General features: G+C 41.1%; 3 protein-coding genes across 3 annotated transcripts; 1 reads left to right on the top strand and 2 right to left on the bottom strand.

The window, feature by feature from the left end:
* Window positions 1–1,681: 1,681 nt before the first annotated feature.
* On the bottom strand, window positions 1,682–19,417 carry lhx6a (LIM homeobox 6a; the record flags this gene model as incomplete). Its single annotated transcript, XM_079234682.1, has 9 exons — window positions 1,682–1,761; window positions 1,893–2,070; window positions 2,409–2,504; window positions 2,686–2,786; window positions 3,114–3,334; window positions 16,155–16,276; window positions 18,039–18,224; window positions 18,403–18,474; window positions 19,340–19,417. 9 exons carry the CDS (start codon window positions 19,415–19,417, stop codon window positions 1,682–1,684), a joined length of 1,134 nt encoding a protein of 377 aa, XP_079090808.1.
* Window positions 19,418–21,832: 2,415 nt separating this feature from the next.
* On the bottom strand, window positions 21,833–33,775 carry rbm18 (RNA binding motif protein 18). Its single transcript, XM_079235640.1, has 6 exons — window positions 33,641–33,775; window positions 32,152–32,265; window positions 27,137–27,263; window positions 26,574–26,654; window positions 23,830–23,930; window positions 21,833–22,769 (listed from the first exon to the last, which is right to left on the bottom strand). The coding sequence occupies exons 2-6, from the start codon at window positions 32,256–32,258 to the stop codon at window positions 22,589–22,591; spliced, it is 597 nt and encodes a 198-aa protein (XP_079091766.1). The 5' UTR covers window positions 32,259–32,265; window positions 33,641–33,775; the 3' UTR covers window positions 21,833–22,588.
* A 3,422-nt stretch (window positions 33,776–37,197) lies between these two features.
* mrrf (mitochondrial ribosome recycling factor) lies at window positions 37,198–49,301 on the top strand (the record flags this gene model as incomplete). Its single annotated transcript, XM_079235711.1, has 7 exons — window positions 37,198–37,369; window positions 37,522–37,674; window positions 42,236–42,354; window positions 46,486–46,577; window positions 47,981–48,140; window positions 48,500–48,619; window positions 48,744–49,301. 6 exons carry the CDS (start codon window positions 37,198–37,200, stop codon window positions 48,575–48,577), a joined length of 774 nt encoding a protein of 257 aa, XP_079091837.1. The 3' UTR covers window positions 48,578–48,619; window positions 48,744–49,301.
* Between the last annotated feature and the right edge of the window lie 6,505 nt (window positions 49,302–55,806).

Raw genomic sequence — 55,806 nt, 5'->3', positions numbered from 1 at the left:
CCACAACCAAAGAAACATCATTACAGAACACGTGGAAAATACAATTACTTCATATTTATTTATTGTCATTTTGTTTGTCATTTGAAAAATCCTATCCAGTTGAGCCTAATTTAATCTTGGTGCCACATGTCCTACACATGTTGAAAAGTATTTTTGCTTCATTAATTTATCTTCACAAATGATTCATAACCACAAAAATATCACATTCTATTTTATTGCATTTTAGTACACAAAACATTTATGATGCACAGTCTATCAAATAAACTTTTTTGTTGAATTTCATTTCATGTTTTTTAACAAAACAAAACAATTTCAGAGGGAAAAAAGTGCTTTACAGGGATTTACCATCTCAATAAATACAAAGACATTGAGGTCTTGTTGGATCCTGTTCTTCACACAATGGCCATGGCACTAAAATACAGATGCACACTCTCTACCCCTTCCAATACACACACACATACACACACACACACACACACGTGCGCGCACACACACACACACACACACAAACACACACACACACACACACACACACACGTCTTACTATGTACAACCCCAGTCTGCTCATATTGTACCATGACACCAACACTCCATTTCCCTCTTTGTGCGAGAGACACACACACAAGGTGAACAACAATTGAAATGATAAATTAGTGACAATACAATTGTTTGGAAATATGAAAATATGTAACAAATTTTGTAGTTTGACTAGTATGCTCATCTCAGACTTCCTTTTGTTTCTGTCATGTGACATGATTGCCTAAAATCTGTTTTCTTCTTTAATTTAATTTAATTTAACAACACACAATTCCAGACATTGTGCATTGGGGTTTTCCTTCGTGATTAACAGTCAATATGCGGATTTTCTACCAATGGCAGATTTAAAATTCTCGTAATTTGTTCAACACAATATAATTTAAAAAAACACTCAATTCTTTGTTTTGAGATAAATTACAGGCTGAAATTTGAAAAAGCCGATTCAGTGCTGTAAAGTAGTAACAATTGAAACGATAAGGCACACAATGTTTCATCCTATAACCGCATTTCAGTGAAAATTTACCAAAAATGTAACAAGGAAGTTTTTGTTTTTTGAGATGTCACACAGTCACTTTGTCAATCCTAAAGAAAATATTCCAACAGTCAACTTATTTCATTTACATAAATGTTTCCTTCATGGTAGCTGAGAGAGAAGTGAGGGGTCTTACCTCTAATGTGGTCTACTGCGTGTGACGGGCCCACATGACAGTCACCCTTTAAGTCTCCCCCTCTTTGTTTATCTTCAGTATTCTGACATCGCCCAGGAGGCTTCCCTCCTGCTTCCTTGGTCAGTTTCATCGCTTTAAAACTTCCTCTATCAAATTGAGGATGAATTGGTGGAGCGGAGGATGCTGTACATATGAAGCAAAATGGGTCCTTTACGTGGTGAAAAATACAGTCAGTCATCAGTGGCTGCAGGTGGGATATTCCTGTCCTCAGGAAGAAAAATAACATAATGACGGATGTGTCGTAGTTCTTCCTCGTTTTTCCATTCCTCTTTCCTGGGCAAGGCTCCTGTACGATGTGTCTTTTCTCCAATCTGACTCCTGCGTGACCTCCGGGTCAGGTTCGCAGACTGCAGTGATGGAGATCAAGGGTGAGGATCCGGAGGTTTGGGGGTCATAAGGGTCGTAGTGGTGGAGCGCTAGCGGCTGAGGGGGAGCTGGGGAAGCGACATGGCCTGGTGGGGGAGACTCTGAGAGGTCAGCATGGAGAAGGGATGACCTGGAAAGCACACAAAAAAAACAGAAAAATCCTTTTAAAATAGTGAAAAAAAAGAAGATACTGCTTTAAAAGTACCTGCAAGTACTAACAAAAGCCAGAAGGTTTATTTGACTACACAAAGTACAACTCACTGTCGATATACCCGTGAAGGGCCACCATGCGCGCCCGCTCAGGACTTCCAAAGGGGGAGTAATGCAGCTCATCGGGCAGAGACGAGGGCATCCTGGACTGGAGGTGACCTGGAGGAGCCCCACCGTGCCCCTGGGGCGTGTGCTTTTTGTGTCTTGCTCTGCAGTTTTGAAACCACACCTATGAAGACGCAATGTAACCAGACATCATGTAGCTATATTCTTAAAAAACAAATATGTTGATTTATTACAAAAGTACAATTTTAAGAATCATAAATGACAGACAAAACATTGAGAATGTATTATTTATTATGAGTGTGATATACATGAACATTTTACTGTCATCTACTAGCAGTAAACGTAATCGTACCTTTCCTTATTTTATTCATGGTATGGCTGGATCAAGTCCTATGTTTGTGTGTTGCTCAATTATGCTATTTCAATACACCCAGCAACAACCGTGCCGTAATATAAGTAAATGAATTAGTAACAGAAGAAAGTGGATATCTCTGTACCGACCTGTATAACTCTCCTGCTGAGGCCCGTCATGTCGGCTAGTTTCTGTAGCGTCTGGGCATCTGGATTGTTATCTTGGGCAAACTGAGCTTGCATGATCTGCATATTGAGGCAAAGAATTAGCATGAAATCAAACGCTGCTGACATTTGATGATTACAGAGATCATTACACATCGGATTTAGGGTAAATGTGTATTTCAGAGTCCTGTGCATTTAGCTTCAAATTGTATTACAAACACAGTGACTTTAGGTTGAGACTGGTGCAATGTGTGTGTCTGACCTGTAGCTGTTCTGCAGTGAAGGATGTCCGTGCCCTTTTGGACGGTTTGGGCTGGCTGTCTTGTTCTGTTGGAACGGCTCCTTCTAATGTGATACCATTACCTGGAAAAACCCAACGGCAGACATGTGAGACGACAGACAAATGTGTTCAATAAGAACTTGAAATGGCCAAGATAGTCCCAGGAGATGTATTTGAACCACATAAGCAGACCTCTTGAACTCTTGTAACATGAGCACTGAGAAATTGTATAGAGAAGCAGGCCAGACATATTAAATGATCAATGATATGAGAAATGAGAACTTGTACATATTTTATATTCATGCAGTCTTCATTTGGCTTACAAATTCAGATAACCTCCGTTTGGGAGGACCCTTGAGCAAACATCTGGACAGCCACAGAGAAACCATTTGCCAGAGCCTGCTACTCACCACTCTCAGCCGCTCGTTTGAGGTTCTCCACCATGGTGTCGTAGTGGATCCTACACAGGACCTTGTCCTCCACCAAGCCAAACTCCTCTCCCGTGGACAACTGCCTCTTACACGAGTAGCACGCAAAACAAGCCAAGTGGTAAGCGTTTCCCCGGGCACGCCGCACCCAGTCGCTGGCGTATATCTGCCGCCCACAGCGGGCACACTTAGTACCAAACCTACTGTGAGGGAGAGAAAAAGAAAACAGAGGCAGAGGAGGAGAAACAGAATGAGGAATTAGTGCTCCATTGATTGGTTAAAAGCAACATTTCGGTAGAGAAAAACTGCTGCGGTCGATCATCTTTTAAATGTAATCTTAAAGCCATTCTAAGATCGTACATGTATTAAACATAATGAAATGAACATGCAAAGATGTGCTTTTCTTTTTGATTATTTTGTGAGAGCTGTAGTTGAAAATATGTGTTGTTATACTTGAGGTTTTGGCAGAGCTCAAAGGGTTTAAGGAAAGTAACTCTAGAGGAGGATGTAGCCTTCAGAAAGGACTCCTTACTGCGGCTGCAGGCTGAGCCTTGAATGCAAACAAACCAACACCTGCAATTTCCTGTATGATGCATGAGGGCCCTGACATGTACACATGCGCGCACACACACACACACACACACACACACACACACACACACACACACACACACACACACCGGGGAACAGAGCAACACACATGTAAGCCACGGTGGTTTTGCACACAGTGGAAGATGAAGAGAGACTTGGATGACATCACTCTAGATCGCCCCGCTGTAACTGATAGCAACAGTGAGGTCAGGCGGCATATAAACCTAAACCACCTGACTTACTGATCTGAATGGGTGGATGAAAGATAAATGGACGTTATGGAAAGAGAGAGGCTGTGTGCAGGGAACGGGTTAGTCAGCAAATGGGTTAAGACTATTCCTAAATTGGCTGAAAACAAGATATGAATGTCTAAAATAAGTATTTGAATATGTATAAATGTGGACAGAATGAGTGTAATACGAAGGACAAAGAGGATAAAGACAAAGACAAAATCAACACATAGATTTAAATACCCCAATATTCCTAATCTTTCCAGACGTGTGAGTCCCTCTCACATTTTACTTGACTTCGCTGCCTTGTCTGTGGCACTCAGCCACATTCACATTTAATCCCAAGATATAAATCATTTTAAATGGGTCACAAAGACATAGTTGTTTTTTTTAAAGGCTGAAAATAGCTGAGAATAGTTCCCTAAAACTACTGAGCACTGCATTTTTTTGGAAAACATTTCCCAAACAATAGTGAACAATGCATTTATGGGGACTATTTTCAGCTGCACATTAGTATTCACAGCAGCAGGACTGTGTAGAACTGACTCTATATAAACGGCAGTGTCCATGTTCATCGTGTCATGTGACCCATTAATGTGTTTATAATAGTTATGTTACAACAATGTAGGTCTGCGGCAGAGAGGAATAAGATACATCAGGCTTCGGCTACACAGTTACTTTGGGTCTTTGAATGGGATTTTGTGGAAAATACAAACAATATATCACTATTCTCCTTTAACTGAGATTGTGTTCACTGAGCAGCTGCACTGAGGAGTATCCAAAAAGACTCCACTTTAATACAACGGAAATATTATATACATTTTCTGTTTTACACCACAACCAAAAGACATTAAGCCCCTCATTTAAGAGCACATTGTTGGGTTTAATGGGTATAAAACGCTTTACATTTGAGATGTCATGGTTAGGTTAAGAGCCATTGTTCGGGTCAGCAGCTGCCAATTCTGGTGAAGGAGGCAGGATTTGTAAGCAGCCTCCGAGGAAGCGCCGCCGCAGGGGTAAAACTGGGGGCAAGAAGCACAACGGCGAACTGGTTTCTGCTCAAATTAGGAACATTTCCATATTGATGGGATTGTTTTTGTCAAACAGGCACTGACACAGATCTTCAGAGCTGATGGCTGACTCAACGTTTTCACGTTCCTGCGACATGTTTCTTCTTTACGCTGCCTGATGCCAGCAGAGCAGAACGTACACACAAGCACAGCATCCCAAACATGAGTCAAATTCAAAGAGCTGTCAATAGTTGAAAGGTATGGCGGAGGCAAGAACCGGTGAGGGCATGATGAAAAGAATAGACATGGAGGGAGAGAGTAAGTGGCTGAGGGAAATAGCAAAGTAGACAGCGGCGATGGCAGAGAGAGAGAGCAGGGGGACGGAGAGCACGAGGGTTGCCAAGTGAGTGGGTTTGGCATCGTATCAGTGCACTCAAGTCCACTCTATCTGGGATGAAAGCATACGATAGCCCTGACATCCCACAAACTCGTACCCCTCCTCGTGTATATGAGCTTGGTGGCCAGAAGTTACATTTTTCTGCTGTATTATGGTGGAGAATATTTATAGGTAATCATCAAATGCCTCCCCAGTTTGAAGATCCGCCTCTTTTCTGTCTCATTCTGCATCTGTTTGCCGTCCTAGTTTGTATTATCACTGTCAGTTAACGTAACAATGTCAAAATTACAAACAACAAAACCTGCATCTACAGCACCAGGCCTGGCGTAACTCATAACAAACACATTGAGTTCAGCACTAGAGCCGTGAGACCACGAGTCTTTGAGGCGACCGTGAAATAAAATTAGCTGGCGTGGCACTTAAAGAGAGCTTAAGTTGTCACAGATATGTGCAACTTAACCAACAAACCTCTTACAACCCAATAAAGCCGTTCCGGAGACAAATCAACTCCTTGGCTTACTGTACTGTGTGTGTGTGTGTGTGTGTGTGTGTGTGTGTGTGTGTGTGTGTGGGTGTGTGTGTGTGTGAGTGTGTGTGTGTGTCTGTGTGAGTGAGTGTGTGTCTGTGTGTATCATTTCAGATTGTTATGGAGAATTCCAGGCTGTTTCGACAGTAAAAGAGGAAAACATTGTGGAACATTGCGGTTAATATGGCATGACAGCTTGTCAGTTTCATGCTCCGAGACAGAACCCAGAAAAGCTGCAAATCATCCCATGTTTTAACCCCCTCCTCCTCCTCTTCCTCCTCCTCCTCCTCCTCCATCTTCCTCTCCTCGGACCCCTCCCTCCCTCGACCCTGTCTTTTTTTTTTGTATCTCGTTTTGTCTTTGTACCAAAAACCTGGTGTTTATTTTGGAGCGATGTCAATCCTCATGGCCCCCCTGCATTACTCACAAAAGGGAAAATTACACCGCATAACTCCCGTTACCCTCAGACCTCTCCTATTTGCTCCCCTTCTTTCGTCTAATCTTTACTTTTTTTCCCTCCAGTAATTCACCTGCTGCTGAAAGAGTGGTTTGAGGAGGTACACATTTTTTGGATTATTTCTGATGTGCTATGAGAAGACTATAATCTCTATTAGATTTGTCCTGAGAGAGTTATTGTGGTTTTAGGACGTGAGGTTCCTGTTTGGCCGTTGGGGAATCTATGATGGGGAAGTGATGTAAATACTACAGAAAACATCTTTTAACAGATTTAAAACAGTATCAGGCTTATTAACCATATTAACCCTGCACGAGAGAAACCTTGACGTTCTCATTCTCTGTCCTTTGAGACTGCAGTAACTGTGAACAACAGTTTTCTTTGTAATCTTGTAATATTATATTGTACTGCGTTGACTCTCTTTATTTAAATGTGAAGCATTGTGTGACAGATGTCTGATTATAATTTCAATTAATTCAGTTTTTTATAAAACTCAAATCATCCGCTATCAGTTACTCGACTTTGTTGCTATGGAGACCCAATCAGCTAACCACAGTGGGTTGATGAATAATTAAGTGTGGCTTCAGCTAGAGGGGTCATAGACCCCTATAGCAAAGCGCACTTTATATTATTGCTCGGGCTTATTATTATTAAGTGTGGCTTCAGCTAGAGGGGTCATAGACCCCTATAGCAAAGCGCACTTTATATTATTGCTCGGGCTTATTATTATTATTCTTCTTATTCCGCCAAACTTTGGACCGTATCTTCTCCCACAGCGTTGCCCGCACATGCGTAAAAAATACATCAAAACGTGCGGCCCGATCGGGAATCGTGAGCTATGACTTTTCTAAGAGATTCGACCAGCCATTTTCCCGAAAAGTGCGAAAAACGGCGAGAAATTGTCCCATTCACTTGACTGGGGTTTCGGACTGAAGAGAGCAAAAAAACATACATCTTTGTGCCCACAGTGACTCGCCATAATGTATCGTAGAGAAATGATTTAAAGTTTAAAACGTTGACAAAAGTCTGGAGTTTATTTGCCCAATTGGGCATTTTTTGATAGCTAGCACAGTTTTCATGTAATTATTGTTCAAGTTTAGGAAAATGTGGGAACCATTTCAGAGTTTACAATGGGTGTGTGTGGGGAAGGTTAGAGCTGTGATGTCATCGCTAGAGCACGAGGAGCTGTGTCCTAAACAACCTTTTTGTATTTGTATTTTGCCATTCACTCCACAATATTGACTTTTGAGGCATAATTTATATATGAAAACGTTGGAAATATTGTGCCGGTGGTACACATGAGTCGTGGAATCCAACAAATGTATACTGTTTTGTCAGCAAGCCTGAAAGCGACATGAAGACCGGCCAAGTGCTCCATTAACCTCCATGTTAAATCGGACCACAATTTTCTCTCATGACGGAAACGTGAGCACTTTTCAAACTGAATTTACGCTCTCATTTCTAAATCCTTACAAATATTTAAGTAGACGGAAACGTTCGCAGAAGTCTTGTGCTTCTCATGATGTCATTATTTTCGTGATGGGATCCATGGTTGTCTGTCAAATACACTAGTTTGAAAGTTAGTTTTTTCATTAAATCAACTCTCCTGTCTCTCTCTCAGTGAACACCATGGCAACGGTGACACGCACACACGCGCAGGAGGAACTGTCAGTTGGTCAGCTGACACTTGACTGTTTGTGCTTCCCATGATTTCATTATTTTCGTGATGGGATGGGATTCATGGTTGTCTGTCAAATACAATAGTATTATTTCTTGGTGTAACCACACCTCCCTACTCAATTCTGCGCCCTACCTCGAATAATGGCCCATCTTCATTACCTACACTTACACCGGTTTCAAGACACAAATAAACGCCTCTTAACTTCTTTTCTTTCATATGCTTCCTCTTATTAAACACTTAAACAAGCTTAAGACTCATAGACACGGTTTAAACATCCTAATATTACCAATAAGGCACACAAATAGACATTTTAGACCATTAATAACGTCCTCTGTCAGACGCTCATGAGCCACACCCACGGTTTTCCCGCCTTATGCAAATGAGCTGCACCCACAGAGACTTTCACCCAGACCCCTGCAAAGAGCTCCTCTCCCCTCCTCCTATTCTAATTAATGTTAAATATAAACTAATCTCTAAATCCTTGAACTTATTCAATCCCCTTGGCTTTTATTCAAGTTCAGGAACATAGAAATCCACTACAGAGCTGTGTCCTAAACAACCTTTTTGTATTTGTATTTTGCCATTCACTCCACAATATTGACTTTTGAGGCATAATTTATATATGAAAACGTTGGAAATATTGTGCCGGTGGTACACATGCGTCGTGGAATCCAACAAATGTATACTGTTTTGTCAGCAAGCCTGAAAGCGACATGAAGACCGGCCAACTGCTCCATTAACCTCCATGTTAAATCGGACCACAATTTTCTCTCATGACGGAAACGTGAGCACTTTACAAACTGAATTTACGCTCTCATTTATAAATCCTTACAAATATTTAAGTAGACGGAAACGTTCTCAGAAGTCTTGTGCTTCTCATGATGTCATTATTTTCGTAATGGGATTCACGGTTGTCTGTCAAATACAATAGTTCAAAAGGTTGTTTTCTCATTAAATCCACAGTTCAGTCTCCTGCTCTGTGACAGTGTCACACCTGTTTTAAGTTAGCCAATCAGGGCTGTCACCACGACAACCGGTGATACAAACGCAGGAGGAGCCAACTGACGTTGGTCAGCTGACATCCAAGACACTCTATTTTAAACTCTACAAAAAACGTTTCACACACATTCTTATATATCATACATTAGACTTAGACACACACACACACACAGAATTATCACAAAACGATTGACTGTGTGTGTCTATGTGCGCCCGCGTGTGTGTGCGCGCACGTTTTTTGACCCCAGAAAGTTGGTGAGTGAGGAGATACAACTTGGATCGACCTTTCACCCAATGAGTCTGTTGTTGCTGGGGAAAAATGGACAACACAACGAATCCGATTAGGCTCCTCCCATAGAAGAAGTCTGATTGGCTCTTTTTTATTTGGCTTTCGGTTAAGGATTTTTTTTTTCATTGTGTAAAAAACTACGTTTTTCACCCTCTCAAAGAAAGTCATTTGATCTGATAATTCTGAAGGTGGCTGAGGTTATTGAGGTTATTGTGTTATTGAGAGATGTGTTACCTCAATAACACATCTCACTACCGGTAATGTATACATATTGCGACGTCTTACGGCAGTAGTAGCCACACTTTCAAAATTTCTTGTGAAATTTTCTAGTTATTATTATTCTTCTTATTCCGCCAAACTTTGGACCGTATCTTCTCCCACAGCGTTGCCCGCACATGCGTAAAAAATACATCAAAACGTGCGGCCCGATCGGGAATCGTGAGCTATGACTTTTCTAAGAGATTCGACCAGCCATTTTCCCGAAAAGTGCGAAAAACGGCGAGAAATTGTCCCATTCACTTGACTGGGGTTTCGGACTGAAGAGAGCAAAAAAACATACATCTTTGTGCCCACAGTGACTCGCCATAATGTATCGTAGAGAAATGATTTAAAGTTTAAAACGTTGACAAAAGTCTGGAGTTTATTTGCCCAATTGGGCATTTTTTGATAGCTAGCACAGTTTTCATGTCATTATTGTTCAAGTTTAGGAAAATGTGGGAACCATTTCAGAGTTTACAATGGGTGTGTGTGGGGAAGGTTAGAGCTGTGATGTCATCGCTAGAGCACGAGGAGCTGTGTCCTAAACAACCTTTTTGTATTTGTATTTTGCCATTCACTCCACAATATTGACTTTTGAGGCATGATTTATATATGAAAACGTTGGAAATATTGTGCCGGTTGTACACATGCGTCGTGGAATCCAACAAATGTATACTGTTTTGTCAGCAAGCCTGAAAGCGACATGAAGACCGACCAACTGCTCCATTAACCTCCATGTTAAATCGGACCACAATTTTCTCTCATGACGGAAACGTGAGCACTTTACAAACTGAATTTACGCCCTCATTTATAGATCCTTACAAATATTTAAGTAGACGGAAACGTTCTCAGAAGTCTTGTGCTTCTCATGATGTCATTATTTTCGTGATGGGATCCATGGTTGTCTGTCAAATACAGTAGTTTGAAAGTTAGTTTTTTCATTAAATCAACTCTCCTGTCTCTCTCTCAGTGAACACCATGGCAACGGTGACACACACGCACACACGCGCAGGAGGAACTGTCAGTTGGTCAGCTGACACTTGACTGTTTGTGCTTCTCATGATTTCATTATTTGCGTGATGGGATGGGATTCATGGTTGTCTGTCAAATACAATAGTATTATTTCTTGGTGTAACCACACCTCCCTACTCAATTCTGCGCCCTACCTCGAATAATGGCCCATCTTTATTACCTACACTTACACCGGTCTCAAGACCCAAATAAACGCCTCTTAACTTCTTTTCTTCCATATGCTTCCTCTTATTAAACACTTAAACAAGCTTAAGACTCATAGACACGGTTTAAACATCCTAATATTACCAATAAGGCACACAAATAGACATTTTAGACCATTAATAACGTCCTCTGTCAGACGCTCATGAGCCACACCCACGGTTTTCCCGCCTTATGCAAATGAGCTGCACCCACAGAGACTTTCACCCAGACCCCTGCAAAGAGCTCCTCTCCCCTCCTCCTATTCTAATTAATGTTAAATATAAACTAATCTCTAAATCCTTGAACTTATTCAATCCCCTTGGCTTTTATTCAAGTTCAGGAACATAGAAATCCACTACAGAGCTGTGTCCTAAACAACCTTTTTGTATTTGTATTTTGCCATTCACTCCACAATATTGACTTTTGAGGCATAATTTATATATGAAAACGTTGGAAATATTGTGCCGGTGGTACACATACGTCGTGGAATCCAACAAATGTATACTGTTTTGTCAGCAAGCCTGAAAGCGACATGAAGACCGGCCAACTGCTCCATTAACCTCCATGTTAAATCGGACCACAATTTTCTCTCATGACGGAAACGTGAGCACTTTACAAACTGAATTTACGCTCTCATTTATAAATCCTTACAAATATTTAAGTAGACGGAAACGTTCTCAGAAGTCTTGTGCTTCTCATGATGTCATTATTTTCGTAATGGGATTCACGGTTGTCTGTCAAATACAATAGTTTGAAAGGTTGTTTTCTCATTAAATCCACAGTTCAGTCTCCTGCTCTGTGACAGTGTCACACCTGTTTTAAGTTAGCCAATCAGGGCTGTCACCACGACAACCGGTGATACAAACGCAGGAGGAGCCAACTGACGTTGGTCAGCTGACATCCAAGACACTATTTTAAACTCTACAAAAAACGTTTCACACACATTCTTATATATCATACATTAGACTTAGACACACACACACACACAGAATTATCACAAAACGATTGACTGTGTCTGTCTATGTGCGCCTGCGCGCACGTTTTTTGACCCCAGAAAGTTGGTGAGTGAGGAGATACAACTTGGATCGACCTTTCACCCAATGAGTCTGTTGTTGCTGGGGAAAAATGGACAACACAACGAATCCGATTAGGCTCCTCCCATAGAAGAAGTCTGATTGGCTCTTTTTTATTTGGCTTTCGGTTAAGGATTTTTTTTTTCATTGTGTAAAAAACTACCTTTTTCACCCTCTCAAAGAAAGTCATTTGATCTGATAATTCTGAAGGTGGCAGAGGTTATTGAGGTTATTGTGTTATTGAGAGATGTGTTACCTCAATAACACATCTCACTACCGGTAATGTATACATATTGCGACGTCTTACGGCAGTAGTAGCCACACTTTCAAAATTTCTTGTGAAATTTTCTAGTTATTATTACAACACACACGCACACACACACACACACACACACACACACACACACACACACACACATGCACACATCTCGCCCACAGAGTTCCCTACATACGTGGACTCTGGTTACACTGTCAGTATCCCAGGGTGCCCCTGATTAGTGCAGCAATGCAACTTCCTGTGTGGCCTGCAGCTCACGGACGAGGATGATGTTTCTACGGAGGGAGGCGAGGGGGGTCAGGGGAGGAGGCTGATAAAGAAATGGTTTGCGTGTGTGTGTGTGTGTGTGTGTGTGTGTGTGTGTGTGTGTGTGTGTGTGTGTGTGTGTGTGAGAGCAAGCCCCTGAGGCCTGACATGGGTTTGAGAGGCACAGCATGGGCTCTGTTCTGCGCCCCCTATCCCGACATACACACACCACCTTCCTCCCCCCTCCCCATACACACACACACACACACACACACACACACACACACACACACACACACACACACATATATGGAGGGAAACCCACTCTGATTTCCTGCTATTACGCCCCATTAAAGCAACTGTCAGTCCAAAGCCAGATGAGAGGCTGACACAGATGAGGAAATATCTCCAGAGGTTTGAACTCAGCCTAGAGGATCTGGACTCGCTGTGGTGTTTAGTCGAGTATAAATCTGGCCTAAACCCAGATTACATTTTATATTTACAGTGGTAACCATTGTAGGCTACAGGCCCTGGTCCTGCAGCAGAGCTTCACTGTTGCTGCAAGGTTTTCTAAATCATTTTTCCAGAGTGACCACGGATATTAAATGAAAACCTACACATATTATTATGTAAATGAGGATTGTTCTGCAGAGATTGTAACCATATTGAGTATAGATTTGCAAAATGTGTAACAGTTTGACCTTTGGTATATTTACTATTTGATTGACTATTAAATCAAATGTATTATGACTTTGCTTGACATTTTTATCTGTACAGTCTCTCATCACAAAGTAATACCACTGATAGGAATTAAACTATTTTGAATTCTGTGTTTTTCGTCTTACGATCGGGTTTATGACCCATATTTTCAAAACGGTGGTTGGAAATGTCCATGTTTGAAACGTCTACAGCAAGCTATGCATAAAAACCTGCATTTTACACCATTCATTAAAATAAACAATGGCTATACTGCCTTACAAGTGCAGAGAGCAGTAACTACACAACCCGGGAAGTTAACATTTTTAGAATAACTTGAAGTTCCAAGGTGACTTTCTCAAACTAAAAGACCTTAATTTACACCCACAGAGTCTACAAACAAATTACGTTCTTAGTGTTCTTGTCTATTTGAACAAAATAATCTTAACTACAGTATATGGGATTTAAATGTATTTCACTGGAGTCTACTCTGCTAAGCAAGGCTCTGATTCAGGCCTCTATCTTTTATTTCTCTCTCCATTGTGACTACAGGCGAAAGCAAAAGATCATAAAGGTGTAAAAAAAACGCATCTTTGAATTGAACTCCATGAAAGTCCCCCCCCAAACATCATCACACCCCCAAACCACAGGACTATGGCTGGGATAGTTTTGAATAAGGAAATGTGCAATAACAGTTCACGTGCAAATATATCTTTACAAAGTGTAGCAGCTGGATATGCCACCTATTGTTTTATTAATAGGTCACTTCTACTGATGTTGTTAATACTATGGCAGGAGAACATGTGATTGTGTTTAAGAGCTGCACAGCAAATGTAATTGTCCAGTGTGTGCAATGACAATGAAGACATTGTGTTTGCTTATATTTTAATTATTATCAATATGCAAAAAGATAGTGAACTCTACGTGTACTGCTGCACACAGGTTGACATACCACCGCTGCATGTATGTAATCTGTAGTGTGCCTTCACATGTAATATGCAGTAATGTAATGGCACATTTATCACTATCTCTATGATAACTAAGGCATGCTTTTTAATCACAATAACTGTATTTCATATAAGTATAGGACACCTGCTCCACTCATTACTATGTATAATGTGCTGACATATTTTAAATCCTCTCCACGTGTTTAATACTGGCTCAGAGTCCAGTGAGCAGCGTCGAGGACGAGAGGGCTTAATGGGAAGGAGCATTTAAATGGGGACGGGTCAGGTAAAATATTATTAGAATGTGGCAGAACAAACACAAAAATCTCCATTTTGTGAAAGAAATTATCAAAATGATTGGCAGCTGCTGGACATATATAAATAAACAGACTTCTCGGTGTGTATTTGTGTGTGTGTCAGCGTGTAAGTGTGTGTCAGCGTGTGCACGTTTTTCAGAGTTAGAAATGGAGGCAATGTGTACAGTGCATTCTTGCTAATATGTAAATGTTTCATAATCATGTTTTTCATATTTAGGCGCGTGGCCATGTGTGCACATGTCTGTTTTATCTGTGTGTGTGTGTGTGTGTGTGTGTGTGTGTGTGTGTGTGTGTGTGTGTGTGTGTGTGTGTGTGTGTTTTTAGTTTGGATAGAAGTTACATTCAGGACAGAAACATGCTGACCAGGCACTCGGGGCAGTCTAATTGCTGGTCTGGAGGCCCGAGGGTCTGGGCTGGAGGACGACTAATTGCTGGTGATTATAAACCTCAGAGCGGTGGCTTGGTGTCAGGTTTCAATCAGACAAACACCAAAGCTCACACACAGCTCCAAGCAGTCAGACATGTGCACACACAAACTGATGTGCACAGTGCATGTAGGTCCATACTATATATCCACCAGCTCCAGGCTACAGTACAGAATTTTATATGCTGCTAGTGTGAACCCCATTTCACCTCAGATACCACACACACACACACACACACACACACACACACACACACACACACACACACACACACACACACACACATATGGACTCCACACACACATAGTAAAAGAAGTGAACTAAACAAACACAAATGTATGTATTGAATTATTGAATGAATGCAACTGGTAAATGCACCCTTGAATTACAATAAATCAACATAATCTCTCTCTCTCTCTCTCTCTCTCGCTCTCTCTTTCTCAAAGAGCATACTGAATTTTACCCAAGTGCCTGCATGCATGTGTCTATGTATGTTTTAGTATTTGTTTATTTACTGTACCTCCATTCCATTTTGCATGAAAATAAAAAGAAATGTGGAGTATGACACAGATCTGTAAAATAGTATTATTTATTGAATCTGATGACAGAATTAATTATTATTATTTGTATTATTATTGCTGTTGTTGTTTTATTTACATTTTGCTTTGTTTGGTTCTCTGAAAATGAATTATTAAGCACACATGTGATATGTTGAAGACAAATTCTTCCATTTTCATATCATATGGATGATGAGGCGCCCTATCGATGTACAGTAGAAGTACATTATAATATAATTGAGTCTTTTTCCTCTCTGTTTTAAGAGTTTGTGTTGCACTAAGTGGTTTATTTGCCTATAGGGGCCGACTAAACTCAGATAGCTGCGCGGTCAAACGGGCATTTCCGGTGATTTCCGTTTGTTTAACATGTCCCTCTCGAAGTGATAAAACAGCCACCGCGCGCTTCGTGGCACGTGGTGCATTAACGACGTGTTGATAAGTCAAAGACTGCGATCGCTGCTGTGGTCAGAAACACCCTCCTCCCGAAACACAGCCTATAACATACAACACGAGGCTGCGTTTATAAGATGAAGCACATACTTGATTCTGCGAGGCTCGCTGTGCATTTTTCTTTTTGTAGCTACTGGACATGTTATGTTTTGGATAGCCATAATAAAGTGCGGATCGTTCAACTCGACTATTATTGTTGTTACAGACTTTGAGACGTTTTTAAAAAAGGGTCTTTCAAGAACACACAAGGCAACCCGCATCCATCTCAGCGGAAGAGAGAGAGAGAGAGAGAGAGAGAGAGAGAGAGAGAGAGAGAGAGAGAGAGAGAGACGTGTTGGCAGAGGAGACGTGGTATTTTGAAAACACGGTCATAAACTTACCCTACCTGAAATAATCCATTTTACAGAAGATCTCTTTGTTTTTGATGTAGCAGCTGCTGTGCTGACGTAGCGACGTCCTGCAGACAGAACACTCCAGACAGCGCACGTGCCAGATCAGGTTGTTCACCTGTAAAAGAGACAGCATCCATGTCAAGCTGATGATGGATCGCTGCATTAATGCCTCCCAGTGCGTCCATGGGGCTGAGTATCAGATATGACAACATGTATTTCCATCAACATTAATTCATTAGGCTTATGCCCAACTCAAATTGACGTGTATCCTCGAAATTCGTCAAGATATTAAAACATAAAAAGGTCCATATCTTACAGTGAGTTTATATCGTGGCTTATTACCATTTACTCAATGTTAGTGAGTTTTAGTGAGTAGGTGGTGCCAAACTGGTTTTTGTAATAATAAGCCCTTTGGGGTTTGCTTAGAACTTAAATAATTAGCCCGTAAAATGACTCTTCGTTTTTCCTAAGTAATATTTGCTGCAGAAACGCATGCATTCTTAATATTGAGAAATAGCAAGAGCATCCTGCTAAGGCCTTGGATAATATTTTCTGGCACTGAGTGTAATATTTTAGTTTAACAGCAATTATGATAGAAATGTATCAAATTGAAAAAAGCAAATAATAATAGTCAAGTGCTGAAAATAAGTGACTAATTTGCACAAAAAAACTCATTGTCGATAACAACGCCATTTCGCTTCCTGAACCAATACAAAATATTCAAAATATTATTATTCAAAGTTGGCCTAATTATTTTGTCGAGAGAGGTCATGAAGGCTGCCCACAATAAACTAGAGAATGTATGTATATATCTAAATGCAATCATGTTCATTTTAGAATATCGTTTTATTATGGTGATTGTATTTAACAAGGCATAATTCATCATAACCATTTTAGGACGTTTTAAATAAATAAAAAACGACGTATTAGCTGACAAACATTTATGTACAGCATCGGCCATGTGAAATTTGCAAATATGCACAAAAATAGAAGGGAAAATAAATACAAATAAAAAACACAATATGACTATCAATAATATAAACCAAATAAAATGCTGCATAAAATAGTTTTTAATGTATAATATTAGTTCATATGAGCAATAAGGATATATGTATTTATTTACAGCTACATCATTTTTTTCAGAAAAAAACTGTCTTTTTAGAATAACGTTTGAAACTAGTATTGGATAAGATATCCTAATAGAACGAGACTTCGACACTAAAACAAAAGTCAATTCACACTTCCAGGATACACAATTGCGCGCGAGGGAGGTCTGTTCTGGTTCTAAGAAGCGGGCGCACGCGACAAGTCAGGGCGCAGTGACAGTGAAACTGGAAAAGAGAAACAAATGAAAACATGTTGTATCTGCGCTTTATCTGGATGACGAACCCACTACGGTGCAGATAACAGGGCAATCATTTAGAGACATGTTTTGTATCAAGCCAAAGGATTGATGTATTTTGTATTTTTTACAACTAAGAAATAAATATACTTATAATATATATATATATATATATAATTATTTATAACAATATGTTTTGGTCGATATGTATAGTAATGTGCGCTAATTATGTCTTATTCTTGTTATTTATTTATATCTGGGTTGTATTAAGTGCACATTGTAAAATAAGAACCCCTAAAGTTGTCCAGGCCTTCTGTCCACAGCGTAACACAGCAGGCCTGTCCAAACCAGAACAGGACCGAGTCAACATGGCACCCTTCTCCTGCGCGACAAGTCATTTGCTGTTAACGTGAAGCCAGCGAAGCAAAAGAGAGAAGGCTAAACAAATAAACACCGCAGAAAAAAATAGTCCCTGCATGCTCCGACCGGTCGGGCGTGTTCCAGCCTGTTTACCGCTTTATAGCCGGCTTCTCACCTTCAGCAAGTATCGGTCCGCGATCTCCTGCCCGCAGCTGGTGCACACGTTCTTCCCGCCGTTGGACGGAACCGAGCTGATGGTGGAGGCCGGCGAGCACGCGGAGGGAGTGGACGGAGTGCTGGGGGACGAGCGGGTGTCCTCCCGCTCCATGTTGGACCGCTGGGATTCTCCGTCCGAGTGAGACTGCAAGAGGGCAACCAGTTACAGCTCAGTGACACACATGTAATCCTTCACAGTGGCAGTTTCATGAAAGTATAGGTCGATATCAATGCGCGGAGTAGCTCACACACGTAAAACAGCCTGCAATGCACGCGCCAAACAGACATTAAAAGCAGTTACACGTCGGCATTAAGGCTCTCACCATTGGCGCGTGTTTAGAGTCCACACTGCAGCGCGAGGCTCCCGGTGCACTCTGATGCTCGGTGGAGATCACCTATAAGACAACGTTCAGTAAACGGCAAGTCTTCATCACTTCTCCCGTCTCAGAAATCCTCGGGAGACATTTGCACACCGCTCTTCAAGGCTGCTCCTATATAAAGTGGTTAAAACCACTAAAAGGGCCCCCGCAACAAAAGGCACATTTTAATGAAGCTATTTCAATTTGGATTGATTTTGTCCCTGCCCTTAACCCGCGCCTCTCGGAATAATAGTATTTTCTTCGCAATCCAGGACACGAGAGTGGAGAGGGGGGGAAAAAAGTACCTGTAATTACAAATAGCTTGAACCGCTGTATGGATAAGAGGGACCCGGAGTGTCAATTTCAACTGTCAATCAGAGAAAGGCAACGGGTCACCCAAAGAATTGCAAATTTGATTTTTAATGGCTGTAATTAAAATCTAATTCTTCTCGGGCGAACTGGCAGCGCTCGAGAGGCTCGCGGACCGCAAATCACGCTATTCATAACAGAGAGGCGCGTGCCTCTTCACAGCGGCTGGCGCGTGCAGCTGATCTCAGTACACAAGCCGTGATTCTTGTGACATCACAGAGAGACCAAACAAAACGCACACAGGCTGCAAATAAACTGCACTTTTTTTTGTCTTTTTCTCTTTTTTTTGCAACAGCAGTTAGATCCACTGAGCGCTCAAGAAACAAGACAACCCGTTTGGTAAATTTAAATAATTTCACATGAGGCTATATGGCATTGTTATACTACAAATCGCTTACTGTACGTCATCACATATTAAACTAATTCAATCTAAAGCAAACAGTTGAAGGCCCACGCCATAAGTGAGGTTCGTCTCCAATTTGGACCTTTTACGCACACAGTTGAAGTTCAGCCGTTTCCAAAGTGTTAGTACCTTCTTGGTGGGGATTCCTTCGGACAGAATATTATTTCCCTCTGAGAGAGGGGACAAAACTTCATTTTTCCAGTACATGAACCCCTGGAGTCTCACAGCGTTCAGTGTCTCCAAACTCGGCGCGTAAAACCAGAAGACTCGGCGATTGGCGTCAAAACTTGTACCATCCGTACCCGCGCATGGATTCGGGTGTAACTGGCGCACAGCTTTGTTTTTAACACAAAATGTTCTCTCTCTCTCTCTTTCTCGCTCTCTCTCTCTCTCTCCCACTCTCTCTCTCTTGCTCTCTCTCTCTCTTTTAAAACGCTGCTGTGCGCGACGATCTGACTGCTGCTGACACAAACTGCAGAAGTTATGAAGCTACACGCAGAGGCGAGGAGTTGCTTGCTGCTCCTCGGAGAGCCTCATTTAGAACAGGACGAGTTCTTCCTTTCCTCGTTTCCTCCTCTCTGGACTTTTTTGGGAAGGAGTCTGACTACAGGAAGTGAATCAAATTGAGGGGCTGGCAGCTTTTACTCCAATGCTGAATTCATAGGTGCAGGGATAGAAGTCGGCGGGTGCGCAGAGGAGCAGAGTGTCTCTGCGGAGTGAAAGTTGGTGCCTTCTAGTTAAAGAAGGGGGAGGTGGAGAAAGACTTTCATTCGCGTGAGAAGGGTGGACACACTTTGGAACCGTTATGACAGAAACTTACTCAAACTGCTGCTGTTTGATATCTCAGGCATATTTAGCTGCTGCCAGACCCCCCCCCCCCCCCAAAAAAAAACAATGTTAATTATAGCTATTTATATAATTGCCATTTATTTGCTACTTGTAATATACAATTAAAAATAACGCAATGATTATGTATGTACTCCGGTATATAAACAGACCTTTTTTACACACAGTGTCTCCACATATATTTTGGGTTATACCCTATATTCAAGCTCAGTCTACACCAGAACTAAACAAATAATGATGCCTCAAAATACACACAAAAATAAGCCAAATGGATTCAATCAAATATAACCTCATTGTAAAATATAATGTATTCCATTCCAGTGGTGTAATCAGTTATCTCCTCACCGTATGTAATGCCCATTGTCCTCATCCTCGCCTTTTTATAGGCAATTAAAAACAGTTTTCGTTATATTAATTCAACATATTTAAATTCCGTATGCTGTGTAAATATAAATGTGTGGTTAATATTTTGCAGGGCAGACCAACTAAAGAATAACATAATTAAAATGTAAAGAGAATGTACGTATTGAAAGAAAAAAGCTAGGTTGTATTTTAATCCAAATAGGTCTTTATTTTGTGTGTTTAATTATGTTTAGGCTAAATAAACCAAACAAAGAGAACAATTGTGAATGGTATATATGTTTAATTCATGTAGAGTAGAGGATCTGATGCAGATGAAACAAAAATGCAACGAGTACTTTAACGAAAGGGAAGCAGATGATTTCACACCGGTTCAGCACACCGACGTGTCAATCTGGCTAAAGATCCAGCAATGATCTGAACATCTGGGCAGAAATATCTAATTTAAAATAAACCAGTCCGAAGAGAATTTGAAATATTTAACCAATTGAAATCAGGCCTTTCAATTAAAATAGATAAATACACACGTTAAAAAATATATTAATTTGATCTAATTGGCATTTCTTCAGTCGGATAATTTTACAATAAGAAAGACATTTAAAGAAAATGCTGATTGATGTCAAGAGGTAGGATTTGATTGGTTCGTTGCGCACAAAACGCTGCTCCTTCATCTCATCTTGTATAGTTAAGTCTGCCGATCTCCATCCATGCTGCAATATCTAGCCTAATCCGGGATTTATATATTCTTAGTAAACTCTTAATCTCTTATCCCAAACAACCTCTGGTTGGTAAATTCCTTCTCCAAGCCAACAAATGCAGAGTAAAATGTACCAACATATTTTGTCCTTTTGTTTTGCCTTAAAAATGTCTTTATAGTCTCACCTGCAGGAAAACCAAACTCAGATCACATCAGAAAATAGTGCTTCACAAAGAAATCAATAACACATATTACATTGTATAATAGTTTCCACATTAATCCAATAGGCAAAAAGGCCTACAAAATCTTTAAATGATTTACAGCAACTTTTGGTAGACTGCACACACACACACAAACACCAAAAAGGTTAATATCCATCACGTCTGAGGAAAATAAAAGATAACTGGGGCTCAAAACATAATGGATGCTATAATAACCGGATTATCAGTTATTACAGAAAACATTGGGACTGATCAGTATACTGACAATATCTTCATGGTTCCTAAAGATTCTGTGATAATTCAAGACTGCATTCTTTAACCGATAGATTAATGGGTCTTCTAAAGTCTCCCATTAATGACATGGAGATGGTTTACCAAATTTCTCATGAAACAATATAAGCATAAAGCATGGACTGAGTATTCTAATGACATACAACTGAGTCCTGTATTTCATGAGCGATGCAGAACACCTAAAAGATTGCATAAAACAACACGCTGTGGACGTGACATGTCATAGTCTTTAATTGGTAAATTAAAATAGACTGTGGCAGGGGAAATCCCAAAACTCTACACAACACAAAAAAGCCAGTAAAAAGAGTTTGACTGCAGACGTATACAAATTTAATCCAAGAAAAAAAGAAAGTAAAATATTAGGTAAAGAGCAACGTCAGACAAAAATACTGTAACTTACAGTGTCGCTGAGAGGCTTATCATTTGAACTCCATTAATACAAACCTGATACAAATCTGTGTATTTCCTCCTCTTCGGTCAAGTCTTAAACAAATAATTGTATTTCACATTTGAATAATATGATCAGAAACTCAAAACATGTAAAAAAACCATAAGAGGATGGGCATTTAGACTCTTTAAGAACAACCTTTCTCTTCCCTGGCAGCTGTGATCATGTGACTCACCGCTGGATGATTCACCTGCATTAAATCTCGGCAAAAGTGAGAAAGCAGACCGGTATGGGATCCAACCAGCACAGCAGTCAGGTATGATGCATATGTTAAGACAGAAATAATAACTGATAACTGTCAACCAAAATAACTGATAACCACTTTAGGTACTTGTCCGTGATTGCTGTGAATACTCCCAAAGAGTCTGGGTTCTCAAAGTATTGTCAAAACCTTTTATTCCCAGATGTGTATCGTCTTTATTGTATCTTGTGTAGAGTCTGTTTGTGTGTAGGCGGGGGCTGAAGTGTGCAGGTGGTGGGGTGACGGGGTCCTCCAGAGTGAGTGGGAGGATGGGTCATCTCCTAAACTTGCGGAAGGGCCTGCTCTGGTTGTTGTGTGATTTAGAGTAAGGCTCCCAGCGTTTCCTCTCTGGCGGTTTGTTGTAAACGTAGGCCGACGGGCCCGAGTAGTCATCTTCTGGATTCTCCTCCATCATCTGGAGCTTGGCCTCGATGGCGCGGATTTTAGCACTCGTACTAGAGGTGGAAGAAAAGAAGAAAAAAAAGAGGAGATGTTAGTGGCGAGGCTGAGGGGGAAATACCAGTGCTGGTGCTGAGTGGCGAACTGAGTGATGGGACAGATCTTGGCTCTTGGCTGAGGGGAAAAGAAGAGGCGATATTAGCACTCTTAGTAATGGGAGGGACAGATGCGGGAGAAAAAGGAAGAAAAAAAAAAGGAGCACAAGCAAGAGATTACCAGTTGTGCTGCATGAAAAGCAGACGAAAACTTGCATTTAAATGGTGGAACAGAATTTGAAGGAGCGAGTGAGAAAGATTACAGTGCAGGTAAGAAGAAGAGTGACCGAGTGAATGAGTTCATCCGGTATCTAAAAAGAGAGAGTCTAAAGGGGTGAAAAGTGTTTAAAGCTCCTCTTTTCGCCTGTGTGCAAAGATTATTCTGAAGTTTACACTACAACTGAAGTGTGGAGACTTTCCTGAATCCTCAGCTGATAACTTGCACACACTGGATCGTATCGGTAACAGTTGATACTGTGAGACCAAGAGGCCTTTTACCGACTGAAGAGCTGGACGGACGTACTGGAAGTGTATTTGTGTACGTGAGCGTATGGGCTCCACAGCCACAATAATGGAACCTGTTAGAAGTTGCTTTTACAGGACTTTGACGTTTTTTTTTGTCTAGTTGTACTAATATGAATTTAACTGTTGGTTTGTGAAGTAAAGGAACAAGCGCACAAGCTTTCCTATAATGACTAAAGGACCAAGCTTGAGTTAAATGATTTGCCCCCAAAGTGACCAGGAACTACATCCTCACTGAGCTGGATAAATCTGAAAATGTAATTTTTTTGGGACGACATGCATCCACAAACATTTTACGATGATTTTTTTTTTTTTTTTCAAGACCTCCATTCACGCCAAAAGGAAAATGTTTCTAGCTTAGTTTTTGGCGGCTTAATGTGGGCAGAAGGACAAGACAGTGGGACAAAAACAAATAGATTTCTGAGAGAAATGAAAATGGATGAAGGGGCCAGAATAACAACAAGGACCGATGACGCTGCTGTGTGTGTTTGCTACCGACCTGAGGTGGTTGGAAGTTACCGGTCCGTCCTCTGCCGCCCCGCTGCTCGACGGTTCCAGGCTCGGAGGCATCGTCTTGTCATTACGGAAACCTTCAAACCTCTGCAGACGAGACACGTGGCCGACACAAAAATGACCCACATAAACAGTGATTGAAACACAGATGGTGAGACAGATGGAGAGAGACAAAAAAGTGGTAAATAAGGTGGGAGCAAGAAAAGAAGCCCGTGCAAAGAGAGAACGAGAAACTTGGGGAGTCACACCGAGCTCCAAAATAAATGTGCTTAGTGCATCATGTGTGTGTTTCTAGACTTGGGCTTGTGTCCAAGTCAAGACAATACTGTCAAAGGGAGCAGATAATAACGTGTTCTCAGCACATTTTGGGTACAATCACACCTGCAGTTCGAAATATTTCCGTGCCCATATGGAACAGGACCACATAACAAGAAGAGAAAGAGGAGAAGAAAAACATCCTGTGTGAAGCAGGCATTCAGAAACCATCAGACCAAATAAACACTGACAGCAGTTGTCTGGGGAGCCAACTCCAGCTTCCTCCCACAAAGACCAACGTTATTAAACTGAAGTATTGATTTTTGTTTGGGTCTGCTCAAACAGTAACCAAGCAGGACTGTGCGTCCAGCTCATAATCACACCCTGAGGCACGAGGAGAATAAAGAGAGAGCAGCAAAAACCAATGTCTGCACTCATTCCTTTCAAAAAAACCACCTTCCAAACATCTCCACCAGCCAACACAGAACTCTCGAAACCTGCGAAGAAGAAGAGACAAAAAAAAAACAAAGAAACATGATTGGTATGAGAAAACCTCCGGTGGTTGGTGCAGCAGCAGCCATTCACAGGATATGATGCTTAGATATGAGTTGGTGTAAGTGGGACTTGAATCAAGTTACATAAATGCACTAACATGGTCTTACATACCGTCCCAAGAAATAAACATGTATAGCCAAGAATAGGTCTAAAACAATGACCATTCCAGCAGCCAGGACCCTTCCCTTCCACCTATTCCTTAAAGCGAGGAGCTGGAATGCATGTAGATGTACAGTACATGTCAGGTCATACTGACTCTGTACACAAGCTAGAGCTGAAGTTATAGGAAAGTGAAGTTTAAATGCGTCTAATGGCACTTCTGATTTGAAATAGCCAACACTATAATAAGCACACAATCGCTTCGTAAAGGATTAAAATACGTGTTCAATGTGTTACAGATGCAGTCACAGGAATGTTAGTGATGGTGCGTAATTAATAAATGCAGAGTAAAACGGTACTGAATTAGGACACAAATGCTTAACTGTTGAAACAAAAAAAAGCAGATTTAGAAAGCCATAAATGTTTATGACGAGTTTGAGGCAACACTTCAATAAACTTTCATCAACGTGTACTTCCTCTCTTTCAAAACTATGTAATAAAGTCAAGATGTAAGCCTGGAAATGAGACAACAACTTCTAACGCCGACTGTCTCTGACTCATTTATCCCAATACGTCAATTCTGTGTTGCAAAGACAGGCTTGCTAAAAAATGTATCACATTTGACTGGACATGAAAGATGCTCAAATCTTACTCGTTTAATCAAGACAATTTTGATTGACATATCTGTCTAGCCTGTTAAAGCACGCCACGGGATGACATTCTTACTCTTGCAATTCACCTTCGTCAGCTGGGACAGAAAGCTTTGCTCATAGCTGGCTGATGTGTTTGCAGCATCACACCCATGTGTTGAATCAGAGCATTATTCAAATTAAAGCTGAGCCCAGAGCTGTAGCCCTGACTTTCACACCCTAACCGACTGAGCTAGTTGGGTCTTATACTAAACTAAACACAATCCTATAAGACACCTTCACCAGTCCTGCCACTGTCTCGCTCAGCGGCTTGAAAACCCACCAGCACACAGCTGCTGTACAGAGCTCTTAATCTGCTGCTATGTGCTCAAAATCCCATGCATGGGACACTACTTCCAGAGTCACAAACTGGTAGAGACAGAAATACGCACATTTCTATCAAATAACAATAATTGTAATATTTTTAGCCTGTGCATAAAACGAGCTGTAGCTCAGTGATGCAGCAAAACACCCTCTGGCTGAGGACTTGCTCATAAAAGTGTATCAAATCCAGATGATGGTGGACACCAAAACCCTCACTATGTCAGTAAAGTATTTAATTTGGGAAAACATCCATAGTAGAAATGAACTCAGGCTACTGGCAAGTGTAAGTGAAGCCATGAAGAAGGTGTTGACAGACACTGTGAGTAAAGTAGTAAAAAAGCTTACATTTGGGGTTTATAGTGGTATAAATCACCAAAGCTATTTTTGGTCGGAGTGGTGGATTTAGCTTATACGTGTTGTCTTGGAGGCGGCAGCTTTGGCCTTGACCTCCCTCTAGTCTACTGTGTGTGTGTAGGGCGTGATTCGTCTCTATGCAGGATATCCCTTCACCCATTGCCAGTAGGCGGTCTATTGTTAAAAGACAGGCATAGGTTGTGCTGGGATCTGCTCTCCATAATCTAACCACTGCAGTCGTAGGACACGGGTTCCTCGACTGTTTTTAAATCTCTGAAAGTCAATGATGAGCTTTTTCTAATGCACAGGCGTATATATTTAGTCCCTATATCTGCAGCCTCAACCACAGTGTCATACATAAATGGGATGTGCTTTAATAATCCACTGAGCTGTCAGGATGTAGAAGATTTTCAGTTTCATAAAAACGGGAATTGAGTTTGACACTTACCCTTACCTGTGCATGCGCCCAGCGCACCACCAGCTTCTTGGACAAAGCTAGCTTCCCATTTAAACACTGGATCGCCCTCTCTGCCTCCTGCAGACAGTCACACATACACAGAGAGAGGAGGACGAGGAAAAGAGAGAGAAACAGATAAATTAAGTACTTCTTCAGTGTGTGTGTGTGCATGAGTGTCTAAGTGTGTGTGAGAGTGTAAGGTACACACACACACTTCCTCTGTATAACCCTTTAGGGAGGGCTTCATATCCCACTGATGGACACTAGCTGTGAAACAAGATGCTTATCACGATCCCTAAGCTCACTCCAAAACAAATACTGCCCGCTGAACCTGTGAAGTGTTTTTTTTTTCTTTTCTAGAACCCATCAATATATTGGTGTATCACTGACTAAAGAATTATTTAATTCTTGAAAAATGCAATATCCGCATCCATCAATTAAAGTGCCAATCATTGACAGATTGTGTATCGGAATTGTATCAATTACAATTAGATTTAGTTTCACTTCAAATAACACATTTTTGACAGATAAATCATTGAAAATAGAAATCTTGCACGTACATCTCTGGTGTTGAAGTTGACAAAGCAGTAGCCCCGTGGCTGTCCCTCCAAAGGCCCAGACTTATGAAACAGGAAGTCAAACTGTTTCACATTGCCAAACCTCTCCAACAACTTCACCAGGTGATACCTGTTGAAAAAGGAGTCATGAGAACATACAGTAAGAATATAAATCATATTAATTCTTAATATCTATTCTGTAAAGGATTCTTTAAAAAGAACAAAGCTTGTATTTAGTAAGATACCCCAGATGAAAATGACTCTAATCTTACATCACAAAATGCATTCCACAGGATATTGTAGTTCAACCGTATGAACCAGTCACATAGATCTGCAGCACACTGTGTTTGCCAACCTGCAGTCTGTGAATCTGTCATGTGGGGCTAATGAGAACGACAGCTTTCTCTCCCCGACACCTTTTTAGCAGCAGGCCAGCTGGTGCGGCAGCCCAGTGACAGTAAATCTCTCATGGAGACAATGCTGAGGATACAGTAGCAGGACAATGAGGGAATAAAAAAGAGGAAGCCTCAAATCTCCCCTGAGCACCGAGCTCGGCACAAACAACATCCACTCACTGTGTGGAGCTGCCTGGGACCGCTGGACTACGAACCAACATAGAAATGTTGTCACGGTAGAGCTATGCGTGTGAGGATTTGTAGGTTTGCGTGTAACTGACCACTGGCAGCCATGGGAACAACATTTCTTCTGACAGTGTGAGTTCAGGGGCCTCCCGTAGACTATTTTCACTGCGATATTACTGTAAATACCCAGGTGCTGATTGAATGTTTCCAATGCATGCTGAGCAGCAGGTGCTTTTCCATTTCATGACTCGTCAAAGCTCTTGTGTATGACAGGATTTATGAGTCATATTCTTATTTTTTACATGTGCAGAATGAAGGATTATATGAGGAGAGTTCAATGGCAGTACACGCCGTCCTCCTGATTGATTCGTCATTGAAACCGCCTGTGAAGCACCTCCTCATGTTCTTGAGCTACTGAGAATTCAAAGCAATAAATTACTTCAGAAAAAAAAAATCAATTTCCTGGTTGTTCTTTGGCCGAATTGGCTCAACAATTTGCTCATGTATCACATTATGACTGTTCCCGAATTAATTTAAAAAACCGATGAACATAATTAGTTTGACACAACAGGCATTTTTCACTGCAGACATTTTGACTGGTCATAGTAGAACAGGTGTTACTAATTAGATTAACAACGGAGGGACTACACTTACTCAAATCCTGTACTGAAGTATATTTGCCTGACAGCTATAAGGTACTTGTTACTTTTCACCTTAAAAATGTTTGGACCCTTTCTGTCCAGTGAAAACAATTCATCTCCACATTTGGTGAATATTAATGTGATATTTTCTCCTGTTGGGTTGAGTAAATTCTCCTACTTCTTCAGCTAAACAAAACATAAAAAAGACAGCAACCTTAGATTACCTGAAAAATGCATTGTCACAAAGCTGAAACAGGGCTGTTTTACAGAGCTCATGAAACATTTTTCAAAACACAGACGGACTATTTTACTGCAATACCACTGCTACATACTACTACTGTACTTTTACTTTTGATACTTAACTTAAGTACAGTTTGTTGATAATACCTGCGTACTTTTACTTAAGGATTTTTGAATGAAGGCCCTTTACTTGTTAAGTCAATTTCATCATTTAAAATGGTGGTTTCCCTACTGTGAAATGTCAACATCTCTTCTGTGAAGAAAAGTCTATCAAACCATAAAAAGCAACAACAAAAACAAAACTGAAAATGCACAAACAAAAGAAATCAACAAACACTTTCCTGTATTATTGTTTCGGAGCCTTTAGCTTGTGTGACTTTCCAATCCTCACAGTGACCCCAGATGTTGTATATAACAGCCTGTTATTGTTTAGTTGATTGTTATTTGTAATTCTGAACCTGTATGTGTATGTGTGTGTGTGTGTGTGTGTGTGTGTGTGTGTGTGTGTGTGTGTGTGTGTGTGTGTGTGTGTGTGTGTGTGTGTGTGTGTGTGTGACACCACAAAGATAACTGTGTGACGTGTACGTGCAAGCACGCATTCATGTGCATGAATGGGACTCAATGTGGAACACGGAGGGTGAATTGTGCGTCTTAGCTACAGGTTTTTGTAATGTCTTCCACCCTTCTATGGCTCCCTGGGGTGCTTTAGGCCAAAGACAATTTCTGCTTTTCCCAGACAACACCCTGCAAGCCTGCCATGTGCACTAGGCTCATTTACAAAGAAAAGATGATATTAAATTAAAGTACTCTGCACTCTTATGCTTAAATAGTTTGCATTTGCACTCTCTGAACCTCTGAACAGGAGAGGAGAACGTTATTTAAATCAAATGTTGTAATGCCATCATTTTCATATTGCTATATATTCAGATAAATGTAAACTGGATGTTTGTGCATACGTGTAAATTTGAGAGAGATTAGAAGGCTGACACTCGAAGAACATTTTTTTGGATAGTCCTGAGCCGAACCACAATGGGCCGCTACTCCTGGGGGCTGTAAAAACCACCGGAGGAAGAGGAGGAGAGGGGGGAGGAAAGGGAGGGAAAGGTGGAGAAACTGGGAGAGTAAAGTTCATAGAAGGGAAGTTGACGGTAAGGTGAAAGGTGGAGGAAGAGGAGGAGACACCAAAAGAAGAGAAGAGGTGAGCAGCCCAGGTAGAGACACAGGAGCTAAAAGGCAAAGAAGAGGAAGGAAGTGAAACGGGGGATGTGAGTCCAATCCAGAAAAAGACAAGACAAAAGGTTGGAAGCAGAGTAGGTCAGAGTGGGGAAAGGTAAGAGAGGAAGAGGGGGTAAGTTTTGACTTTCTGGCAAGGCAAGTATCTACAATTTCTGCATACTTTCATAAAAATCTAGGCCTGCAGTATGACAAAGTTCATAGTTATAAGTTCTTTCATAAAACATCATGACAACTTCCAGGTACGCAACTTAAAATGTAACAAGAGTGCCAGAGAGAGAACAAAGTGGAGGACGGTGATGGATTACCACTAATGAGAAATTCCCTCTCTGAGCAACCAAAAGCACAAAACATGAATATGTGCTGAAAGCTCCAGTTACACCTGCTGTGTCTCTGCGCAGGGCAAGGAAATCTGACTCACGTGGGATGCTCATCTAACCTCTGAGAGGAGTTAAAAGTGGTCCTTTCTTTTCTACTGGCCATTTAAAGGGACGGTAGATGAGAGTATTAGAGTTTTCTCTGAACAGAATTGATACCTGCACAGAACCAGGGGAAAAAAAGAGAGTCTGAGATGGAAGAAGAAGAAAGTCATAAGCTAGAAATCGATTTTTGCACAGGTTTGTAAACTATGAGCCCTTCATGAATATAATATCCTCCTCAGAAAACTTTGAGATCAGTCACAACCACGACTACACACATGCTCCAAAATCGTTCTGACGGAGGACACAACGGCTGATACAAGATTTAAGTGCAGCCTTCTTACCTCATCACATTCTGATCTAATATTTCACCCTGACCAACCAGAGCAGAACCTCTAAATCAGCAAATGAGACGAAGTACGACAATAATACAATTCTAAAATGTTGCTATTATATTTTTAAAAAAAGGCATTTAAAGCTGGGGTAACCTTTAAATTTTTGCCATTATTAGGCAGAAATTTCATTATAACCTTTCAGCAAATTGTTATTCAAGTGATACCCGAGGCAGTTTTTTGGAAAAGGACAAATAAATTAAAGAAACTTGTATGCTCAAATTGACCATTTATGTTTCAAATTTGAAAAAAATATCTTGAAAGAAAGAAATAAAGCCACCAACTTGTCGTACACAATTTTCAGTTTTAAATGAACAAAAAATCTCTTCTAGAATAAACAAAGTCTTATTAATATTCATGGCCTTGTGTATTCATAATCAGCACCTTGCATTTCAAGTCTGATTTTCACTTCTGCACTGAGTTTTGGTTTGACGTACCGGGACTAACAGAGTGAGCACTGCGTTTACCCAGGAGCTAATTAATCTTCCCAATCAGCATCAGGGGCCACGGGCATTTCTCTTGTTTTCCCTCCATACTGTGGGGTAGTGAGCTATTTAAGGAGAGGTAGAGCAGAGCAGGGAAAGGGGAAGGAAACGCCTGTCTAGACGCCCACCAGAGCTACAGCCCATACATTCTCCAGCATCCCCCCACAGGCACACTAACACACCGCTCACCCCGAAAAACTACCGTCTCTATATGGAAGAGCGCTCTCCACACTAACATTCGGACTTTTGCACATTTATACGTGCGACTACACACAGAAATGCAACAATAGAAGGTTTGCATGTGCATATGATGTTGTGGAAATGAGACACGCTAATAATGTACACACAGACACCTTAGTGTGTTGAAGCCTGCACCTCCACCAGCTGCCACCCAAACATCAACTGTGTATTTAAACATGCTTACACACACACACACACACACACTCACACACACACACACACTCACACACACACACACCACGAGGGTGACACAGAGAGAGTAAACAGGGCAGGTGAGTGAGGAATGATGGCTGCTCCTTAGCAGAGCAGGTCTCCACGCCTCGCTGCCTCTCTTTCACACACCCAGCCCTGTCTGCTCAGTCTCAGCCTGCAACACACACACACACACACACACACACACACACACACACACACACACACACACACACACACACACACACACATAAACATGCAAACACACAGTTAATCAATCATATATGCACACACAATGCATTGCCTCTCCATGAGGTAGAACCTCAACTTAAAAAGCAATATCTCAGGTTCATAACATGGACCAACTTACAAGAGCCTCAAATACAACACTTGTTGCTGCTAAAAGTCCAAACTAACCTTGTTATTTTATTCAGCTGGCTGGATCATATGTTTGAATCTGAAAATGTGTACCCTTGTAGTGACATACAGATCTGTTTTTTCAGTTGCAATCACTTTGAATCTCTTAAAATGTGAGGAGGTGAGGGGAGAGGGGGACTGTGTGTTTCTGTCTGAAACTAGAAGTGGATTTACTCACTCTGTAATTTTGGGATCAATGTTGCCTATCCACAAGCGGTTTCCATCATGGGCCGCACTCTCTGACATGATGGAGGCATTTTTCACTGTCTCTGCTGCAGAAGACATGTGTACTCTGGAAGGCAGGAATAGAAGACAGAGAAATTAAGTTTACAAAGAAAGGCGGAGATAAATTGAATCTTTTGCATTTGTGTCAGATACTCAGCAGTCATTAAGAAAGGCAGAAAAGGAAGCGGTTATTTGGAGGACTAAAAATATTGCCTTAGAGAGAAACTATATTAAACTATGCATCCATCCATCCATTATCAGCCGCTTATCCGGGGTCGGGTCGCGGTGGCAGCAGGTCCATCAGGCCGACCCAGGCTTCCCTCTCACCCGCAACACTTTCCAGCTCATTCTGGGGGATCCCGAGGCGTTCCAAGGCCAGCCGGGAGATATAATCCCTCCAGCGTGTCCTCGGTCTTCCCCGGGGTCTCCTACCAGTTGGACGTGCCTGGAAAACCTCTAATGGGAGGCGTCCAGGAGGCATCCTGAATAGATGCCCTGACTAAACTATGCAATACTAACTATATCTCTCTGAGCACCGCGGCTTACACAATCGATCAAAAGGCATCAGGAAAATGAATAAAAGTTATCAGAAAAGATATGTCCATCCACTTGACCTCTATATTTAAACCACATTCAGAATGAATGTCTGTGCTGAGACTCTTAATCGGTGCCTTCTAATAAGGAGCTCCCTGGATAGCCAACACTACTACTATTAACACTACCTATGTATGCAGACTAAACTGTCTGCATACATAGGTAGTGTTAATAACATGAAGACAGTGCTAACATCAACTGTAATTGGGAGCTTATTCATAGTCAAACGGCAATTAGATGTATTTCAATTCATTAATAAAAAGACAATCATTTGTCAGTTCACTTAGATTCATTTCTCGTTTTAATATATTTAATGGGAGCATGTTATGTTGTAGCATCAGTACGCTCAATGCAAATATGATTATAACATGACATCTGTAAAGCAGTGACGGGATTGTGGTCAAACACATCTGAGACGCAGTTTAACGCTCCACTATGTCAGCATTCATTTTATCTTGTGTACATTTTGCTCCAGTTTAGATATCGAGCTTCCCCCGGTAATCATTATTGTTGAAATCAGTAAGGTACGTTACTTTTATTTACTTTTTTTTCGCCTAATTCTTGTGAAATAATAAAGAAAGAAGAACTATGATATCGAGGTTTCTCTCAGGAAACGTTGCTTCGAGCTAACGATAGCTTAGCGAACTGAAGGCTGGTCGACTGACTATCCGCGCGTTGTTCGCTGGTTCAACCGACTGCGTGACGTTAAAGTTAAACTCTTTTCGGTCATTCAGATGGCAACATGTTAAAGATAAACTAAAAATATCCACTAAACGGTTAACAGTCCGTTTAGGAAGAGCAGCCAGTTGCTATCAGCTATCTAGATAGCTTAGATAGCATCACTTTACCTCCTCGATCTGTCAAACTTCCTCTTTGATAGCGACTGGATTCTTAAATTGAATTTGCTTAATCCCACTTCGGGATGATTCCGTTACACACTAATCATTTCAATGTTTATGTTTTCCTCCTGTAAAACTGACCAGGCTAGCTAACCTAGCTCGAAGGATAAACAGTCGACTTGCTAACGTCTCACAACAAAGGCGCAGGGTGATGTTGTAGTTTGTTTAACTGTCTGTGGGTTCAAGAGAAGAGGCTCGATTTATTTTTGACGTGTCCCGCACATACAGCGAGTCATCTTGGTTTAACGTTTCAGGTGGGAACTCCGCCCACTTGGTACGCCCCGTACGAAGTTTCGAACACACAACTGGACGTTACATGGTGTCGGCGCTTAATGATGACGATATAAATGTCAAATGTGGCTTTCCCCTAGCTAACATGCTTCTGTAAATGCTGAAAAGTAAGTACGTGTACTGTTCGGGCTCATTTTCAGTTGAAGGTCGGGTTTTTACCGGGTCGTTGCTGATATTAACGGTAGTGTTGTGTTTAGCAACTACGTGGTTGCGTTGTATGTGTGGTATTAGCCCGTGGTTGATGCATAATAAGTCGATGAAGTGCTGCATGCACGCCCCCCATCACATCGACCTTCACACCGCTTGACGTAGGCTACACAAACTGCTCGGACCAGTCAGTCACATAAATACGTACGCAGTAAGTCTATCGTATCCGACCCCTCGGGTTGTCTGCTGTACTCGAGTACCAATTACACAAAAAAAAATACTGTTGTCACTTGCATGAACGGCTTGAAGGACCCATGCATTGCTTCGTTTATGTTCCACTCAGGAGCCTGCATGATGAAAAGGCTGCTGTAGTTGATACCATTCTTTTATTTATTGTTAGAATTGTCTGGCACTTTATAGACTTTTCAGTTAATCAATTAAACATACCACAATGTAGAGGTTAATTGATACATAAAATACTCATTCGTTGAAGCCCTAGTCTGAGGAGTTTGCTTTTAGGATGCAGAACCAGGCGGAAAATCACCAGATACACTGGTGTATTATTTTTCTGCGCAAACTGTAAAGTACAGAAGAGAGATCATGCGGGCTCAGCAGCTGTCTTCAGCCACTGGAAGAAGGAGAGGTGTTTCTGCAGCTGCTGCTGCTGCTGTTGTGTGTGTTAAATCTACAGGATATGAGGCTACAGTATCCCACTGAACACCTGTGCGTCACTTTTTCTGCTTGACTTCCACTCTAAAGAGATCCGTCACCGTCCCATATCTGAGCTTATCTGCTCTGCCACTGTGCGCCATATCGCATCAGGTTGTCAGGAAACCTGCAAGCAACGGATGCCTGGTCTGGGTTTGTATTGTAGGTGGTGGTCCACAATCTAGCCTAAATATTGCCATTGGAATATGTTTGGATTTTGGTTCATATCTGGAGGCGATGTTGGATTTACACCAGGAACTTGTGGCATGGCCATAGCAACCATTGCAGACACGATCAGTATTGTGTCTGGGATGTTTGGGCTCTAAGTGAATGGAGGAGAAGTGTTAAAATATACAAATAAACAAAAAAGACACACTGGGTTAAGGCTAATTCTGACATATTTGTAAACACATTTCTAAATGTGTCGGCATGGCGAAAATGAGTGCATCAATATAACTCTTGATCAAATCAAGTGATATAGTATTTATATTATATTCCTGGCAGTGTGGATATATCTTTGAAACTGCATTTAGTATCAATCTCCATGTAGAGAGATACAATTATAATTGTATAGTTAGAAGGATAAGTAAATGTTAAAGGTAATCTGAAAATTACATTTCCAAAAATCAAACATGGTGGGTGGTGGCTTTTGCAAGTGGGTGTTTGGAAATGTAACCTGCAGTGATGCTTTATTATGCAAATTAAATTTATGTCTAGTGTAGAACAAACACATTTAATAATATATTTTGGAACATTTGATCTTCAGTTGTGAGCACATATTTAGTTTGACTTTTTTATATTTTGTAAAAAAGTGAAAATAATTCCTACTTTTTTTATCATTTTGCAGAAACATTATCTCTGTAATATGATCCATTTGGGACCGTTCTAGTCAGTGTTTTTCTACTCCCAGCTATAAATACACACCAGCCAATAGAGGATGTCAGTCAAGCTGTAGTGCACTGCAAGCTCTTCACAGCCAGTGACTGTGAAAGACAGGCTTTAGTGTGCGTTTGTGTCTGTGGGCTTAGATACCCCAAGAGTTTGTCTGTGCTTGTGTACTCCGAGGGTCAGTGACAGAGTTCAGTCCAGAGCCCGTTTGCAAGGTGGGAGGTGGTTGTTCCATAGAAAAGGAGTGGTTGGTTTCATATTGTGACATTTCTGAATGGGAGGTTTCCCCTCAGGAATGTCTAAACAACTGTGCGTGGGCCGAGAGTAGTTTTTGCGTCGGTCTTAGATTTGTGTGTGTAAGAGGAAGACAGCAAGCATGTCTGTGACTGAAGTGTAATTGCATGTAATGTAACCTGTGCAGAAAGTTCTTCAACAGCAATGATTTTGACTTGTCAAGCACAGGTGAAACAAATTACACTAACGATGGCTCAATTCCATCAAGCCTACAAGTAAGTCCGATCAGTGAAGCAGCAAGCGCAATAGGCCCTTTTAACTCCAGCCGTTTTCACGTGTGATTGCAGGGCTCACGCAGGTGTAATTAATAACACTAATTATTGCCCTGTTCCATTTAGTTGGCCTGGGCTTTATGCTTATTTGCCAACTGGAATGACTGTGATACAGAATAGAATGGGACAATAATTCATTGTATCCATTACACTTGAAAGTGGCTGCTGTGACAAGAGCCTGAACCAGAGCCCTCATTATTAATGTTATTACTTACATCTGTGTTATTCCATTATGAATAAGATCTATTGGCAGATTAATCAATAATAGAAACAAATGTTAGTTGCAACACTTGGTCCAAGATAACGAAGTCATCACTCACTTTTATGTGAAATGTGTGTTAATATCTTAGATATTATTATTATTATTATTATTATTATTATTATTATTATTATTATATAATAATATAAATTTATAAATGGTTAAACAGGCCAATAATGATTAGCTGTCAGTCAGTTTCTTGAGTTACTGTAATGTTATTTGACTATAATAATATGCATAATGTACACAGTAGAACTTCTTATACTGTACTTTGCAAAGATATATGGCTGACATTGCAACAAAACATAGAGCATTCACAAGTTTGACTTTATGCTTAATCTTTTTATTCAATTTTTTTTTTCCTCACAAATTATCATCATATAGTTGTCAGGAGAAAAAAAGACAATCTAGCTTTAATGTCAGTTCTAGATGTAGGTCTACCTCCTACTGGCTGATATGAGCTACTACTTCATTTTTATCAATATACCAGTGCTGCCTTCGACTGATTTGTGTACAACTTATGATTCAAATTAAATCAAATGATGTTATTTCAGACTCCGTGGCATTATTTTTGTATACTTCCTCTAACATATCATTTTTTTATTTACTCCTTTTTTTAAATTTCCCCCTTTCATTCTGTTTCAGTCATGGCTATGAATCACCTGAGTCTGCTGCGGCCTCTGCTGTGTCAGTCCCTGTTGCGACAGGTCAGATCTCCTCTCGTGGCCACCTCCAGGGTCAGTGAACCACTACTATACCTCAACTCCACCTTCTACCCCGCTGCGTGCACGAGGCTCTACGCCACAAAGAAGGCAAAAGGTAAGTGGGGAGATTGCAGAGCCTGGAGTTCACATGTGTGCAACCTCCGTTGGCATGAATGTGGGTTACGTGATAAGATATTATCCATCTTAGATACAAGTCTTCACATTTCCCTCAGTGATTTCCCTCTTTCCCTCTATTCATCTTCCAAGCCAAGGCAAAGGGCCAGTCAGCTAAGGTGAATATAAATTCGTCTCTGGTGGAAGACATCATCAGTCTGGATGAAGTGAAAGGGGAGATGACGTCTGTTCTCGATGCACTCAAAGAGGACTTCACACGCAGCCTCAGCATCCGAAGCTCGCCAGGTATTCAGCTTACCTCTGAGTCTTTCTTGGACTCCCTCTCTTTTTTTTATCTTTCTGTGTCTCCTTACATCACTTTCTTTACAGAACAAACAAAACAATAAAAGCTCACGTACACTGTCTAATAGTGCCAGGTATTCATCGGATGTAACACTGAGGGGTGGATATACATGGCCTTATAATAAGAGTAATGACAGTGTTGTAAAAAATGAAAGCGTTTAATTTTGTTTCTCAACAATAAATGCAGTACATTGAATATCATCTCACATATGGCTTGGATAAACTAGTATTTTAATGTATTGTCCATCAGAAGATTTAATCTGCAAAGGTATGTCTGTAATCTAATGGATGTCTGCAGTCAAACCAGACTGATGAAATGTTTACACGGAGCCAAACCAATATTTGAATCCAGTTTTTCCAAAGAATGTTTTTCAGTGGCATCTACAAACACAGCTTCTCTTATTTACTATACAAGCTGTTTGTTCCATCCTCGGTACTAGCACTGAGTTATATAATTAGGTATTTAAATGGACTGCCATATTATCCATAACATCATGGACATCCATACCTTTAAACACGCAGATGAAATGAGGCTCAATTTATTTTATTTTGTTGTGCGTTGAAATTTCTGTGCATTTTTTTTTTCTTCAACTTCTACCTGACAAAGCACCTAAGGGCTGAGAGTGAGCCCCAGTATGACCTTACCTTGACTCCAGTTTGACCTCTGTTTCCCCAACTACATCCAGGTCATGACCCCTTTGCCTCTGGGTTCTAACAAATGGGAGCTGGGCTCAGTGTAGTCAGAGGTGGGGTGTATAATGGAATCTCCCAAGGGAGGAGGCAGCCGCAAGAATGAGACTTTAGATTTCAAGTGTCTGAGCTTTTCCTCCTCAGATGAAAGTGTGCTTTCTCTGACATTTGATCTGTAGCATGTGTAGCCTTTTTTAGTTTACACAACATGCAGGAGCGTTAAACAACAAAGGCATAAACACAACCTTGATGGTTAAGACATCTTAATGTCTTGTAGATATCCTCAAATTGTTTCATTGTCCTTTAATTTATCTGTCCATTCTTTGTCATCCCATCAGCTTTTTTCTCTTTGCACTCTTCATTCAGAAATGTCTTGGTATGAGTCATTTTCGATCTTCGGCCCCATAATTTATATATCTCCATTACTTACTTTTCTATTCAGTTTTTCAAACAGCTTTATTTTTTTGGCCCCTGCTCAAAGGATATTTTCAATCTGTCTTCTACTTTTGAATGCAAATTTGTTCTTGACCTACAGGGAAACATTTGTTCACATGGGAAGAGTTCCCTCCTCCACGCCCTCCATCTTTTCAGTCCTCCTTCTGTTTCTTTTGTCATTTCTGTCTCCATCCCGCCGTCCTGTCACTCTTGCTCAATCTCTCTATCCACTCACTGCTGTCCTCCGCTCCATCCGTCCTCCTCTCTTCTGTCCAGCTGCACAGTAATCCAGGGAGGCAGCAGGACTTAAAGGCTGACAGGAGAGATGAGATGGTGGAATGGAATGACGTCAGTGGTCCAAATGTGTGTGTGTGTGTGTGTGTGTGTGTGTGTGTGTGTGTGTGTGTGTGTGTGTGTGTGTGTGTGTGTGTGTGTGTGTGTTCCATGAACCGCTCATCTGGCTCTCATTGTGTGTGTGTGTGAGAGAGAGTGTGAGAAGATATGACTGTATGTGCCAGTGTGTGTTACCATGTATCCCTACTGTATGTGTGCATGTGTTTGTTTGCGTGTAGCAGAAAGTCCGAGATAGTTGCAGGGAGAAGGGATCAATGCTGCGACCGCCATATTGTGGTTGGTTACAGATGGGTAAAGATGACCCAAAAACAAGCTCTGTTTCTATGGAAACGTTGTCAATACAGGGTGGACTGAGACATTAGCCATAACAACAGTACTGGGACCCAAATATCTAGAACTACTTTAATATAGCTTCAGGTACCAACAGGTTGTCCAAGTTAAAGATAAGAGCTGTAAGTACTTAAAGGAATAGCCGGGCATTTAGGTAAATACACGTATTCACTTTTTTGCAGAGCGTTAATTGAGACCACCGATATCAAAGTCATTCTGTTAAATGTAAAACTGCAGCCGGTTAGCTTAGCCTAGCATAAAGCCTGGAAGCAAGGGGAAACCTATAGCCTGGCTCTGATTTGAAGTAAACCAAATCCACCTTCAGCTCTTCTAAAGATGACTCATTCACCTGCTCTCGCTTAAAAATTATTTGCTGAAACAATTTCTTTGCTAAACCAGTGACTGTTTTTATTCTCCTCTGGTTGCCAGAGGACTCCATGGAGTTACTGCTTCTGGGAAATTATTGTTTTTACATTTAGCGTTCACCACAGTATATTCAATCTGCTATAATCAATATGTTTCTACTAACAATGGATTAAATGACTACTTGTATGTTAAAGGGGTCACTTGTAGTAACGAACCCACAGATAACTAGAAGGGCACTCAGAGCACAGACCTCCTTCTCATAATGTTAATGAAAGTAAAACATAATTTGTGTATCCGCCCTGTAAATCCTATATCTGCCCCCAAATGGTTTCTTCCTTGGCCTCGTACTACATGCTTCCTCCAAGTTTCACAAAATACGGGACAGTAATTGTTTTGGTAATCCAGGTCATGACACGAAAACATAACCCTAGAGGTCACCCGGCACTGCGGTTCCTCTCCCATTTCAGCATCTTTCAGCGCATCACGGCCTGCAATGTTAGTTTTGTTTCACTCCACACTCTTCTCTTGGTGTTATTTTATTTTCCAGACACAAATAATGACCAAAGAGACAGATATTTCCCTTTTTGAAGTTGGAAACCAAAAACAGTTAATTGCAGAGTGAATGTTGGTCTTACAGTTACCAGGTGGGCAGAAACAAATGAATGGAAATGTTGCTCCATAACTGCTTGCTATTAAAATCAGCAGCTCTTTACTAACAACTTTGTCAATCAGTTTAGAAGGCGATGATATATCAGTGTTGGGCGTTTACGGCTTGTTACAATGTCATTCAAGCTCTGCAGCAGACTAAACAATTGCACAGAATATTATTGTTTATTTTGAACTTTCATCTCAGTCTGAAGAATTCAAATATTTTATTTAACTACATCCCCAGTATATCAATTACAAAAATTATCAGGCCTGTTAAAGAGGACAGACAAAACAATGTCTAGTGTACAAATAAAAGAATATTTCACATTATGTATTATTTCATTTGATCTCTCAACCCCGTTACCCCTCCTCACACTCTACCTTTGTAGTCAAAGAACCGATTGTCTGTCTTTCCTCCTAAAGTATGAGCAGATGTGTAGGTGCTCATTGTCAAGGCACAGGTAACAAAGACGGACAGGCAGAAGGTCAAATATGGACATGAACTGTCCGTGTACACAAAGAGAGGTACTGTGTGACAGACGGGTTTAGATCGTCTCACAAATGGATGTTTAAAGTCAATGAGGGAGATGGAATAATTGGCAGGCAGGCAGACGTTATGTCAGTGATCCAGTTGGGCTGCGGCCTTTAAACAAAAGGTATCCATTTAATCACAACCATATATTTTTTCGCGTCTAATCTGACTGGTACCTCAATGTAGTTTTGCACGTGAAATCATATGATTAATTGATTTTTAAACTTACACCATTGGCTCACCTCCCCTTCAACCCCCACCGCCCCGTTTTCCACACACACTACCAGCCCAGCCTGCAATGGGTAAGCAGGGAGCGAGTGATGTAAGGCAGAGGTGGAGAAGGAGGAAACAACTGCGTCTGAGGTTAGCCAGATGGAGGTGTAAAAAGAGAAAAGGAGGAAGGAACCGAACAGAATTTGGCTAATGTTGGCAAACTCATCTTTTGTTCCTCAGTGTTGACGGTGAGGAGAGACAGTAGATCATGGAAACTCTTAACACTGTAATTTTTTTTTTTTTTACTCTTGTAGTTTGTGGCTTCTGCTGCACATCCGTCCGTCTGTCTGTTTTCTTTACATCTCAGACAGCTTAAAAACAGAGTCAATCATTCAGTATGCATGGAAACTGTGGCATCAAACCAGAAAAGCTATTTTATTCACCGCAGCCTCACTGATACTGAATATTGACCTCTGAGAATAAAACAAATCTGACAACAGTATATTGGTTAATATCCATTTGTTTTACATAAACGCATGACATAAACAGCCATTGTGTGTCTTTTGAGTACAAAGATATATTTTCCATACGAACAGTACACTTTATTATCAAAAAGAATAGTACAAATAAATGTGTGTGTGTATGTATGTATGTATGTATATATATATATATATATATATATATATATGTATATATGTGTATATATATATATATATATATATATATTATTAAAATGCTGAATTTAGAAAAAAGAAAGTCAATATACATCAAATATAGCCTTTTAAAATTGCAAATGCTGATATTTTATTTACCTGTAGATGCACAAAATCAGTGTGACTGTATTATACATGGCAAGTTTACAATGATGCCTATAATTTTCAAAATACTTAAATGTGTTGCGTAAATAAAGAATTGCATTTATCTGCATTTGTTTAGGAGCTCTGGATCACATTGTGGTGACGACTCAAGATGGAAAGTTCCCTCTCAACCAGCTGGGACAGGTCTCCATGAAATCCCCTCAGCTCATTATGGTCAACATGAGCAGCTTCCCAGAGGTAAGACGGCCACACAAACAAACACAAGGGCACACATGTACAGAGTCTTCTGGCCTGTATCTGTGTCTCACACCGACAAGCACACAGTAACTAAAAGCTTTGTAAAAATAATCCGAAGCACAGGCGGATAGACGGTCCTCACAGAAGGAAAAGTGAGCCAGAACTCTTAACCCCACATCTTTCTATAAATGAAACCTGACCTTCCTCTTTCCCTCCAACGGTGTCTCAGATGCTAATTGATTGATCACTCGGGGAGCCCTTTGTTCTGGGGTGAAAGATATCAACATGAACCCAAACTTTGTGTGTGTGCACTGGGATGTGGTTATGTCTGCATACGACTTGTCACAGAGTAGGAAGTTACCTCATTTTACCCCCAGGTTCGGAAGGAATAGATTATTTTTCTTCTCTTTTTTTTTTTTTTTTAAACTCCTTTCTTTCTCTCTTTTCCTTCTTTGATGATACAACATGGTGCTAATTAGAGCTCCAGAAATAAATATTGTCCACTGAGGCAACTCACATTCTCAATGGCCCGACTTTCTCATGGTCTTGATAACCAACATTATGCAATCATATTCATACATTTAAATAAAAATAAAATCAAGAGACTAAAATGCAAAATAAATGATTTAAAATGCAGAGTTGAAGTGATGCTTTCCTCCCAATAAGTCTGCAAGTTCTGATTATTCTGATCAATAGGAATTGTGAATGATTCAAGTGATGCTTGCATGTACAGCCACTCAGAGACCTGCCAATAGTACAGTAATAAAACTGCATACAGTACACAATGGCAATGCTGATGTTAAGCAGGTATGTTGCTTATGCCATGTTCATGATCTTAGTTTAGCAGGTAAGCATAAATCAAGAGGATTGAGATTAATGAGAGATTTCAGTCAGAACCAAAGTGGCATACCAACCTTCACTGCCCGCATAGCTACAAATATGAGCTCGACACAATGAAAAAGATGTTCGATAAAAGTGATTTTTAAAGAAGTTTAAACCAGCCATTGGAACTTGATTTGGTGGCCTGTTTTTGCCTGTTTTCTTCGACAGAAATGACATTCAAAGGTAGTTGTTATTTGGGAGAACCACCTGTCTGCTACAACACACCATTTTCCACCGCATTTATTTTCCTACCGCTCACTTTGTGAACCTGAAAAGTTTGGCTTCACATCTTTTTGTTCTCTTTTGTTTGTGATATCACAAAACGACATGCACGTCTAAGTATGTATCAGTATCTTAAATCTGTAAATTCAGGCTGAATGGTCTTTCAGTGAGTCTCTTTCCAACCAAAGACCACACACACCGGCAGACACGTTCATGCACTGCACACTACCCTGACGTGCCCAACGGTACCCGTGTCCCACACAGAGGTGAGTCCTCAGTACCCAGAGCTAATAGGCTTATAATGATGCCTATCCATTACCAGGCCCTCCAGAGGCCCCACCATTGTTTTCCATTCATTCATTAAGAGCAGCCTGGGAAGGCACAGTGGAACTAACAACAACTACCAGCATTCTTAGATCAGGGGGCAATTTCTGTGTGTGTGTGTGTGTGTGTGTGTGTGTGTGTGTGTGTGTGTGTGTGTGTGTGTGTGTGTGTGTGTGTGTGTGTGTGTGTGTGTGTGTGTGTGTGTGTGTGTGTGTGTGTGTGTGTGTGTGTGTGTGTGTGTGTGTGCGCACATTTAAGCATCCCACCACTTTGTTCATAAAGTGTTTTCTTCAGGACTCCCTGTTCAAACATGCGTACACACACACGCGGACTCTCGCACACATTCCTCTCCGCCCGCCTCTTTGCTTTGAACCGAGCCGTCAAGCGTTTGATGTTAAATTTCAGTGTAATTTCTCTTCCTCTCCAACATATTAACCAGAACCGGCCCCGGCCTTTTCAGAGAAATTCCCCTCGGTTTTCCGTAACCACCGGAGTGGTCGTCGAGAGAGAGGAAACGGTGATGAATTTGATGCTGAGAACAATCAAACATAGGTACCGACTGAATCTATCACCCCACACTCAAAGAGAGCAACCAGAGGCCTGTGCTCCGTATGAGTTTGACAAAGGAAACGAAAAGAAACCTCATGAATTAATTTAATACGCACAAATAAATTCCTTTAATCTCACTGCCATTTCTTTTTCCCAGCGGATAAGGCCAGACGGATCTGTCAAGAAAGGAGAGTAGAGTAGAAAGGGGTAAAAAAAAAAAAAAAAAAAAGAAGAGGAAAATGATATGCTCTTTTTTTCCTCACATTACACATTTGCACACTTTGTAAAGCTCAGCTGAGGGAATTATCATGCAGTTGCAGAATTAGTTTGAGGAGTGTGACTTTGTTTTCAGTAATTCCAAGGATTTGGCTTCCTCGAGCTATCTGGTTCTAATGTAGTATTTGCTGGACTTAAAGATTGTGTTGTATATGGTGAATCACGCATTTATGTTTCACACATTTATGTTTCACACATGTCATATAATGTCAAAGTATTATGTGACTGTAGACAGAAATATTCTCAGAATTTCTATGTTGAGATATGATTTATTACCTCTCCAGCCAGTGTCACATTGACCCTGGATCACTTGTTTCCATCACAAAACACTCTTTCTTCTTTTTAAATAGAAAACAGACAGTGTTTGGAAAATATTAGTTGCAATTTTTTTTTTTTTACTTTTTCAATAGACCATATTAGAAAACAGTTGAAAAGGACATTTTTTGTAGATGTTTTCTTCTCAAATAATAGTTTGCCCTAAATAAACAACGTTCCTTTCTATGTATTTATTGTGATGTTTCCCAGTGCAGATCAGAAACGTTCATTTTCACTTTTGCTCTTAATGTGTACAAATGTGTCTCTAATTTATTAAGAAAAGGGCTAGTTTGCATTTACATCAAGGTTTTTCTTCAGTTACACTACATACAGTGTCATGCATGGTAATGCCATATGTTAAGGCATACCAATGTATATACTGTGTTTGCAGACAGTGATTTATGACAACAGGTGTACGTAACAAAGACACTTTTTGACTCGTCAAAAGGTAAAGGCACCGGTGTTGGTGATAGCATTACTGATGGCTCTATTGTATTCAATTGTCCCAGCAAGCCAGCATGCACAAGAGCAGACCTAGAATACCTGAAACTGAAGCAGCTAAATGGAATTTAGCCATCTTTAATTTGATTATTCACACCTGTGCTTTTTCTGCTGTGACATTCAAAATGTCTTCTGTGAAAAAGACAATAACCTAACTGACTTATGTTCAGTACTAATAACGCTCCTGCTGGCATTGCTGAATGTGTTGTTCATCCAACTGCAGCAAATGGCTTTTTTACTAACTAAATAACAATATCATTACAGATGATTCAACATGGTCTTCATTGCTTTTCAATTGACGGAAATAAACAAAATGGACAGAAAGTTGCCCCTCGACCAAGTTAAAGTGTCACAATCATGGTGGCTGCATAAAGACCATAACGTATCAATGTCTTTCAACATGTGTAGCCTACATGTCTCTAACCATCAAATGTGTTGACTTCTGCCTTCTACTATATTGGTTGAACCCAGTAGAAACCTCTTTTTCAGATGCACATAAGGTAATGAGCTGGTCACATGCAAAGTCCGACCACAGTACAAGAAAAGTGTGTCCATGTACTCTTTAGTAGTGAACATACATGTGCTCACCTCAAGATAATTACCATGTCCCATCTTTTATAAACAAGCAATTAGCTGCTGTTACATTTTAAAATAAAGGTTTAAAAAGAAATACATACAAACTCAAAAGCACATGTGTGTATCCATGCATCATACACAATGCACAAGCAGACTCTCCTGTGAGATCACCATGGGTCAACGCCCTGCCCTGCAACCGCTCAGTCCTGTCCCAGAGGGCCGAGCGCTGACAGTGGCCCAAGGCACTTCCACACTGCAAGGGCTTCCCCTCACACACACACACACACACACACACACACACACACACACACACACACACACACACACACACACCACCCAGACACACTACAAACACAACACCTTAATTATTGCCAGCTGGATCTGGGCCACTACCTGCATTGTAGCACTGCTTTTCGATTCATACCAGTGCTCGACGCAAGCACACAGTCATATATCTGTCTGTGTGTGTGTGTGTTTGTGCCCCAGGCTACAGCGGCTGCCACCCGTGCCCTAAGAGAGAGTAGCATGAACCTTAACCCTGAGGTGGACGGGACGATCATCAAGGTGCCCGTTCCCAAGTGAGTCTCTCAAACACACACACAGCCCGAAGCGCAGGAACAGAACCACTTTCCTGCTTTTCAATCTTTTCTCTACACCTTTTACTCTTCTGCTGTTAATCCTCTGTTTTCCCACTCCCACTATTAATATACATTGACACGTAAGTACGGGCGCTGAAACAATTAGGTGATCTGAACAATACATTACTCAATTGACAAGATGTTAATTTAAGTTGTGTTTTTTTACTGTTACATGACTAAATAAAACCCTCTGTAGAGTCTTTATTGTATGTGCTGTTAATATGTGACAGGCATTTAAATTTTGTTTTTGTTTTTATAGACTAAATAAGTAACCAATAAATAGATACAAATACTACTGTATGGATCAATAGATACTGTAAATTATCATAAACCTTGCAGTAAGTCTCATCCATGGATTAATAAATCTATTTAGCCGACAGATTTATAGACTTTTGTTAGTGGATGTATGGAGACCCCCAGTGTGTTGATGTGAGGGTCGGGTCACTCCCTCTCTGTATTCTGACTAGACCTCTCTCACTCACTCTCTCTTTTTCTCTCTGCCAAGTCAAACAAACTCACCAAAAACTATCCATCCCTCACTCACTAAACCACGCTATGTGTATATACAGTATGCTCTTTACATATACACACATGTGCATGTAAGTATACGTGCATAGATGCCGGCCTGTGTTTATGAGCATGCGTGTGCATATATGTGTGTGCGCGCGTTGAGCAGCAGGTGTTAGTCTGGCAGAGGAGGGAGAACAAGAGTCAGACTGCTTTCCCCCTGCAATCAGTCTCGGCACGCTCCAAGCCTCCATTTGCATTTCCAAAGAGAAGGCGCTCCTTGATTGGCCCTGGAATCAGTAATTAGGCCGTATTGTTTGTGGTAAATAGATGCTGCACTTGGATTGTTTGCAAATAGTCCCAGAGGCAAAAACAACGAAAAAAAATAGTCAATTAAGGACAAAGAGGGAGAGTGAAATGGGAAGTAGGATTTTCTGAGTGATTAACAATTGCAAAGTGAATACAAAGTTGTTTGGATGACGGATTTTTCAGCTCGAGTCTGAGACCTCAGCAGCTGATTGTTGTTAGTTTGTTGCTCATGAGTTTGAACTAAAATTATTAGCCTTCATGCTTACGAGCACTTAACATTCTCATTTGCACAAGTAAGGGACATTGTTTTTTTCATTATTTTTTTTTTGGTTTTCCAGAGAGTCTGACTAACCCTTTTAGGTCTCTGTGTGCAGTTTGAAGTTATTTGTTATGTTTAGCATAGTTTATCATATTTCATGGAGCAAATCCTCTCACAATTAGGAAGTGCACTTTCTCCAACAACATTTTACTAAACGTTTAATTTTTGTGCTAACAAGATCTTACTTCATCTGCTCCCCTCCCTGCAGAGTAACGCGGGAGCACAGAGAGAACCTCACCAAGCTGGCCAAACAGTTCAGCAACAAGGCCAAAGATTCACTGAGGAAAGTGCGCTCTAATGCTGTCACACAGGTCAAAAAGGCCAAGGAAGCACACTCAGAGGACACCATACGACTTGTGGAAAAACAGGTGGGCGACCGGGAGAAGAAAAAGGACAACAGTGCTACTACTCATTGATAGACCAGACTGACGAAAGGAAGGACGTTTATTGTAAGGTTGAGTGGCTAGATGAGAAGAGTTGAGGCACAACACCGAAAGAGTCAAGGAGGTAACTGATCATTTAGTTCTGAAACTATTGTAACCGCAGCCTAAACTGTCCAAGGGTACAGCTTTTTCCTTTGAAAAGTTACAACTAGAGAAATCCATCATCAGTCCAGTCACATTGCAGCTATAATGGCATCCTTTACCAAACAGACACTAGAGGGAAGTAAAACGTGAGCCCAAAAGGTGTATTCAAAATCTTTTTTCCCCCCTTTTTCCCTTCACAGATTCAGCAGATGGCGGAGAACATTACAGTGGACATTGACAAACAGCTTGCAGCCAAGACCAAGGAGCTGTTAGGCTGACTGTGACGATTTTTGATATTTGGATTATAGCTGAACCTACAGGTGGGCACACTTAACAGAAGCAGCATGTCAACCCTATCGTGTTTATAATAGACAGTAACTCAATCAGTAGTTCTTGCATCCTGTCCAAAATAAGTCCCGGTTCTGTTGTACATGTTTTTGGCAGAAACTGGGCTTTGGTTCTGGCCCACAACCCTGGCAAAGATCTCCTCCTCGCTGCTGGGTGATATCTGTGTTTAACCATCACTACATAAACAGAAATTGGCATGGAAACAACAACAACAACGACAGACTGCCAGTCATCTCCCTCCTCCCTTGTTACTCTTCCTGTCTTCAAACAAACACCCAGCAAAGGGACGAATGGACTTTTAATAGGATTTGTAGGCCTCCTCCTAATCAAACTCCTTGCCACAAGGACTGTCTGTTTACACAAAACAAGCGCACCCGTCTGAGTGTATACTGGCTGCGGGTTTGTCTTGGTGGCAAGAGCGAGGGAGAACGGGAGAGAGGGTTTGTTCCAGGGACGGAGGATTACGCTATGATTAGCGTGTTGCCAAACATTTGTTTCACATTGACTCAAAGTCTGTTAAAGAATGCACTTGAGTAAAAAAAAAGCTTTTAATTTCGGCCCATGTCTAGGATTGATAATATGGTTACTCTCTCGACAATAAAGTCGGGAAAGTAACATTATTGATGGACTCCATTAAAGAAACACTGCTTTGTACCATGTGCGTCATGTTTTTCTCTCTTGTTTTCTTTTCTTGTTCTCCACTTTTGGTTTGAAGTCGCCCCCTCCTCCATTAGTCAGAGTGATAATGGACTTTTCCTGTGTACAGACCTCCAGGTCCTGGCTGCCGGCACCACAATTGTCCATTAGGGAAAGAGGCGTTTAATGTTGTGCACTTGGCCCTCGCTGTCTTTCAACAACTGCACTTTTAAAGCCCCGGTCAAGAATTGTAGCACAAGTAGTTGTTCAACGTGGATCAATAACAAGAAATGTATGAATGGGAAACACGCATGGCTCTGCTTTCATCTATCGGCTGTTTACAGCAGCCGGAGGCTTCACTGTACTCTTATGTGGTCGGTGTCTTCCTCTTTATCATGTTTTTTTTTTTTTTTTTTTTGCTTCCTCTGCTACTGGTCCCAGGCAGTCCACATGGCAGACAGGTTTAATTTTAAAAGTTTGCCCACTCATTTGCTCTTATAACCACCGAGTCATTTGATGATTACAGCGCTGCAACATTGCAAACTACGAATTCAATCTTAGTCAAAATACTCGCCGACCTCTTTTAAATGGACACAATTAATTGAGGAATTGTGACGATTCCTCGGTTGTTTTTTGTCGTCTTTAGTGTTTGGTGGACGCTACACATTGTGGATTTATTACATTTGCCTTGGCCCTCTGTCTCCCTGAATGGCTTTGCTTTAATGGCCTAAACAGACCAGAGTCGTTGGATAAACAAGAGTTTAGCGGAGGAGTGGCTGAGTCGGGACAGAGGAGGGGTGGGGTGGAAATGGCAGGTTTTTGTGGTGATTCTGGGTCCATATGTCAGCAATTTGAGGGCATTGTGTACCTTGGCCTAAAACAGAGGCTTCATGATCGATGGAGGGGTGAAAATCTCCCAAGTCCCTGGCGCAGAACACAGGCAAGCACAAGGAAATTGCTTTCAGCTGATAGCTTCATTTTGGTTGACATTTATCAAGTGAATTACCCTGTTCCTTCAAATGTTTACTACTACTAGTACCGCCTTTTGACTTGTGTGTGCGTGTGCGCTCCCATGTGTTACTCTGTGAGATTTACAAACGAAATAGATGTTTGTCTTTGTGCAATTTCTTGTGCGTCCTTTGGCGATTCCTCATAAAAATATACAAGTCTGAATTAGCTCAGTAAATGTTTGATTTGTTAGGCTAGCCTTCTCTATATTTCTGGTGCATATAAGGAAAGATAACCAGTTACAACTTGCAGCTTTCACTCACAACAAGCTCTTTATAAAGCTGTATTTTTTACCAAAACTGATTTTTGCATGACAGAAATGCAAAGGTGATGTTTAAAACATAATTTCACTATATCAAGGAACATTACCAACATATTTTAAATCCATGTATCTCAAGAATTAAAGCAAAACTTGGCAACCTTTGCGTATCAGCTGCAAAGGTTCAATTTGTAGGTGACGAACAGCCATAGCACAAGTAGAGAAGAGTCCATTATCAGTAATGTTTGCTAAATTAGTGCTGGTCATATACCAGACCAAGTGAGGCTGAAGCGGCAAACTCCAGTTTACTAAATTGGCCAAGAGTCTGTTTTAGTTTTTGGAAGTCAGGTTTTCATTTACAAGAGGAAGAATTCTTGAATGATTTGTTCTTTCAAAAGTTGCATAGTCTCACTTTAAATCTCAACTGGTAATGTTTGAGTGTTGCATAGTACTTACTTAATTCACTTTCATCCCTCTTCCCAGAAAGCACAACTTTCAGATACTGTCATGGAATAGTACAATTTTAACTCGTATTGGAAAAAATAATGAAAACCCTTTTGAGTGTTGCTCTCTCAGTCCGTCCATTCGCTCTTACTTCCTTCTGCACCTCTTAGCATTCTTCTACTTCTCAATTTCTCTACTTCTCATGCAGATTTCGGGATTGCATTATTCATGTCTTTTGAGAAAAGCTCAATATCATGGTCTAATACTAGTTTTCCAAGAAGCCCGACATCATATCATATGGCCACTGTGTGTATGAAAGAAGAAGTAGAATGTGTATGTATGTATATAAATGTATATATGATTCCCCTCTGTTCTGTCTTCCCATTGTGCCGCCTGTGATTACACTCTGAACGTCAAGCCGCGGTGCTCCTGCAGCAGCTGAACCGCTGAGGAGGCTGTGGAGCCGCGCGGCAACTGAGACGACCACTTCAGCGTAGACCGAATTGGACAGAACACACACACACACACACACACACACACACACACACACACACACACACACACACACACACACACACACACACACACACACACACACACACACACCCCCCCACCCTCTTCTCATCACCTCTAGAGTGTAAGAGTGAGTGAAGCCACCCTGAAGATCTCATCAAGGATCCAATCAGCGCGTGAATACAAAATGTACTCCTCTTGCGATGTGATGATGGGGGGGCGGGGGACATCGAGAGAGCCCGTCTGGAGCGAAAATCTCGGCATATGCAAATTGAAGAAACATTTTTAATGGATTTGATGTTCATAAGAGTATCTCTGACCCTTTCGGGGATGTGGTAACCGGCTCACAGGAAAAGAATATGTGCAGATTAGCCTATTAATATTTATAGATGTAATTGGTTGAGCTGTGTGGCATGAGGCCTCGTTGTGCCTGGTGTAATGCAGACCACGTTTAGGCCTAATCCAGGTGGGTGCTCTGACTGCCTCTAACAGGGAAATGGCCGCCCATTTTAGGAGGAAGCTGGATATCCTAATAATCAGGTGAACTAATACCGGGCGCGGAGAGTGTTTCCTTCCGGAGCTCTTGCCACGTCAGTCATTCACAGAATTGCTCCTGTCTGGTCTGCGAGCCATTTTAACTCGGTGGAACGTGCGCTCTTTCCCCCAAATGTGCATTTAGAGAGGACCACACGGGCCCCTTTGGATAGCCTCTATACCCACGAGGAGGCTCCCCAACCATCGAAGGTAGCGACCAGACGCTCCGGCACACACACCTCCCGCTTCTCAAATTTGAACAAAGCGTTCCTCAGTCTAAAGTAGTTAAACTGTCAATTCAAATCGTCTGGACATCGTGATTACCGGCATGGGAGGAATTATATATTTAGCTTTATGTCCGTCGCCATTTCCTCCCCCCGTCCTGATCTGAAGTGACTAGCCAGTAGTGCCCTCGATATTACTATCTCTGAGGAGTTTAAACCTTCCCCCAGGAGACGAGTGTAATCAAGGGCTGCCAGCGGGAGAGAGGGAGAGAGAGAGGGAGGGAGGAGGATGAGAGGTTTGGGCTGGGTGGTGTTGGAGCCCTGCAGTGATGATGGTGACGGGAATGACAATGGACCCAATTTACAAATATATCTCTTCTAAGATCTTAAATACTGAAGTTATCAACCTAGTCTTATTTAAAGAAAAAAAATACATAAGTAAGAAAAAATCCGGCATGCCCTTTTCGCTGAAATGTTTTTTTGTATTATTTTGTCAATACATCTACTTACTTTTTTTTATTTTTTAAATATCGTCACAAGTTTTAGTGAAGTTGCAAGATGCAAGAAATCAAATCAGCTTTCGCCCTTGCAAAGATCTCATCTAAGGGTTAGGGTTTTTTTTCCTCTTTTATTTAGGTCGAAAGTAATATTTTCATACAGTGAAAGTATTTTTATTTCTGCTATTGCAGGCGGATTAGTTTTAATTGTTTCCAATACAAATACGTGAGTGAGTTTATTGAAACAAGACAGAATTAGGCAGATGGCTGCACTAGAACCAAGAAAAAAATATTCTTTTTGGTGAATTTGGCCCGGGATACCTCCCCACACTGGCAGAGTTTTTCACTTGCTTTAAGAAAATACGTCTTTCAGGGATCAAAAATAACAAATGATTAGTCATAAGGAGATTTTTTTTCAGTGTAATAACTGCTTCAAGAAAGTTCAGCTGCCGTGTGCTGAAGAAGAGAAAGATACACTGTACAAATAACTAGGGGTGGAGGCTGTTGCATGTCAGGAAAAGCGTGCATGTGCACGTACATAAACATACTGTTCTATTGTATTTGGTTGTTGAGTCATAGTTAATAGTCTTCTTAAATTCTTTCCACAATACAATTCGAAACAAGATTGTCGCTCAGTAAATCCACAACCCCCTCAAGGATCTCATCCATCCTGAAGAGACTCATTCATCCTTAATAACGTCACCGCTTGCTCATAAATACAAGTGACCGTTAGGAAAGCAGATGAACGCAGCCAACGGATTGGACAGGAAGCCAGTTAATCTGCAATCCAATCCGGCCCGAGTCTAGTGAAACCCGGCTCAGCTTGGCTGACCGAGGCCTGGGAGGAAGGAAGTGAAGGACTCAGGAAGCAGTGTTCAGAGCTTTCACCAGTCATATCCATCACAGTGCACGGGGATGGTAGCGTGTGTGTGTGTGTGTGTGTGTGTGTGTGTGTGTGTGTCCCTGTTTCACCAGTTGTATCCATCACAGGGCTCTGTCTCCAGGCCCAGGCGAGAGAGCTGGAGAGTCATTAGAGGGGCTGGGCTGCAGGCTGCAGCGCAGCACTTTAACTAAACATCTTTTCCATAAAATAAATGCTTCCAGGTTAGCGCGGGTCCTGGAGAACCCAGGTTGCCTCGCTTTCGCTGCCACTCATCTGATCCCAATTACCAGACAGACTTGTTCAGAGCTGGCGGAGACTATATGGATGCAGACTGGACTCGTCAATAGACTCCAGTGACAACAACAAGTGTGGCATCCTTTTGGCGATCAACACATCGCCACCCCATCGTGCGCCATCCTCCTCGCCACCGTGCTATGTAGTTAAGAAAACATTATGTTATTGGATTCAAGCCATAAAGCATTCAGCAGATATAGAGTATACAACCAGTATGTTTTTTACTTACATTTTTGCTTTTTTTGGGCCGTTTTAGTTGGATATAAAGCCCTTGTGGTGATCAAACCTGTGACTTATCTGCAATGGGGGATCTAACCACAAAGCCACTTCGATGTCGAGCATAGAAGTAGGAAATTGACCAATTTCTCTACTTTTGCACATATATAAATAATACATGTATATATGAACTTACCTTTTTTTTTGCAGATGTACAATGTGTAGTACACTGAGTGAGGCAAGTTTATATTTTTGCATGGCACCTTTCAACAACGTGGCATTTTGAACTGCTTTATCTGTATTTATATCATGCAAGATTTCACCCTCCATCCAACACATTCATTTCATTCTCTCCAGTTGTGTTACATGTATGAGAGTAACCTGATCTTGGAAGAGAGGAAGAGTCGATCACGGTGATATATATGTACTTGTGTGTGCATGTGTTTTTGTGTGGACACAGCGTGCATTTACATCCATACATTATTGAATAATTGTTTCCCGATGCTCTCGTCTTCTCTCGAATATTAATTACCAAACGATGAAACCGCGTCTTTGGTCTGGGAGGTTGACGTTGAAGGAGGAAATGGGGGCCGTGCATGTCGAAGACCGTCCTTTTTGATGGGGTTAACTGTGTGTGTGTGTGTGTGTGTGTGGGGGGGGGGCGGGGCGGGGGGGGGGGGGGGGGTTGTGGTAGGAGTGGGTGATGGGTATAGAAACAGCTATGTCGGGGAGTTGAGTTTCAGGGGGAAGCATTTTTTCAGATTGAATAGATGAGAATATCTTGGACAGCTGGACGAGGCAGTTTTGTGTTTGTTTTTTTGGCACAGAATCTCAAATTGATACATGCTTCTCGGCCTCAAAGAGAACGATCTTGAAGTGGAAGACAAAAAAGTATGAAAAGAAAAAAATATTGAAAGCTTTACTCAAATGTTCCTGTTCATGTGCTGTTGCTATATGTTATGTTGGCCAGGACAGTCCTGTAAAAAAGTTAGATATGATTATTCAGACAAACAAACACACACAACAACGTAACCTGAGTGCTAATGATGTTGGACATAAAATAGGATAAGAAATAATAAAATAGAGGTGAAATTATAATAAGATATCAAATCCTAGTCAGTGAAATAGAAGAAAAGATACCAAAGAGAGACACAGTTGCCTCTCAACAACCGCCCCTTCCCTTTTATCAAATACTAGCTTTTTGTTTGTTTTGTCTAAATGATTTTCCCTGTGAGCCTTAAATTCAATGTAAGAAAACATAATTTCAAGGATTCATAATCCACTGAGATCAGACACCTTGTGCAGCTCTCACATGGGGCTGCATGAAAAGGGGGATGGCACCATCTAGTGAAACTATGATGTCAGCAGGGATGGAAACTACACCATTCTTTGTGGTTGTAATGGAAGCAATATAGAGACATTATAAGAATAACAACAACATATATATTAACTTCTCATTAAGAACGAATTCATCACAGGTTTTTGTTCAATGCAAAAATGTGTTATAATTGAATGTGTGTTTGCCTATTGAAAGTGAAACTAATGAAACAGGCTTAAGCAATAGTTCTATGGAGCCAAATTTGACAAAATCCACATTGTATTCTAAATAAAAATAAGAGTATGGGAAGTTTTTGGGGGTTAAATATAATTT

This window comes from Taurulus bubalis (assembly GCF_910589615.1).
Source record: "Taurulus bubalis genome assembly, chromosome: 19".
Lineage (NCBI taxonomy): Eukaryota > Metazoa > Chordata > Actinopteri > Perciformes > Cottidae > Taurulus > Taurulus bubalis.
This window is presented reverse-complemented; position numbering and strand designations above follow the sequence as displayed.

What these genes read in the sequence shown, in the direction of transcription:
- rbm18 (XM_079235640.1), bottom strand. Translation starts at nt 32,258, where the DNA reads ATGTCTTCTGCAGCAGAGACAGTGAAAAATGCCTCCATCATGTCAGAG. An exon ending in TCAACTTCAACACCAGAGAT is followed by an intron (nt 26,655 to 27,136) that starts GTACGTGCAAGA and finishes GACTGTCTGCAG; the next exon opens with GAGGCAGAGAGGGCGATCCA. An exon ending in TGCGCTGGGCGCATGCACAG is followed by an intron (nt 23,931 to 26,573) that starts GTAAGGGTAAGT and finishes TCTCGTCTGCAG; the next exon opens with AGGTTTGAAGGTTTCCGTAA.